A 72,089-nucleotide genomic window follows, 5' to 3' on the forward strand; every position below is an offset into this window, starting at 1 on the left:
CTAATTCCAGGTTTCGCTTCAGACATATTCAACTCGTGCCGAAGAGGTTTATATATAGGGTGTACCAGCGGCTAACCCACCACTTCTTCAACCTTTGTCGAATATTTCTCTACACGAACCTTGAGTGCACGACTTCTAGTTACACAATAGCATATTGCTTATACACGTATACACCTGTGACCTTGATGTAATTATATTCCGGACTATAATTACGAGCTCACCTTGTATCAATGTATAAGCTCTATTGTGTGCGGCTAGAAAATTTGACACGACACCACACACATACACACAACCATGCTCCATGAATGCAAGAATGAATGACAAATTTTTGGCTTAAATAATGTATAAATTTCCCCAAAAATTCATATGATTGAGTAGATATGACTTGTGCTCCCAGCATGAGCCCTGAGTAGCCAAATTTGTGGATGCAAATAAAAGAATACTTATAAGCATAATAAGGCAACACGATATTCATTGAATAACACAATTATTTGATACATGCTGCAAATGTTATATTGACTTCTAGACAATAGATTACAAGAATAGAGACTAAGAGAACAGATGAGGGTATTTCTCCTTCATTTGATCTTCGCGTTCCCATGTAAACTCGGGTCCGCGTTTGTTATTCCATCGAACATTCACAAGCGGTATGCGGCTACGCTTGGTCTTCTTGACCTCGCGATCCAAGATTTCGACGGGTTCTTCAACAAAAAGCAGATTGTCGTTAATTCGAACCTCGTCGACGGAATGAGAAGGGCCTCGTCAACAAGACACTTCTTTAACTGCGAAACATGAAAAACATTGTGAACTCTACCGAGTTCCGGCGGCAGCTCAAGACGATAGGCAACTGGTCCGATCCTTTCAAGGATTTTGAATGGTCCAACATACCTAGGAGCGAACTTTCCCTTTTTCCCGAAACGGACTACGCCCTTCCAGGGGGAAACTTTCAGCAGAACACGGTCACCAACTTGAAACTCGAGTGGCTTGCGTCGTTTGTCTGCGTAGTACTTATGCCGACAACGGGCGTCTTTGAGTCGCTGTTGAATGATAGCGATTTGATCGGTTGTTTCCTGTATTAGTTCCGGGCCGATGATCTGTGAATCCCCGGTCTCGGACCAACACAAGGGTGAGCGACACTTGCGACCGTAAAGAGCTTCAAACGGCGCGCATTTAATAGAAGAGTGGTAACTATTGTTGTAAGAAAATTCTGCCAGCGGCAGATGAGCTTCCCAACTATTACCGAATTCAAGGATACAAGCTCTCAACATGTCCTCTAGGGTTTGTATGGTCCTCTCGCTCTGCCCATCAGTTTCTGGATGATAGGAAGAGCTAAGCTTCACACTTGTCCCAAAGGCCTTTTGCAAAGATTTCCAGAACCTGGAAGAAAAACTGCTGTCGCGATCAGACGTAATGCCCTTAGGCACACCATGACGGGAAACGATCTCACGAATGTATATCCGCGCCAACTTTTCCGTAGTGTAGTCCTCACGAACCGGGATAAAGTGAGCGGATTTAGTTAGAATGTCCACAATAACCCAAATTGAGTCATGACCGCTAGGCGTCCGCGGTAGCTTGGTGATGAAATCCATAGCTAACTCTTCCCACTTCCACTGAGGAATAATAGGTTGCTGAAGCAGCCCAGACGGCCTTCGATGCTCTGTCTTGACTCGCGAACAAGTCAAACATCTCATCACGTATAAAGCGATGTCTTTCTTCATCCCGGGCCACCAATAATGAGGTTTAAGATCTTGATACATTTTGCTGCTGCCGGGATGAATCGAGTATCTGGACTTGTGGGCTTCACTTAGAATAAGCGTTCGAAGAGGCTCAGAGTTTGGGATCCATGCTCGATCAAGAAAATAGAGGATGCCGTCCAACTTGGTTTCGAATTTCTGTTCGGCTCCACACGACAAAACGCCCTTGAGATCTCCATTCACAAGCGCCTGATTCTGAGCTTCGCGAATTAAGGAGGGAAGATTGGATTGAATTCGAATAGAGTGCAGCTGGGTCCTTTCTTTACGACTCAATGCGTCAGCCACCACATTAGCCTTTCCCGGGTGGTAGCGGATTTCACAATCGTAATCGCTGAGAAGTTCGACCCAGCGTCGCTGCCTCATGTTCAACTCTTTCTGATGGAGGATGTGCTGTAAGCTCTTGTGGTCGGTATAGATGACACACTTCGTGCCGTACAGGTAGTGTCTCCAGATTTTTAAGGCAAACACCACAGCACCCAACTCGAGGTCATGCGTGGCGTAGTTCTTTTCGTGCACCTTGAGTTGTCGAGAAGCGTAAGCGATGACCTTCCCTCGTTGCATTAAAACGCAACCGAGGCCTTGATTTGAAGCATCGCAATAAACGGTAAAGTCATCGTCACCTTCCGGAAGCGATAGAATCGGTGCACGGCAAAGTTTATTCTTCAGAGTTTGGAAGGCTTCCTCTTGATCTCGTCCCCACACGAAGGGTTCTCCCTTCTGAGTCAGAGTGGTCAAAGGCAAGGCAATCCTGGAGAAGTTTGAGATAAATCGGCGGTAGTAACCAGCCAATCCAAGAAATGAACGGATTTCGGTAGGTGTTTTAGGCGCTACCCAATTTCTGATGGCTTCTACCTTGGCAGGGTCGACGTGTATGCCGTCGACATTGATAACATGTCCCAAGAATTGAACTTCCTTTAGCCAAAATTCGCACTTGGAGAACTTGGCATATAGTTGTTCCTTCCTGAGAAGCTCCAAAATAAGCCTGAGATGAAGCTCATGATCGGTCCTCGAACGAGAATAAATGAGAATATCGTCTATGAAAACAATGACAAACTGGTCGAGATATGGACGGCAAACGCGATTCATCAGATCCATGAAAATGGCAGGGGCATTGGTCATTCCAAAAGGCATAACCATGAACTCGTAATGACCGTAACGAGTTCGGAACGCAGTTTTCGGGATATCCTCTTCCAGAACACGCAATTGATGGTAACCAGAACGCAGATCGATCTTAGAGAAAAACGTAGCACCCTGAAGCTGATCAAAGAGATCATCAATTCTCGGTAACGGGTACCGGTTTTTGATGGTCAGTTTATTAAGCTCCCGATAGTCAATGCACATACGGAAAGTCCCATCCTTCTTTTTGACGAAGAGTACTGGGGCTCCCCATGGAGACGAGCTAGGGCGAATGAATCCCTTGCCAAGAAGTTCTTGAAGCTGATTCGATAATTCTTGAAGTTCCAGCGGAGCTAGACGATAAGGAGACTTAGCAACAGGGAGAGCACCAGGAATAAGATCGATACGAAATTCCACCTGCCTGCTAGGAGGAAGTCCAGGCAGCTCATCGGGAAAAACATCAGAAAATTCACGCACGACAGGGAAGTCCTGCAGTCTCTTGACTTTGGATTCCTTGAGAGTAACACGGGCTAGAAATGCGGGATACTTCTTTTGAAGGTACCGACTGGCTTTTAAGCAAGAAACGATTCTTAGGCATCCACCCGACCTATCCCCTTGAATGGTTAGAATTTCACCAGAAGACAGAGGGATACGAATAAGTTTCTCGGCGCAGATTACTTCCGCGCGATTGCTAGACAGCCAGTCCATTCCCACAACTAGATCGAAGCTTCCAAGACGAAAAGGTATAAGGTCAATACTGAACGATGTGGTGACAAGAGTAAGGGTGCAATATCGAATGACAGACCTCACTTGTGTGGACTCTCCACTAGCAAGTTCAACAACCAAGGCAGGTTCCAACTCGGAAATTTTTAATTTCAGCAAAGGAACCAATTCGCAAGAGACAAAACTCCTATCAGCTCCTGTATCAAATAGGACAGACACCCAATTGTTGTTAAGAGTAAACGTACCAGTAATAACATCGGGGTTTTGGCGTGCTTCGGCAGCTCCAATGGTGAAGGCCCTCCCGCGAGCCGGAGGAACGTTGGTGACGCGAGGGCATCGATTTCTGTAATGGTCCATCGCGCCACACTCGAAGCAGCCTCGAGCAGGGTTAGGCTGAGGGTTAGCATTCCCCACAGCCAATTGGTTGCCAGGACTCCTGCAGCGCTCCACCAGGTGTCCGAATCGTCCACAATTTGTGCACTTGCGGCACAACTCACTTGTTGGGTGATGATAAGAACATAAGTTGCACTTGGGATGCGGCCCAGTATATTCCTTTCTCGGTCTTCCCTGAACTGTTGCGGCTGAAACGGGGGCCATGGAGTTGATAGGCGTAGCACCAGTGATCGCAGTTAAGTAGGTCGCTTTCCGCTTCCTATTGTTCCCCTTTTTCGCTTTCCCATCGGAAGATTTGCCCTTATCCTGATGCAAAACACCGGACCTGAGCTGTTCCCTGGTCAAACGGGCAGTGAGATCGATCACTGCCTTAAGTGTAGTGGGGTCAACTGCAACCGCAATGCCCCTCATAGAGTCCGGAAGACCGCTGATGTATTGCTCGACAGCGCGTGAAGCTGGGGTAACCATGTGGGGCACCAATAGGGAGAGTTCATGAAATCTCTCCGTGTACTTCATGTGATCGGCGCCCTTCATCGTGTGCGCCCTAAACTCAGCCTCCAATTTCTGGAGTTCGGTTCTCGGAACGAACTCCTGCGTGACTAGCTCAACAAACTCGGCCCAGGGCAAGGCTAAGACCGCGTCTCGCCCCCTGGTTCTAATCTCGATATTCCACCACGTGAGAGCCCGTTTGTGGAACATACTCGCCGCGAATTTGACCCTGAGTTCATCCGGGCAAGAGCACATGTTGAATGAAGCTTCGACTTTCTCGAACCACTGGAGAAGACCAGCAGCTCCCTCGGATCCATTAAAGCTCGTAGGCCCAGTGTTAGTAAAAGCCTTATAGAGCCTGTCGGCCTGAAGAGTAGGATTCGGTTCTGGGGCTTGTGGCGCACCCGAGGTTCCTTCTTGCCTTAGGTTGTTAACCAGACCCGGAAGAACTGCTGCAATTTGCTGCGCTATGATGGCAGCGAGGTCAGCAGGGTCAGCATTGACGGACGAGCGACGAGGAGGCATTCTGAAAAAGAAAAAGAACGCGCAAGAATGATACCGGGAATAAGAATAACAGGATAAGGAATAGCCAAAGAATACATCGCTACGATAGACACAATTAAAGATGCAGCACATAAGCACATAGCAAGCACATAAGTGTGGGCGTGTGATAGTGATGCATGAATTATCTAGAGTTAAGGGTCCTAGGTTATAGTCTAGGTCGGTTTCCTAATTCCCTATAACCATTGGCTCTGATACCAATCTGTCACACCCCGGTCGTAATGGCGGAAAACCGAGGCGTGGCGACTAGGTCGTGATTGATTGAGCACAATAGTATAAAAGTCTAAATGCATAAACATAACCAAACTGTCAAATATTACATCATCCAGGTAACATGAAACAAATTGTTTTAATACAAAATATCAAGTTTCCAAACAACTCCTAGCCTAGCCTTCATCTCTCTAAGGCCTCTATCAGCTATTAGCTACTTCCTGCTTCATTTCCTGAAAACATGTAATAAAACGTCAACTACAAAAAGTAGATGAGTGAATTCATAGGTTAACTAATACTGTAGTGATAAGCCCTACACAAGCATACTAGGCTAAGTTGTAGGGGTTTATATATAGGGTGTACCATCGGCTAACCCACCACTCCTACAACTTATCCTACTATGCTTGGTATGCTTATCATCTCAACTGAATCTGCAAAAGTTTCGTATAAAGATTCCCATTATTGTTTCCATGCATGCAGGAGGAACGGTATCAAGGATATATGTATAAGATACCCAAGAATCATATGTAACCATGCCATGATGAAAAATGATAATGATGCATAATGATCACACAAGACCTGACATCGACCCCACACAAGACCACACTATGCTACTTGATTTCCTTGATGGTAACCCAAATCGATCACTTTGGGTACCATGAGAGAATTCTAAAGCGTACTTTAGTATCTCTTGGATTCCTAATCGATCACTTAGGAGATCCTTCGGATCCTTAATCGAACACTTAAGAGATCCTTCGGATTCTTAATCGAACACTTAAGAACCCCATAGGTCACGTGTATTCTAAATCGATCACTTTAGAATCCCACATCTAGTGACGGCCTGTCTACCAATCGACCACTTGGAGATCAAACCTATGCACTATTGTGACCTATATTGCCACTGTTCACACGATCACAAGACTGACCAATGAATAATGTGTTTTCATGATAAAGTATAACGGGTACATGACTTTGATTTCCAAACGTCCAATGTTCCCTAAACGCTGAGTGATTCCCATATTTACTCCTGAATATTTGATTATGCATACACAACTTCCGAGAAAGTTAAGGTACGCGTAACCTGCCATGATTACTTGTTTTCCCAATGTTCATTGTTTGCAAAAGATTTGTCAAGTGTTTATGATAAGTAATGTTTGAATAAATGTGTTTTGTCAAAACGTGTACATTTACCATGTTTTCACCCCCAATGATTTGAAAGGCTTTAAAAGAAAAATGGGGGCTATGAACTCACCTTGTTGACTAGGTGTGGTTGCTAGGGCGGTCGGGTGCTGTCAAACGTCGATCCTCTAAGTCTAGACAAGGACATAATAAGTTAACAACACAGTTTAAGTCTAAGAGTGTAAGCCTTACACGATCTCGAGCAAAAACTAGGTTTAAAGACGAAACAGCTTGGTTCTGACCTGATTCGATCGAATAGGAACACATTCGATCGAATCGAAACACATTCGATCGAATAGACACACATTCGATCGAATAGACACACATTCGATCGAATAGAAACACATTCGATCGAATAGACACACATTCGATCGAATAGAAACACATTCGATCGAATAGAAACACATTCGATCGAATAGACAGACGTTCGATCGAATACGAAGCTCATTCGGTCGAATGAGTTGGAGACCATTCGGTTGCTTTCCTATTCGGTCGACTGGACTGGTTCGATCGACACATTCGATCGAATGAACTGATTCGATCGACTGGTTCGATCGAATGAACTGATTCGACTCCTTCAAGCTGGGCGACGGAGATACCCACGGGTTTTCCAGATTTTCCAGATTTTTGACTCAAAATCGAAGTTTTTGACATGGAAATGCTCGGGATTGAAAGGGGTATCGATTCCTAGTACTTTTAAACACAAAAGCTTGCATTTTGACACCAAAAATGACGGTTTTTGACCAAGAACACACTTGACACAAAAGTCGGAGTTTTTGCTCGATTCGGGGCGGGTTTTGGTTGTAAAAACGTATGATTTTCAAGAAGATCTTACCGACAACAACGATAAACAGATTGGTGGACTCGAATCTTAGATTGGATGACTTTCTCTCACTACTCTCTCTCTAGAAGTGGGAGTGTTTGGGTGGGAAGTGTTGGTGGAAATGAAAGAGATGGTGTAAGAATACTTGATTTTCCGCTTAAATACTCGGGTGACTCGGGTTCGGGTTTAGGCTACCGACGGGTCAAGACTAGTCGAGTTCATAAGTTTTTAAACAAACTAAAACTTTTTCAGCAAAACTTTTATAAACCATTTTCCGAATAATTATTTAAAATCTTTTTTTTTTTTTTTTTAAATAAGAACATTTTATTTTTCAAAAGCATAAAAATTAATATTTTCCAGGCGTAAATGTCGTTTTATAAAATAAACATTTCAAATGATAAAAGCAGATTTCTCCAATGATATGGGTTCCGAACTTATCGTCCAGAACCCCAAAGTGTATAGTTTCCGATGATTCCTTGATTTTTGTCTACCAGTCAAATTCCAGGGCGTTACAAAACCGAAGCATAGACTCTTAGATCCCATAACCATAGAACTTGTAAATAAACTAAAATGAGCAGAAGTTAAGCATAAATAATATGTGCATACAAGTTATGTGTGTGTATATATATTATGAACACGAAGTCCTCCATGAAGCATTGCCTTACGAGGTCTGAAACTTAACCAACCGGAGTCGGAGAAGTAACTACCAAAGGTAACAAGGGGTATGTATTATATATATGTTGCAACATCAAGCTTCAAGTAATAAGAATTAGTTAGAACAATGTTAGATTTAGTTTGACCTTAAGTAGTTAAAATAGCAAAATGTTGAAGATGAATACTTGGATTTGAGAGAGATTTCGGAGAAGATGAACAACCAAAGTGGTGTATGGAGCCTTGTTTTATAATGGTAAGAGTATGGTTCATTAAAATAGGGTAAAAATGCATGTGATGGTTGAAATGGTCAAACAAGTTTTTGGTAAATGACAATAATAGTCCCCAAAGTTTGTTTTAAGTAATTTTTAAGGCGCTTTAAGGACCGAAAAGGATGTTTTCAAGACCCAACAAGTGTAAAACAATATCGTAACATAAAGTCCATCATTTTGCTTATAACATAAGCTTCGGTTTACAAAACGGGTCGGTTTACACAATAAAAGATTACAAAACGAATACAATTCGATACCCGAAATTGACGAATGTCACAATTAAGGTCATATGATAACTAATTGGTCCCGTGAAGAAGATGAGCCTGAGCCATCAAGTTATAATGGAGGTGCACCCACTGAGTTTGCACACTATCTGGAGAGGTTTAGATCCTTACGAAGCAAAGATACTCACATCGCACTACACAACGATCTAACAGAACATCTCTGGAATGTTAAGCAAGCTAATCAAGCTAATGAAGAGTAGATTTGTCTTAGGCGAGCTTAATTTTAGGTTATAGTTTCATTAAGTTTTGTTTTTATTTTTATATTTAATTCTAGTTTAATTTGAGTATTTGTATTTTATTTTTAGGAAAATGTAATATCTTTTTTATGTAATGCAGGTTTAATTTTTATTTAATTTTATCTTTTTTAATTATTTTTTATTATTTAAATATATTTTTACATTTATTAAATAAATTAAATATTTTTAAGATTACAAAATAAAATATTTACAGAAAAATAGAAAAAGAAATGGTGATGTGGTAGAGAGAGGATGCATGTGGGAAGAATGGGTCGGAGTTAAAAACAGGAGAGAGAGTGCATGTGGGAAGGATGGGTAAAAAGCTTTTGTGATAGGGTTGACTAGGATGCATGTAGTAAATGCAGGCCTTTGCATTGCGGGCAGTCTTAATCGTTTTTGTGACTTTGTAACTCTAAATAAAGAAATCTATGTCACAAACAATTAAGCATTTGGTGTAATGTATATATTAAGACACTAGGTTTTGGACCCGTGTACGACACGGGTGAAAATATAGAAATTTTGAAGTACACACATATACAATTTGAAAGGAAAACATATTTTTGAATATGCTTTTTGAGATGGCAATATAATTTATAATTGCAATTCATATTCATATGAAAACAAAGCTATTAAAAACATAAATTTACGAAAAAGTAAGTTTTATAGTACGATGCTTACAAACATAACTGGAAACTTAAAAACATAAAGTTCATAAATATTAAAAGTTTTCTTATAACACATATTTGTTGTTTTGTTTGTAGCTATACCTTGTTGTCTAAAATAAGCATTTTAACACCGTATTTACTCTTCACTCTTGATCAAGCTACATACAGTTGACCATGTTTTAAAACCGGGTCTCTCAAGTATATCTCAATCTTGTGGGAGAATGGCTTTTACTTTTGTTAATGGTAATTGCAAAAAAAACTATAACGTGAAACTGTCTTTTGTTTAACTTGTTCTTCTTGATCTCTTCAATCTTCACTAAGGGTTATTGGAGTAAGCAAAGTATACTCTGGTACTATAACTTGCTCGAGATTGAACTTTGCTTGGAGAAATACTTAGAATAAATCCCTTACTTCTCACAGGTAAACTTGAGATCCTCATTTATTTTATCTTTGCTCGACCCACCAAGCTTGCTTGTAAACTTGGTTTATGCTCAGACAATCAAGTGTTTGCTTGTGTGAAAACTGTACTCGATAGAATACCAACCTTGCTTGACGAAGTGTAGCTTGCTCGAAGCTTGACACTTAGAAACCTTCAAGAAGATAACCTTACTCGCATAATATAATTTTCTCGGGATAGTGAAAACGTTGCTCGAAGTGCCTGAATTTGCTCAAGTTCCATACTTAGCTATTATTGAGGAGGTTGAGAAGATTCCAGCCTTTTCTTATCAATTTTATTAGGTAAAAAAATATATAAATTAATTATATGATTTCGATCCGAATAACAAATTGGATTAAACCAAAAATATATCAAAACACGCGGATATAGAATAATATACTTCAACTCTTTTATTATCAATTCAAATCGGCATATAACACTGAATACATAAACCAACCATTTAATTTTAACTCTAAGCTTTATCTTCGAGGCCCATAACTCAATTCACCTTTTGTACTTCTCGGTTGTCCAAACTAAACCGATGTATCTATGTGAAATCGATATTATATCCTTTAACTTATGTGGACATAAATTAGGCTAGGTGCATAACAAGTTTTATTAAGTGTTGGACAAAACCATTATAGGTCAATCCAACCCGTGCCAAAATGTACCTGTATTTGGATAGTTACTCAACCTATTTTGGATCGTAACTGTATTAAAACAAATCAACCCCTGCATTAACATTTTGAACAAAATATGCAAAGATTAAAAAAAACATTAATCATGCTATAATTATTTAGTTATAAAAACAACCATATCAATTACTACCTCTCAAAGATCAAACATCCCTATCGACCTTATTATGAAATAGATAAAAACCTTTCATCTCTAACAAATTATGTTTTAAATCTAAACGTTCCATTAACTAATCCAACCATATTATTGAAGTGAAAGATCTAAGACCAAATTTCTAGAGTTACCAAAAGTAACGATAAAGGTTCGAACTTCCATACGGGCTAATTCAAAACCGAACTTTTGAGGATCAAACAGGCCCGCCCCTATGGACAACAGGCCCATTGTTCTTTGACCATTCTACTTTCAACACACATATATATTTTCTTTGCCATTTCTTCTCTTTCTAGATTAGAATATTAGCTTATTTATTTTATATACTTTGAATATCTCAAATATTTAAATTCGTAATATCATGAACCCGTCTAACACAAAGTAGATTATGGTGTAGAGAATGTTATATTTTACATTCTTCTTGGCTAATATCTTTTTCAACTTGACACATGCCAAAATGTCATGACTGATATATCCTTGTCATCTCCTATCCAAAACCAAAAAACAAAATAACCAGTTGGCTTTCATGTTTTGATGCCAAATTTCTTTTTTAATAAAAGCGTAACTTTGCACTGGTTTTTCTAAAATAAATTAATGTAATGTGTGTTCAGAACTTTATATTACTAAAATAAATTTAAAAAAAATAATAAATGTTAAATGACTAGTTCCAAACCGTAAATTCACAACTGTTAACCCTCAAATTGTTTAAATATACACGCGGATTGTAATTTTGTTTCTTTGTTTTTTCTTAGTTAGCTATATATTAATCTTTGTTGATTGCAGGCTTGGGCCAATGAATTCTGAAGTCAAGCCACGCAAGGTTGCTGCGCAAAGAAAGCAATCAAGACCAACTGAAAAAGCTCGCCCTGAAGAGGTAACATTGCGCTCTTTTTTGAAATACTTTAAGTTTATCGGTCAAATTGGTAAAATAAAAGGATAGCTAAAAATGGAAATGGCTAAATGGGTTGAACCTGCTAATCAGCTGATGAACTATCCAAAGTGTATTCAAAATATGCACAAGATCTCTTAATTCATGTTATAGAAAAGAGTTAGATTGTTACTGTAATCATATAAGCACATTAATATTAATATTTCATAAATTCAAAGAAGAAAATAAAAGAAATGTGTTTTTGCCATGACCTGATCTGTTTCCACCAGCCCTAGCCTCCAGGTAAATGTGCTTATTAAATCTGCTCATGCTCTCTCCCCTGTTCAAATAAGTAAACTCTGACAATCATTTGTAAAAGAAATAGTTTAGGAGTTAGTGTTTGGATTTGCTTCTGATGCGTAACAATATGGAATAAGCAGTTCTGATATGTAAGGACTAGTAAAAGTAACAGATTAAAATAAATAGATAATTATTATCAGTTTGTCTTGGTTCAAACACTAAACCTGATTATACGTTATATCAAAAAGCGATATTATAAATTACAGCTTTAATAAGAAATCCCAAACATCCTCTTTGAATCACATGTTTTGATTGGTTGTCCAACCTGTTGTATCTCATTTATTATGCCTGATATAATTACATTGACATTGCGTTGCCTTTTGCAGCTTGCTGCGAGTGCTACAGAAGAGAAAAACTAATGATATAGATAAAAACATGGCAACCATGTTTAATGTCTTACGAAAGAACAGAAATGTCAGACTTGAAAACTTAGTGTTGAACAGAATCTCGTTTGCACAAACCGTTGAAAACCTGTTTGCATTGTCTTTTCTTATTAAAGATGGCCGGGCTGAAATAAAAGTCAACGAGGAAGGATGTCATCTAGTTTGTAATCAATCAATCAATCAATCATACCCAGTAAAGTCCTACCGACATCAAAGCTATAAGTAGGGTCTGGGGAGGGTGGGATGTAGGCACATCGTACCTCTATCCAAAGGAATAAAGAGGTGACTTCCAGAGAGACCCTCGGCTCTAAGTACATGTGTATGAAGCAAAATAAAGGAAATCAAAGTTTAACAGTTATATAAAAACTACTACTAATAATAATAATATTAATAATAAGATCACAGTTTAACAGCTATATAAAAACTAATAATAATTATAAAAATAATAATATATGTAAGAGAAATACCATTATGGTATGTGACCTAAATAAGTTAAGTCTAAGCCCTAAGGTATTCAATTCTCCCTAAAAATCCTTAACTTTAATTCTACTTCTCCACGAATTCCTATCCTCAACCATGTCCTCGGAGAGGTTTAGGTCTATCAAATCATGCCTAATCCTCTCATCCCAAGTAGATTTCGGTCGTCCTCTACCCCTCCTCCCCTCTATAGTAATGTTTTCTACGGATCTAACAGGATTTGTCGTCTGTCTTTTCTTCACATGTCCAAACCATCTCAATCTCCACTCTCTTATCTTGTCTGCTATGTTCGCCACCCCTAATCTCTCGCGAAACACAACGTTTCTTATTCGGTCTAGCCTTGTGTGCCCACACATCCAACGTAGCATTCTCATTTCTGCTACCTCCATCTTCCGCACTTGTGCCTTCTTGATGGCCCAACAATCGGTTCCATATAGCATTGCAGGTCTAACTGCCACCCTATAGAATTTTCCCTTTAGTTTAGTCGGGAAACTCTTGTCGCACAATATACCTGTGGCTGCTTTCCATCTACACCATCCTACCTGAACTCGATGGGTCACATCACTGTCTAATTCCCCATCGCTCTGTACAAATGATCCTAAATACTTGAACTTCGTTACCTGCGGGACCACATGCCCTTCAATGGTGATGTGTGCGTCGTCATTGTCGTTTATCCCACCAAAATCACAGTGGAGGTACTCCGTCTTAGATCGGCTAATCTTTAAACCTTTTGTCTCTAAGGTTGTTCGCCACTCCTCAAGCCTCATGTTTAGATCTTGTTTTTTCTCAGCAAGTAACACAATATCGTCTGCGAACATCATGCACCACGGGAGAGTCCCCTGAATCGACTTTGACAACTCATCCAAGACTACTGCAAAAAGAAACGTGCTCAAAGCTGACCCCTGGTGAAGACCTACCTCTACAGGAAAGAAATCAGTATCCCCCACTGGCGCACGGACACTTGTTTCACTCCTGGTATACATATCCATAATTATCTCTATGTATTTCCTGGGTACTCTTCTACCCTCTAAGCACTCCCAGAGCACCTGTCGTGGCACATTGTCGTAGGCCTTTTCTAGGTCATCTAGTTTGTAAGTATTTCAAAATAACTCCTTTTTATAAAAGTTTTATTAATTTATTTTTGATTATTTTATGTTGATACCTTTTTAGCACCAAGGAATGCTCCAGCTGCTAATGTTGTTGCTTCGAAGGAAGTTTCATATACACATTTCATCTTCCGATATGATTTCAGAGACTGGAAGGTAACTTTGACAAGAACTGTTTTGCTTTATTTTAGATATTAGAATAAAGTATGTTGACATCTTCATTTTAAACTTTAACTAAATTTCTGGTTTAGACATTCGCTGGTTTGGGTTTAATTTAAATGGGCTTGAGTTAGTTTTTGGTGAACTTGTGAACACGATTAGATACGTTGGTGTTCGTGTCAACTCGATGGGTCGTGTTTGTGTCAATCGCGAATATCCGAATGCATGTGTCATGTTCAGGTTCATGTAAAATTTTTGGGTTGTGTCTGGTCCAACTCACTAGACAGGGTTTTGCAGCGCTGGTTGTTTACGATGACTATTTAAACTGCTTATTTGCTTCTTGAATAAGCAGTTTGGAATAATTAAAAGTTCAAATTGCTTATTTAATATTCAAAGCATCTTATTTTACTTATCTATAAGCTAAACAGAATTTGATACCAACCCCAAACACTCCTAAAACAACCTATTATAAATGTTAGTTTGCACACCATTGTTTCAGTAATTGAGTTAGTATATTGAACCTGAAAAGGTGTATATAAATTTTGGATATTTTGTTTGGTTTTGGGTATTTATCAGCTCTTATCCTAAATTTCTTATAGATTTAAAACAGTAAAAGTCTTACTACAACGAATAATCTTAAACTATGTAATTTGTTCATTGACATTCTTAATATCTTGAATTCTACAGTTGATGTTGGAATCAGTTACCGAATCATGCCACATAGGATTCCAACTGGTGACATGTCAGCTAATTCCCAACAAACAGAAAATGAAACGGTTTTGCCCACAACACCAATCAAAAAGTTATCAAGGAATCACGGTCTGGTTTTACAAGAACAAACCGTTGTTGAGGACTCTCCTGAGAGTGGCGACTCGGGTTCCAGAGGGGGCGGAATTCGTCCACGAAAGCGAAAGTTTAGGTAAAAGGGTTAAAATTTGAAAAAAAAATGTCTATTATTTTGTGGAGTAAGATTATATGTAAATGTGTAATTTAGGACTAGTTTGCTGACTAGATTTATAGTAACATTGCTTTTATGTACTGTGAGTACCTTCAGGCTTCAGCACCTTGCTGTATTAGATCTTAGCCCGCATTTGGCTTATGTGGACAACATACTGACTAATCTTTTAGCTGCGTGGCATATTTTATTTATTTATGTAGTATCATTTAAAGAAAGAACTGATGACTGGTTGAACCTTCAACTGGTTATGGTGTTGAGTAGCCCAAATTAGAACATACAAATCATCTGTTTATAACTTGCCAAATGGGTTATACAAGTTATGTTTGGGTTAAATTGTTACATGTGTATTAACTATTAAGAGCCTTTTTCAATGAAAACAATAGATTCTTTGATAATGGGTTATACAAGTTATCATGAATTTATAAAAAAATAATATTATTTTTTCAATATCCACTAAACTTCAGTCAGTACCGGCCCAACCTTTTAGGAGGCCTAAAGCTAAATGAAAATTTGGGGCCTCTTTTTTACTTAGTTTCGTTATTACCGTAAGGATGATATTTTTGGTACCCTAGATACTTGTGTGTTTGTAAATAGAAAAAAATTAATTGGATTGTTAAATGTTTAAAAATTCTTAGCAGATTGTAATTGATACCAAATACAATCCGTCATAAAGCATAATAACAGTTTCCATATGCAAGTGCAAAAGTTTGAAAATTAAAGTTATTATTTACTAGGAGATATGTTTATTATATATAAAATAATATAAGAGCCAAGGCCTATCTATGGTATGTACAACTACAAATGAGTATTTACTGTAAATATGAAAGCAAACTTTTAAAATAGAAACGATGATTATGGATGTTGATGAATTATAATTTGAATTTATTCTTATTCATTCACATCCCAAAAATAAAGTACATATATTCATTTCCGATGAACACTGCTACTATTTCCATTTGCATGGGCTAAGCATGTGCTATAGCCCAAAATTAAACTCCAAATGTTGACTTTTTTTAAAATTTTGGGGCCTTAGAAAACATGTGGCCCAAAGCCCTTGCTTGGGTTGCAACCACTGTTGGGCCGGCCCTGACTTCAGTTCATTGCTTAATGTCTATATTAAGAACGAAAACTTAAATGCATCGTTTTTAGGTTAGGTGTAATGGGGCGTTATAAAGGGTGTCCATGGTGTGGTAGGGCATGGAACACTCCACTGGGGTGTTATGGGTGGGGGCGTGGTGTAAGAGCGCCATCCTTTTACATAGACAATCGCACTATATGTTTTAATTAAAAAATATAAAAAAGAAGAGAGTGACCGAGTGAGAGAGATTGTGTGTGTGTGCGAGATAGACATCTCTCTTCGAATTGAGGCAAGAACCGGAGAAAAGAGAAGCGTCGCAAGATCCTAAGCGGGTGGGGTGGAAGAACCTAGGGATCTGCAAGAGGAGGGAGCCGAACCCATTCCCTTTGCCCTATCACACACATTGTCTCTTTTATTTTCGGAGCAATAGGAGTTCGTTTTCTAGACGAAATCCTAAGCATGTATGAATATTGTTTCCTTCCTCATTGAGCAAGAAGCGAGTCGCTTTGCACCCACACATCCTTTAGGCGCACTTTATATAACCTAGGAAACCTGCAAGTTCACTTTCTATAATCTTGTTAATTTTACAACCTAACTCTAGAAATTACGATAATGTCATCACCATGCTTTAAAAAAATAATGTAAATGGTCACAGTAAGTTTTAAGTAAATTTGGTTCACGCCCAACTGGTAATCCTAATATAATATCTAGAGTTATGTACAACATGCATCCACCAAACTAAATTAGAACATTAAATTTGAGATTAAGCAAGTACAAACAAATATACCCCCCGTTATTTAACGCTAAGTTATAGTTCTCAAACTATATACAATCACGGTGTGTGTTCTTTTGAGTAGAAACAACACATATGTCCGTTTTGCATATTTCACGCACCTTATAAGATGGGAAACATGTTATCATCACCGTCTTCTTCGTCATCATGCCTAGATATTTGAATCCGAGGCTGCTGACATTCCCATTAGGATCATGATACTTGAAGGATGGATTGACACAACATTTCATCTCATGAAAGAGATTTAAATTGTTCACCATAAATTGTGTTAACACAATAGCTCTAATAATAACAAACACGTTGCATCTATATCGTTTTCCTCATTCACCTTTTTTTTTTCTTTCCAGTTTGTGAATCTAATCTTTAAATCTTCACATCAAGTAAACAGGACCCACAATTACATCTTAATTCCTCAAACCAATCATTGTTTTTGTTTTTATTTTAAAAATCGTTCAAAAAGTGTAGGTTACATAAAAGATAAAAACCACCAAAATTGCATTATTGAATACGAGTTTGACTATTACTATTAAATACTTGAAATATTTGTAACTAAAAGGTATAAAGTTATCTTGAGAAAAGCCCAAGCTAGGTAGTTTAGGTTGATTAATATTTGTGTGTGCATGGATATAAAGACGTACAACCAAACCCTAGATTTCTATTATATGGCGGATAAACGGTTGGAGGTTGATGGAGAGCTTCTGTGGATCGTAGCATCGGAGGTAATATCAAAAAAGCGAAATCCGACATAGGAAGGTGCAGGCTTGGATGGAGATGGGTCTTTTTTAGCAATAAGCTTGGATGGATTGTTGGTTATAGCGGGGGCCCTATGTTGTTACGCTCATGATTTTTAATCCAGCGACGCCTAGGGCCATGGAGTTGCCACGCCTCCTCCCTGATATTTACTTCTTTTCTGAGGCAGATCCTCTCGGTTTCTATATTCACGCTGATGATGATTACAAGCTTGTACGTTTGAGCCCTATGGAGCTTTTGTCTATTCCTGCAGATTGGGATCATGGTCACCGCGTCAATTCAGCAATTGGAAAGGCCGTAGCCGGATTATATGTTTTGATGTGGACACCGAAAAGTTTACCCAAACACCATTCCCCCGTCTTCAAGATGATGATGATGCTTCTTATTTTGCAAGTTTAGCCGTTGTCGATGGACGCCTTCACCTATATGTATGCCTTCATGCTACAGATGATCTGCCCGTTCGAGTGCGTGTGTGGAAGGTCAAGGATGATGTTGCTGTTGTCCTTGATGATCAGGACTGGGTGGAGTTGGCTCCCATTGCAGACCCGTCTTTGCATCTGCATCATGTATGCACAAAGTATGCCGCCAATTGGGTTGCAGTCTTGGATGAGGGTGACAATTCGTTTCAAAAAGTGGACGCAAAGGACTTCAAAGCACGCTATCCCTGGCTTTTGCAGCCAACTTCTATGTATGGACTTAGCCGAGTGATATATGTCCCGTCTTTTGTGGATCCTTTCCCTGCAAAGCCAGCCTCGTCTATTGTGGATCCTTGCCCTGCAAATCTAGCCTAGTGATATGTGTCAAGACTCTTGTGATTGGCGGTGAACCTTTGTTTTATTTCCTTTCCTACCTCTTGTTTTCGTTTACTGTTACTGGTTTTTATCAATCTTACTTAATCGGTGTTTTGCATTATTAAATCTTGGTGAATGATTTCTTATCATGGGTTATTGGATAGATGCATTTGTTGATTGCATTGTGATAGGAACCCAAGGAAATATTTGTTCATCTGTTTGTTGTTTATATGTTGGGTGTTTTTTTTTACACCAAGCTAGTGGTTGCCTACCAATTAGTTCTGTTTCATTGTTGATGCAATGGTTATTTCTGCAGCATTTGAATTTTTTGATGATGGTGTTTTGAATGCAGAGAAGAGGGCCTGCTCTTGTTTCTTTGCGTAACTGCAGCATTACACCTCTTCTCGTGCTTAACTAAATATGCAATAACACTTTTATGTTTTTGTTTGAGAGATCAGGAAAGGTTGTTGTTGACAGCCTGTTTGTATGATACTAAACCATTGATATCCATCCATATTCTAACTACAAAAAAAAAATAATAATAATAAAAAAAATAAAAAAAAAATAAAGGAGAGAGTAGCACAAGATCAAATCATCAACTATTATAACCATCAGATTAGCACCTATATTCTATCACTTGAATTATACACAAAAAGGTATGTGATTTTTCTTTGCAGAATGGATATTCAAGATATATTTAAGCCGTAAGATCATGCACAAAAGTATGATTTCTATGTATTATGATAACAAATATATGCATAGATTATTGCATTCTGAATTGTAATTATGATTTTAAGAAACTGGATTAGTTTAGATAATTAAGCAAATGGTACATTTCTCTTGTTGTATAATGGAAGATTTGGGTTTCAAAGAAACTGGATTAGTTTAGAAGAGAAAATATATTTGGCGCCGTGTACGTTGATTGATCTTTTACTTGAGCAACGTAATCTGAAATGTTCCGTTAAAGCATTTTCTGTTTATCAACTTGCTGGTAAGAGTTTCGTGTATACTGCTGCAAATGATGATTCTGTGTTGTTTAAGTTTTTAGTATCACAAAATGTTAAGGGTACAGGTTAGATGCCTAGGCAAGACAATAACACTAGATCTCTTGAATTTAGGGCCTCTGATGTTTGCTATATATGCTGTCTAGAAAGATTTTACATATGGGTCTTTTGGATTGATCATCTAAACTGATTATCAAATTTGTATTCGTATTGACGCCGCTACATGGTTATGGTCAGCAATCGCCAGAACCCTAAATCCTGACCGTGTAAATTCAACTCTAAAGTGATCTCAGCCTTTTAAATTGATCATACCCACCTTTTTGGGCATAATTGATTTAGTGTAGCTGGTGGTACAGAAAGCATATCTAATGCCCCCAAATACATATCTGAAGCAAGGTTAATATTACCTAAATTCCTCATATTTATATTTTTTTGTTGGGTGTTTTAGCAAGAGATAGATTGCTTACAAACAAGGCAAAATTGTTTCTAACTTGCAGGAAAGGATCTATATTTGGACATGACACATGTTCATGGTATGAAAAAAGACGTGTTGTGGGATTTTTCGTTGGGAAACTGTGCTGAAATATGCGATGATACTCGTCAACTTACAAGAGAACATTTGAAACTTACAAGAGGGCATCTGTGGTAGCATTGAACCGAGATATATCAACACGGTTACATTCGAAAGCCTCAAGGAATCACCCACTCTTGTAGTGGTACATGGATATGCAGCTGCTCATGGCTTTTTCTTTAGAAATTTAATGTTCGTTTGGAATACTATGTGATGTTTCTTTTGGTTGAGATATAATGTGGTCCTCGGTCTGGTGTGTCCTCTTCAGCACTGACTTCAATTCCTTTGGGCTTATTTCTTATACACTTATTCCTTATGTGGATTGGATGAATTATCAAGATTCAAGGAGCTTTAGATGCATGAAAAAGCATGTCTGTCCCCCGATGGTATCTCCCAAAATCATCTTCATGGGTAGTTGACTTTTTTGTTTCGATCATTAAGTTCATATAATCCAAGCATATTAACTTGGTTTTGACTAATATGATTGCAGGCCGGTCATTTTGTGCTTCTAGACAATGCAAACAGACTTCACTCGGCTGTATTACATGCTTTTCGCATGGTCTCATCTGATCCTGAAAGTTATAAACTTTGGACTTAAGTTTCATGCTCATTGATAACTGGAGTTGATTTTCTTTCATCCTTGGCCTCCAAATGTTGAAGATTATATTCACAGGACAGGTAATTCATCTTTCTTATGAATTTTGAACATATATCAGCTCCTCAACCAGCTGGCATTGCTATTTAGGTTGGTTTACTGTGGGTGCTTGATGAGTCTTATATGTGTATTATTATGTTATCTAATTTGTTGTAACGGTTGGTGATATCATAAACCCCTTTTGTTGTGTTCTTGAATAGAGGAACGGGGATTTGTTTTCTAATGTTTCATTTTAATTCCTGTGCAGGATCACGATTTCAGTCTAAGACAACTTTATGTGTATTTAAACTGGTCTCCAGGAAGGACGCTCATGCAGTTTTCTCTGATCCAGTTGAGGTGGTTTGTTTGGCTAGTGTTGTTAATTTAGGTCTTTTACTTATATGCAGAGGTTTTTTTCTATGCATTACTTTGAAATTATCAAGCAAGCAGCCTATGGATTTTGGTACTGTTAGAAGCAAACTTAATGAGGTTTGTTTGACCAAAAATGTTTTTTTTTTTATTCTCGGGTGGATGCATTATGAACGAATCAATTCGACTCATACCGCATTATGATCGAGTCAATTCGACTCATACCAACAAATTGTCCATTTTGACCTTGGACTGAACCCGGCCAGTTTTTTGATTGGGAATGGGTGTAAATTTTGATTTTTTTTGTTAACTTATCAATAATTGACTTTTATAAAAAAATATATAGAAAAGAACATTTAGGTGTTAGAAAAAAATTGTACTTGTAAGATGTAACATCGTTGCTCCTCTTTTTCTGAAGATAAAGATTTTTTAGTTTTACATGATAATTTCATAATAAGCTGTCAATGTTCATTTCTTTAAAGGTTATATACAAAACTTATCTTCCTTTATACCTGATTTTACCATAAAATTTAAATTTTGCGTTGAGGAGGTACTTTGACCTTTAAAGTCAAAACTGCATGAATTTTTGCTTTTGCTAATATACCTTTAGAACTATGAATAACAGTAACCTATTTTTATGGTTTAAAAGCAAAGAATTCTTTATATATATACTACCACCCATGTTGTATCGATTTTATTCAGCTCACATCGCTCTCGCGAAGAGTTTCCAGGTATTTTTCACATGCTATTTAACTTCTTTTGCGCTTATAATAGTCTTTTGTTGTATATGCAGCTAAAATTAGAGTTTCCAGGTTTTTTTCACCAGCTTCCATCTTTCGTTTTTACTAGCACCACCAGCGATGCTAACGGGCTAGGTTCCTGAAAAATGTCCACAGATGGTGTCCAATGTCTCATAAGCATGGTAAAAATTGTTTCATTCTGAAAACCTCTTCCTACGTTGCTTGTAAACTGAATATTTGACCCTTAGCTACCTGTATGCCATTTCTAAGGACTACGTTAGTCTTTATAGTCGACATTGAATTGATTCCAACACCATTGTAGAGAAGTGCTATCTAAATGGATGGCTGCATAATGCAGTTTCAAATGCGACAGTGAAGGAGTGGTCACAATGGCAAAAGGTTTCTGTTAAGTTGTTGTCATCTCATCGAACGACTTCTAACCCTTGTCGGCTGCTGATTTGTCTGGCAGTCTTACTTGTAGGGTTTCCTTTACTTTCTATGGGTTCTTAAGTTTTGATCTATGAACATGAATTAAGATTTCATTTTTGTTTTATTTGGGAGAAAACGAGGATTTCTGATTTTGATTTAGTATAGTAAATTAAACTAGATTAAGATTGTGGAATGCACATCTGGTTGACCAATTTGTATGAATGCTGCTTTACAAACAGCACCTTCTAACTTTATTTTGGCGTATGATAGATAGTTCAGCAATGTGTTGGGATTATTTGGATGAGTTAATTAGTTATTTAACTATTATTTTCTTATCATCAATGTTGTTACTCTTGACAGTTATGTCTTGAAGGTGGAAAATAATGATGCTTATCGGCTATACCATAGTTACCGAATTGGATCGCGTTGTACCCGTACCGGAGCGTACCGCGTATTAGGTAACTATGGACCATACCATATATGAGAAGCACTGGACCTGGATTTGGTTTTTTCTTCCACCAGGGATGGCATAATAAGCAGGCTGGCATGTCTGGTACATACGACTCCGGGAAGGATCTGAACTCCTTGAAATGGTAAATCTTTTTTAATAAAAAAACAAAATTTATGAATTCAAGAGGTTACACTAAATCTTTACTTGATAAATTACGAAAACTCACTATCTGTTTAAAGTTTAATGTTCAATGTTCAATTTCTGTTTGATTTCAGCCAGGAAGACCTGGAGAAATGCAAGACCAGCCTAAATTCTTTCTTAGAGCAAAATGCATAACTCTCCAGAGAAATTGAGGATCTAAATGCATTACCAGAAAACCAGAAGCTTGCAGTGCATGAGCAAGTTACTGAGGTCATAAAGGAAATATTTAGTTGCTATAAGAAAAAATACAGGTTATGAACAAGTTATTGTGATATGCATATGAATCAATAATGTGACGTATAGGTTGTTTTGTTAAGTAATATATAATATAATGCTGTTTTCAGGAGCCCATTTTGGAAGCCTCTTATGTAGGTAATCGGTCATTGAACACCATCCAAAAGACTCATGTGGAGCATTCTGACGAAGTTATTGATATGCAATTGGAGGTAGTTTTCTATTTAAGCTCATCTCTGAAAATTCAGACTCAGCTCAAGTCAAATAAATACTCGAGGCTTGGCTTGGCTATAGCCAGACTCACGCTTCGGCCTGACTCACGCAGGCTTGGTTCATGAGTTCGTATAAGCTAAATTACAAGTTAATTAATTTTTTCTATAATTAAATGTTGTTTAGTTGGTTGAAAGTCCTTAAGAGAAGTGTATTGCAATGTCAGATATCAGTAAAATAGGCAACAATGGTATTTTCACTCTTGAAATAATTTATAAGTATCCCATGATTAAAACATGTAACAATGCCATTTCCACAATGAAGCAATTCCTCTAACAAAAAGGAAAAAAAAAGAAAAAGAATTTGTCTCATGCATTTGTAAAGAACACTTGTAAAGAACAATGAAGCTCCTGCAAAGTACATTGAAGAAGTCATTAATCTTCAACTGAAAGCAGATATTCTAGAGATGAGTTTAAAGGAAAAATATCTTTACTATATTGTAAAGCATATTAGAAGGTATGATTACACCATTTTTGTACAGGTATATGAAGCGTAAAATGATGCCAGGTGTCTTAAATTTCCCATTTAGGGTTTGAAAATTCAAATGCTCTCTGGATGTGACAGTGACACCGTCAAAGTTGAAGATTTGGAATTTAAATTTTAGAGTTGAAAGAAGCTTCACACTTCCTCTCTTCTATCGCCCAAGTTGAAGAAGCACTGCTGATCCTTGATACTCCAAGATACAAATGTTAATCTGCACGACTGACAGTTACAACTCTAATTGCTAGGGATCTGCTAATTCTTTGGTTTCATTTGTATTTGATTTGTTGGTTTTCATTTTCTGATAGAAATCTATCCAGTTTACCTTTTTCAATTTTTATAGAATAATGTTGTTATTTGTTAATTGCTAGCATCTGATAATATAATAAAGTTGTTAGTTAGATGTTTATGAAAGGTTTTTAATTTAAAAAAGTAGTTAATTAGTGCTCCATTCAAACTCATGAAACAAAGTTGATAATGCCTGACCAATGCCCTTTAGAAATGGCGAACGATGTTTTGACGATACTTACTCTTCTTCATCCCTAAAACAACATCATCCATCCAATGCTCTAAGTTCTGGTGACGATTATGGCTTCATCTTTTACCATCATCCAATCTTCAGCAATGCCGATTGGATCTCTGGTCGAAAACCTAACATCGTCGTCTTAGAAATCTCAGCGTAAAATATACTCCCAATCTCAGACTGTACATATTCTTCAGCTTTGGCCTTTTTGGCTTTGATTTTGCTTTCTTTTTCGAAATTCTCTGCTGTTAAATCCCTTTTGCTGCTTGCCAGTAGATCAAGAAGGTCATAGGTTGATAATTAGGGTTTTGTAATCTTTCGCTCTAAATTTCTTATTTTTATTGATTTTTTTTTGTCTGAATGTTATGTTGAAGATGCTTGTGTGATTTATTGTTTCTTATGCAACTTTTGTTGGTGCTCCTTTTACGAAGTAGCAAATGAGAACTTCAATGCTAAATGTTATGTTGAAGATGCTAGTGTGATTTTTTTTGATAGGTTCTAAATCAAAAACGGCAATGAAGCTAATATTTCTACGTATTTACGTTTTTCTGGTAAGTTTTTCCGTTCATGTGCTATACATATAACAATGATTGTTTTATATTTATTTATAATTTTATATTTTTCATGTTTTTTTCTTTTACATGTTCTTCTAGTATCTAAATAAAAAGCTGCTTCATCCATGGACATTATCATTATTTGACTAATTAATTTAGAAATAATTACAAAAATGAATATTATTTGCCATAATATTACAATTATGGCAAATATTACGACAAGTAGGAACTGATTCACCCACGTCTTTCGGTATGGCGCCAAAGATGAAATATCATACCGATAAAGACGGTTTCACATCCCGGTCCCGGGTGGTTGAAAAGGACTGGTATCACATTGTTCGTAAGGACAAATTTAAATGCTATGATGAAGCAACGAAGTTGTCTCGTGATGCGAAAAATGCAAGATGATGGTTGTTCTAGGAGCGCCGAACGAGTTAAACAGTTATTTGACAAACTATGTGTCTCTTTGGTCAACTAAAAACGCCATCTCACCTATGACCTCCCATTGTGATTTCTAACTGTAGGTTGAAAATCAATTAAAAGAAAAGCAGATTCCAGACAGCCCAAGAGCTTTTTTGGTCCGGTTGAGAGATTGGTAGGGTTTGAATTAGGCATCACACAGGGGTGGAGGATTGAAGGTTTCTTTTATTATTTTTGTCGAGGAAACCTATTTTGGTGTGATGAGTTGCAGTATAGTTTTTGTAAATCATCTCTAACACAATATTTATTTGCTGGTTCACTCTAACCATACGATTCACATGATCTCTTTTGCAAGTTGTTGAACATTACCTTCAATACAAGAAAAGCAAATTCCAGACGGCCCAGGAGTTTTTTTGGTCCGGTTAAGAGATTGGTAGGGTTTGAATTAGGCATCACACGGGCGGGTGGAGGATTGAAAGGTTTCTTTTTTTATTCTCTCTCTCTCTCTCGGCTTACTAACTCCACCATCTTCTATATTCCGGTAATGTAGATCGAGATTAATCGTTTTCCTGTAAGGTTATATATTATACTCTAATGGCCAACAATGTTATACGATTTTCCGGAAAAATTATATCTTTTTCCGGCAACATCATATTTTCTTCCGGTTATTATAGATCTAATATTTTTATCTTTATTTTCATTGCTAACTGATTTTTTTAAAATCAGTTTATGTTCTAAATCAAAAAACGGAGATGAAGCTAATATTTCTACGTATTTACGTTTTTCTGGTAAGTATTTCCGTTCATGTGTTATACCTATAACAATGGTTGTTTTATATTTATTTGAAGTTTTATATTTTTCCTGTTCTTTTATTACATGTTCTTCTAGTATCTAAATAAAAATCAGCTTCATCCATGGATATTGTCATTATTTGACTAATTAATTTAGAAATAATTACAAAAATGAATATTATTTGCCATAAAATTACAATTTTGGTAAATATTACGACAAGTAGGAACTGATTCACCCATGCCTTCTGGTATGGCGCCAAAGATGAAATATCATACCAATAAAGACGGTTTCACATCCCGATCCCGGGTGGTTGAAAAGAACTTGTATAACATTGTTCGTAAGGACGAATTTAAATGCTATGATGAAGCAATGAAGTTGTCTCGTGATGCGAAAAAATGCAAGATGATGGTTCTTCTAAGAGCGCCGAACGAGTTAAATAGTTATTGGACAAAGTATGTGTCTCTTTGGTCAACTAAAAACGCCTTCTCACCTGTTACCTCCCATTGTGATATCTAACTGTAGGTTGAAAATCATTTAAAAGAAAAGCAGATTCCAGACAACCAAGGAGCTTTTTTGGCCCGATTGAGAAATTGGTAGGGTTTGAATTAGGCATCACACGGGGGGTGGAGGATTGAAAGGTTTCTTTTTTTATTTTTGTCGAGGAAACCTGTTTTGGGGTGATGAGTTGCAGTATAGTTTTTGTAAATCGTCTCTAACACAATAGCTATTTGCTAGTTCACTCTAACCATATGATTCACATGATATCTTTTGCAAGTTGTTGAACATTACCTTCAATACAAGAAAAGCAAATTCTAGACGGCCCAGTAGTTTTTTTGGTCCGGTTAAGAGATTGGTAGGGTTTGAATTAAGCATCACACGGGCCGGTGGAGGATTGAAAGGTTTTTTTTATTCTCTCTCTCTCTCTCTCGGCTTACTAACTTCATCATCCATGATCTTCTATATTCCGCTAATGTAGATCGAGATTAATCATTTTCCGGTAAGGTTATATATTATACTCTAATGGCCACCAATGTTATATGATTTTCCGGCAAAATTATATCTTTTTCGGGCAACATCATATTTTCTTCCGGTTATTATAGATCTAATATTTTTATCTTTATTTTCATTGTTAACTGATTTTTTTAAAATCTGTTTAGGTTCTAAATGAAAAAATGGAGATGAAGCTAATATTTCTACATATTTACGTTTTTCCGGTAAGTATTTCCGTTCATATTTTATACCTATAACAATGGTTGTTTTATATTTATTTGAAGTTTTATATTTTTCCTGTTCTTTTATTACATGTTCTTCTAGTATCTAAATAAAAATCAGCTTCATCCATGGACATTATCATTAACTCATTAATTTAGAAATAATTACAAAAAATGAATATTATTTATCATAATATTACAATTATGGCAAATATTACGACAAGTAGGAACTGAATCACCCACGCCTTCCGGTATGGCGCCAAAGATGAAATATCATACCGATAAAGACGGTTTCACATCCCGATCCCGGGTGGTTGAAAAGGACTGATATAACATTGTTCGTAAGGATGAATTTAAATGCTATGATGAAGCAACGAAGTTGTCTCGTTATGCGACAAAAATGGAAGATGATGGTTGTTCTAGGAGCGCCAAACGAGTTAATAGTTATTGGACAAAGTATGTGTCTCTTTGGTCAACTAAAATCGCCTTCTCACCTGTGACCTCTCATTGTGATTTCTAACTGTAGGTTGAAAGTCATTTAAAAGAAAAGCAGATTCCAGACAACCCAGGAACTTTTTTGGTCCGGTTGAGAGATTAGTAAGGTTTGAATTAGGCATCACACGAGAGGGTGGAGGATTGAAAGGTTTCTTTTTTTATTTTTGTCGAGGAAACCTATTTTGGTGTGATGAGTTGCAGTATAGTTTTTGTAAATCATCTCTAACACAGTAGCTATTTGTTGGCTCACTCTAACCATATGATTCACATGATCTCTTTTGCAAGTTGTTGAACATTACCTTCAATACAAGAAAAGAAGATTCCAGACGGCCCAGGAGCTTTTTTTGTCCGGTTAGAGATTGGTAGGGTTTGAATTAGGCATCACACGGGTGAGTGGATGATTGAAAGGTTTCTTTTTTTATTTCTGTCGAGGAAACCTATTTTGGTGTGATGAGTTGCAGTATAGTTTTTGTAAATCATCTCTAACACGATAGCTATTTGCTGGTTCACTACAACCGTATGATTCACATGATCGCTTTTGCAATTGAATTGCTATTAAAACTCGAGGTAATCAACTATGATTGTTGTAATTGTTATTGCTATTGCTACTACTACATTATTATTATTATTATTGCTTATTTATTATTATTATTATTAGTATTATTTTCTAACTGTAGGTTGAAAACCATTTAAAAGAAAAGCAGATTCCAGACGGCCCAGGAGCTTTCTTGGCCCGGTTGAGAGATTGGTAGGGTTTGAATTAGGCATCACACGGGTGGGTGGAGAATTGAAAGGTTTATTTTTCTTTTTTTTTTGTTGAGGAAACCTATTTTGGTGTGATGAGTTGCAGTATAGTTTTTGTAAATCATCTCCAACACAGTAGCTATTTGTTGGTTCACTTTAACCATATGATTCACATGATCTCTTTTGCAAGTTTTGTTGAACATTACTTTAAATGCCAAAGGTTACTCACCATGAGCTAAAGGCACTATGTTTAAATACCATATTTATGCCCTATTTAGTATTTTTCAATTTCATTAATAGAACAAATAAGCAAAATCCTTAATTTGTAGGTTGCATGTGATGACATAGATGAAGGTACAAGTGTCAAAAGTCTAGTTACATCTTATAGCAATATGAGCATGTTTCTGTTGGTATGAGAGCAAGGACCAAATGTGGGGGTGGGGGTCAACATGGATAAATCATGCATCAAAGATTTGTATTGTGTCTATTAAATGTAGTTCCAAAGTTTGGCTATCTTGGTGTGTACACTAGTGTCACTTCTTATGAGGTCCAGGGTTCAAGTCTTGTAGTAGACAGTAACGTATTGTGCAGATTATGGTAGGATTATATTGCCATTAAAGAGACCATTTACACCTCATGGGGTTCACACCACAACCTCATGAAAAGGCAAAGCCTCAGTTGACCATTGATACCGTCAAACCAAAGACGCTTTCAGTTGTTCTTTAGATGCGTAAACATGAGACAGGAACGCACCATTTGAACATGATAAAATCAATTAAAATCAACTGTAAGTAAGAAACTATGACAACTCTAAATGCTTATCTCACCCTCTTTCGAACCCTCATTACATCTATCAAGCATTACAGACAAATACGTTGTTCTGTTCTCACTCTCTTTCGAACCCTCTTTTGTTCCAACAATGATACATTAGATAATTATGTAAATGCTTATTTCACCCTCTTTCGAACCCTCATTACATCTATCAAGCATTATGGACAAATACGTTTGTTTCGTTCTCATGGGACTTGTGATTTTGATGCAATTTAAAATTCCAAAATCTGAAGATGATATATGAGTTGGTTGTTGTGAGACACGGTGACATATTGGTGCTATTATATGGCATAAGTTAAGAAGTGTAAGGCCCCGTTACAGGTGCCTCACTTTTGACGTTGGATTTACTCATAAACGCAGTTCCAAATATCAGAGTTAATTAAAAACTTCACGGAATCATGGGACTTGAGATTTTGATGCAATTTAAAATTCCAAAATCTGAAGATGATATATGAGTTGGTTGTTGTGAGACACGGTGACATATTGGTGCTATTATATGGCATAAGTTAAGAAGTGTAAGGCCCCGTTACCGGTGCCTCACTTTTGACGTTGGATTTACTCATAAACGCAGTTCCAAATATCAGAGTTAATTAAAAACTTCACGGAATAGTATAAAACATCAATCATTCGTTACAAGTATCCAAAATTTTTCTTTTAAAACATAACATAAAAATATAACATTCAAAACATCATGACAATCTTCAGATGCCAGCCGCTTCAATCCTGACATGTGTCCATCTCAAACCAGCTGTCTCAATCTGCTAACCTGCGTGCATACTAAAAGTCAGCTACGCTGAGTGAGTTCTAGTTACTCACATAACTTACTTTACATACACATATACGTGCCCGAAGGTACGTATTACATACATAACCTTTACTTCATTCGTCCATACTCATTTATAGCTAGCCTTCTGTTATAAAAGGCATTTCACCCTACATACCTCAAATATTTGAAGGTTCCCAGTCGGATCTACACGGAATATCTCGTTCTACGTAGGTGCGGAATCCCTACGTAAGACGATACGAGCGTAGAATCGATATACGTTAAACACAAGCAAACACACGTTACAATAAACAATGAACACGTTGTATTGCAACTAATAACACGTGATATATCAATCACCGATTACACGAATTGAACAACTCTTATCAAACAAGCCGTAACCTAAACCCCTATATTATACGACAACTTCGCCTAACATGTTTAGGCGAAGTTGTCACTAACTTCGCTTGTTCCACAAGTTCGCCTATATCAGGCGAACTTGTGAGACAAGTTCGCTTAAACCTTAATACAAATCTAAATAACACGATTACAGACACTAGATACTGAACTACTGACATCATGTACCAACAGACTCCCCCTTGGCAATAGCTTCATATCTCTATCTTCAAACACGTGTCTCGTAATCCCAAAAATCTTGTATCATCCATCTTCAAGCATGAACGCCTTCTCGTACACAAACTGAAACTACTCTTTGATATTTCTTTGCTTCTTCTTTCCAAGCAGGAATGTAAAATATCTTTTTCTCGTTCAGCACATGCAGATCAGCTTGAGACAAATTCACTAAATGCATAGGATCATATACTCTCATCAGCTCTTGTTCATCTTCATCATCCATTACTGCTTCAGCTGTTTCACTATCAACGTACCACCATTTCAGATCTTTGAGCACATCCTTGGGCATTTGTTTCATCGACACTTCTTTTAGACACCGGATCAGTTTATACTTCATTATCATCCAAGGCTTGCCATCTGCTCTCATTCCTCTGTCTTTGTCTTCAACGAGCTTTCCTCTCTGTGGTTTCAACAGCTCGAACTTTTTCTCCTTTATGCTTTCCTTCCAGACTATCTTCCCAATGATCCTAGCCATATTATCATCACTCCTGTTGATCAACCTCAACCTGGCTAAGTCCTTCACTTCACATTTAGGCAACGTATTCAACGATCTCAACAACCTCTTGAAATACTGAACCCCATCATACCTTTTAATCACAAAAAGCCTCAACTGCTCATCATATAACCAGCATATAATCCCCTTTTTCGATTTAGCATAACCCCTGATGTTGTAACTTTTCTTGAACATAGTAGGGACCGCCGGTTTCTTAGTCTTTACGAACCACTGAGCGTAGCCTTCTTTCCATCTTGGCTGCTCCTCCTATTCTGTCTCATCACATCCCGTATCTTGACCCAAATCTGACTTTTCAACTTCGCCTCTTTCCTCAACTTCGCTCAATATGAAACTTTACCAAACAGACCCTTATAAATTGAACATAATGCCATTAACTTTTAAAACTTCCTTTAAAGAGTTAACTGATCCGATCAAGAACCAAGTAACCAGGTATAAAATCATAAAACGACATAAGTAGAATAAATTTTAGAAATAAAGTACACGGGATCAAATTTCAGTCTAGTCAGGGACCAACATGTTTTAGAAAAGATCCGAACAGGAATCATACTAATTAAGTGACTGTCACATAGATCCATGTTCAGCTGTATTATGACATAAAGAAACAGGTTGTAAGCAGGTAAATAACTTAAAATGGTTTTCATCGCTTCTGTGATACGGGTTAGGTTCAATTAAGCTCAAAACTTAAATGCGCAACACATCAGAGATTGTGATGCCTCCTATCTATTCTCAAAGCTTATTTGGCTTTCCCCAAGTCACCCCGAGTTGACCTCGACCCGTAGGGTCTGATTAAATTGTAAGTACACGTCGATCTATAGAGTCTTCTTCCCGTTCTCATTCTTGCATCTTGATTGAGAAGTATTAACATTATAAGCTCTAGAATGTCTCAGTAACACATAATAATAATTTTTTTTTTAAATAATAAGATTTACACAACTTCAAGTAAACTACTGCAAGTCCCGAATCTGGATCACTGCAGTTTCTTGACACACCATCTTCTCGGGAATCAGAACACTCACGGGCTCGTGTATGACTGGGTAATCGCTTTTCTGCCTATCATTCGGACAGATATATATGGAGACATGCACAACTCTTAAGGAGTTTCCACGTAAAATCGAGGAGATTTAGTTAGTATCACTTCTACTTTTACGCACCATAAAAAGCTACCATGACATACAATGACTGTTCTAAAGTCTTTTAGGCCTAATAACTTCACTAGTTAAGCACACAGAATCAGTTTGTCCATCACTTTCCAAGGTTGGATCAATTTTCTTTTAAACATTGTATAGATACTTCTTACGAAGCAGTAGACTTGAAAAATTATTTCATCTCCCATTTTAAAATATTTTTAACTTCTATCGCCCCGATCAAGTCGAAGTCTTCAGGTAAACGGCTATCCTGAAGATCCAATGGATCAGCTGGACCGACCACATACGAGTATGTGTCCTTCTAACTAAGTATGAATGACTAATTTTCAGCGAAAGAATAAAACACATCATAAACCGCCCCGGTCACTTTCAGTCACCTGGTTAATGGCTATCCTCATACTCTACAGGTAGAAATGAGGACCAAACATATCCGAAGATATGTCCTTCAAACTGAAGCAACCGACATAATTCTAAGCGATAGTGACGTTTTTTTTTAAACAAAGTAAAAAAAACGAAAAACACGGTTACTCGGGATTGATCATCCCATTTAGCTCAACAAGGTTTTGAAAACGAGTTTTTTCAAACGCTTTAGTAAACAAATCAGCGAAATTATCTAACGAATCAACCTTTTCGAGCACTATCAATTTCTTCTCAGCACAATCCCGTATAAAATGATGACGGATGTCAATGTGTTTAGTTTTGCTATGCTTTACGGGATTGTTAGTTACTGAGATAGCAGCAGTGTTATCTATGCAAATAGAAGTATGAGTGAAATTCAGACCGTAATCGCGCAATTGCTGTTGTATCCAAAGAACCTGGGAGCAGCAGTTCGATGCTGCCATGTATTCTACTTCACAGGTAGAAATGGCGACTGAGGTCTGCTTCTTGCACTGCCATGACACTAATCTGCCTCCAAGAAACTGACATCCACCTGTTGTTGACTTCCGATTTTGATTGCATTTGACAGAAGACATGAGTCTTCTGTTGCCATCTCAGTCGACCTCAGGTCCATAACATATGTATTCTTTTCCCTTGGAGCCTTCATCACTATCCATGCCTCTGGTATCTTGAAACCAGGATACAGTACGATCGCTTCATTTTTGGTAAAGTGCACAGTGTAATCTTTGTCACAGATCTGAGACACACTCAGCAGATTATGCTTCAGCTCTTCAACGAAATTCACCTTTTCTAACTTCATTTTACCATTAGTCGCCGTTCCAATTCTAGTAATTCTTCCACCACTCTCTCCAGCAAAACTTACTCTACCTCTCTGAACAGGTTTCCATTCGTGTAACAAATTCTTGTTACCCATCATGTGTCGGGAACAGCCGCTATCCACAACCCATAGATTGTTTGCAGCCCTGTTCAACTGTTACTGCACGATTAAAGCAAAGAATTAAAATCTGGGGACCCAAGACCTATTGGTCTTGGGTCGATTAAATCTGTTAAAAGGCATCCCGTGCTTTGGCTGTCCTAAGTTAGTATTAGAATGATTTCTGTAAGTCCTAAAAGGATACCTTCTAGTAGATTGACTATGAGGCCATCCAAACCTTCGTGAATTAAATGAATTATAACTAATGATTTGGTTGTTAATAGGGAAAAACTGAGATCGACTTCTTTGAAAACCTGGATTAGTCCAATATCTGAACTTTGATGAGTTTTCATTCTTACCATTATAGTAATTACTTTTAGTTCTATTCTCAGTTTTCGAAGGCCTCATACCTTTGAATCTCTGATTCAGAGGGCAATCAGCAATCATGTGTCCTATTTGATTGCATCTGAAACAGCTCATGTGTTCAACTTTCGTCTCAACAGTTGTTTTAGATGTTGAGGTTGCATTACTGCCTGTTTGTCTACATATGGTGGGACTTACGGGTTTAGTGGAGAATTCTTTTCAGTTGGTTTATGTTCCTCTCCACGTTTTAGTAACACTGCCTCTTCTTTTGTCTCACTAGACTCGGATGTCTTGTCCGAATTTGATGAGACCGAACTAGGAACAGAAATCTTAACATTCGAAACAGGCTTACTCGTTTCGCTTTTACTAACTTCTGGATCTTTAATCGTAACTTTAACAGGAACTGTCTGACCAATTTCAACATCAACAGATTTCTGATTACTAGGATCATAAGTATAGTTATGATTATAAGGTGGTGGAACTTCAGAATATCCAATTCCTCCCCTTTTAACTGGGGAACGTTGATCACTTACGAGGTGATCAAGTATTGCGGAGGAATTTCTAAATTGCTCAAGCTTTCTGTTTAGTTCCACCACTTTCACCTGGTAATCAGCTATCTGTTTATCCCTTTCAGCAATTAGTTTGGTTTTCTCTTCTAACACTTCATAGCTAAGATCAATTACTTGTATTTTTCAGCTAGACTGGCTTTAAGACTTCTGATATCTTTCTCACTAGCTTTTATTTTTACTGTGTAATTTTTTTCTCTAGTTTTAGTGTAATAATGATCTTCTTTTAATGTTCTAAATTGAGCATCCAAACAAACAAACTGATCAGTTATTGTTTTCAATTGTTCAGACAGATTTTCACATTTCGTAAAAGGGAGCTTAGAACTTACCTCAGAGAGCTGATCTGTCACCTCTGCCATATAAGCTTGATCTTCTCTTGTCTCTCTGTTTTTTTCTTCAGTTTCGATGTTAACCAAGTTGGCCTGTTCGAACACTTCCTCAACTTGCAGATTCCAATTGTATTCCCCGTTCTGTCTGGATATCATCGCCTTATTTTCATTACTTCCCCCATTCGGTTGTGTTGGCCTGTTGTGACTACGTTCTACTCGTTCACTTGTGCATTCTTTAGCAAAGTGGCCATTCTGTTGACAGTTATAACACCGAACCTTTGACTTATCAAAACCTGGTCTTTCACCAACGAATTTTCTACCAGTCTTCTTCATAAACCTTTTAACTCTTCTTACTATCATTGCCATCTGCCACTGTAGATCCATCTCCTCCAGATCATCAGCATCGATCTGATCATAGTCTTCGTCTAAAGTTGCAGGATCAACGATTTTACCTTTAATGTAATTTTCGTAAGAAGCAATGAAAGATGCATAGAGAGCAAACTGCTGTTCAGCAGATTTAACACTCATGGGCATCTGAGAGTAGTTGTTGTTCGAAACACTTGAAGAAAAACTACCCTTTGTTGTTTGAGGTTTAGAAGTGTTTGTTCCACCAGCTACGAGACACACATCACCATCCATGTTGAGAGTGACATGACCATCATGAGTTGAGTTAGAGCTCGTGTCTCCCTTTGAGTAGTAAGCAGATGATTCTGACTTCGAACTTGAACTTGAATTAACTTTCGCACCATACATTCCCGGATCCTGAACCTGATCAGTTGGTGTCTCTTTTCGAACCATGTTAAGTTCAAAAGTTCGTAGTTTATTGACTGCTGTTTCCAAGTCAATGTTGGCAAACTCTTTATCTTCTCTCATCAAGACAGTGTACATTTCCCATTTCGGTGGGAGAGCATCAAGAAGTTTTTCTACGATCTCCTCTTCTTTGTAAACAATGGAATAATTGCTGAGTTCGGTCATCAGGTGATAATATCTTGTGATGATATCATCAAGTGATTCATTCTTCAAATACTTGAACACCGAGAATTGGGTTTTGAGTAGCTTAATCTTGGATGCACGTATCCCCACATTACCTTCATATCGGTTTTCAAGCGCTTCCCATAGCTCTCTGGCGGTTTTATATTTCCTGAAGGTGTGAAGAATTTCTTGTGGAAGAGCCATTGTTATCGCAGCATGAGCTTTGCTTTCAGCCTCATACATCTTCTTTTCTTCCTCTTCAATCTTATTGTATTTCTTAATTTGTTCACGACCCTCATACAAAGCCGTTGGTGGAATGTATCCATCTTGAATGCACACCCACATCTTAGCATCTTGATATTTAACATACTGCTCAAACCGATCTTTCCAAGCCACGAAATCGGTTCCCTTAAGCATTTTCGGTGCCTTAGTAGCTGAACCTGCTTCCACCTCCATTTTTACCAGTTCAGTAATATTTATGGAAGTCATCTTTTATAGAAGTACGAAACGAAAACACAAAGAAACCCGAAATTTTTTTTTAATTTTTTTTGAACAGTACCAGTAGGCGAAGTTAAACTTAACTTCGCTTAAGTCCTAACTTCGCTTGATCTTTCAACTTCGCTTTCTTCTCAACTTCGCCAGATTAGGCGAAGTTGTGGATAACTTCGCTTAAGTTAAGCGAACTTGTGAGGTAGGCGAAATTGTTAATAACTTCGCTTAACCTTATATCTTTGCCTAAACCCTACAAACAGTGACGGCAACTTCGCCTGATGAACACAATGTTTTTGCAGGTTTGATTTTGACGTTTTGCGAGGTATGTGAAGGTGTAATGGGTTGTTTTTGATGGTGGGAGGTGAGTAGGACACAAAAACTCGGTATATTAACGTAAACTCGTCCCGCGAATAGTCGAACGGAACGATTTCTACACCCGTGTGATAATCCCGAACCACACAATCATGAGCAAACGCTCTGATATCAATTGAAGGTTCCCAGCCGGATCTACACGAAATATCTTGTTCTACGTAGGTGCGGAATCCCTACGTAAGACGATACGAGCGTAGAATCGATATACGTTAAACACAAGCAAACACACGTTACAATAAACAAAGAACACGTTGTATTGCAACTAATAACACGTGATATATCAATCACTGATTACACGAACTGAACAACTCTTATCAAACAAGCCGTAACCTAAACCTATATACTATACGACAACTTCGCCTAACATGTTTAGGCGAAGTTGTCACTAACTTCGCTTGTTCCACAAGTTCGCCTATATCAGGCAAACTTGTGAGACAAGTTCGCTTAAACCTTAATACAAATCCAAATAACACGATTACAGACACTAGATACTGAACTACTGACATCATGTACCAACAATATTATTAGGGTCCGGTACCCTCCATCCTCGGATATTATTAGGGTTCGGTCTCCCTTCATCCTCGGATATTAGTAGGGTCCGGTACCCTCCATCCTCGGATATTATTAGGGTCCGGTCACCCTTTCTTCCATACCTTCATACCAAACCTGTTCTTACATACTTTTCTTGACAATACGTGCAATCTCTGAAGAGCGTTCACGTACCATCAAAATATCATACACAAATTATGAATACATCATATATATTCATACATGCATCTTACCTTACATCATACATATCAATCACATCTTTAGCTACCACCTGACGGTACATGCAATATCCGAATATCGTTCACGCACCGTCAAGCAATCATCATAAATAAATCATACAAGGCATACACTTACCACTTAAGGTAAGTGTATTAACTATCACATCGAGTATGCACACAACCCCGAAAACATAACAAGGAAGTGGGGCTAGAAACTCACCTGAATTTGATTACGTTCACCGTTAATAGTTATTCCCTTTATTAGCTGTGCACGACTAACTGTATAACAATTACGCATGTTAATTACTATCACTATCCATATCGTATTTCTAGTCCAAATACCACCCTCAACGAACGGGGGTTCGGGGATTGCAACAGCTATCTCTTTGGCGATACAGGCAGCCATACGGTGATTGTAAGAATCAGACGATTGATGTAGAGGACGACTGTGAGTTCTTAGATGAGACATTCTATATGGACCAAAAATGAGGATTTATAAGATGAAGGATAAATTGAGGAAAATCATATGAATAGAAAATGTTTAACTATGTAGATCACTTATGATAACGTTGCGTTAAGAAGTAAGGGGATTTGCGGCATGAGAATTAAAAGTAAAAGTTTATAAGATGAGGGGGGTACATTGCGTAAATAGTTGTTAAGTGATGTAGTCAATGAGATTAATGTGTGATGACTACATGAGGAGTTAAGTCAGTTTAACATTTAGATTATTATTTGATTAAGTTTACAATAAACTAACGAAATATAAATTGTGGATGTTGGCCTCCCATGAGCTTTCCATGGCAATTTGAATGGCCCAACGAACTAACAAAAATAACAGCTGAGTTGGACAGCCCATGAGCGTTACATGGCAATTTGATTGTCCCAACTAATTAACGAATTAACAATGCAATGAAGTTTGTTGGCCCAGTGAGCGTTACACGGCGTTTTAACCGACCAAACTAAATAACGAACTATCAAAATAAATATGGGTAGTCGGAGAATCTTGAGAATCACCACGTTGATTACTCCAACAAAATACGAAATCAAGTTAAGAAATGGATAGTAGGAGTGCCCATGGGTTCCATGGATTTTTCACTCAACTAACCATTTAAATAACGGAACACAATAATCGGGAAAACCGAGTTTAGCCATGGATCACCGTGAATTCGGTTAAAAATTAACCTAAGGTGTCGGTCATATGTCATATATGTGTCTTGCTTGGGTCCATAGGGCTGAGTACTGTGGTCAAGTTATCACCCAAGTAAGGAATAGTGTCTTACCTTTGGTTCTTGAAAACGTTTTGCCAGTTCCCAACTCACAGTTTATCTTCCCCTTTCATTTATCATAGGAACATGCCACATAACCTAGCCTTAAGGTGCACGAGTGAAAACAATAGGTGGGAATTCTTAAGGAATTTCCCGAAAATAAAAGCAATCTACTTTTCGAAAAGTTTTCTTTGAATATTGAGGCATAGCCTCGGAGTTTGTGTGTGTGTGTGTGTGCATAACAATACAATAGATAATAAATATTAATTATCTAAGAAAGCTATAAACAATTTAATTTGAACACATAAGGTAAACATATAGGCACGTATAGAGTACCTAAACATGTGTCTAAGGAAATTTCTGACAACCTATCTTAAACCTTCGGCTCTGATACCAATCTGTCACACCCCAACCTACGGCGGAAATGCCCGGGTGAGAACTGATTGTCACAGCTCTCAAGGTGTAAGGCCCCGTTATCGGTAGCCCCGCTTTAGTGTTGGATTTACTTATAAACGCAGTTCTAAGTATCAGAGTTAATTAAAACTTTACGCGGAATATAAAACTTTCATATAACATTACATGTCAAATCATAAACATGTCTTAAAACATCCCTTGTCTTTCAATATTAAAACATTAAACATAAAACAACTTGCGTCTTCAGATGCCAGACCCTTATTCTCCTGCCATGTGTCCCCGGTCAAACCAGCTGTCTCATTCTACTCGCCTGCGTGCATACTAAAAGTCAGCTACGCTGAGTGAGTTCTAGTTAATCATACATCCTACAATACATTCACCTACCTTCAATCATGCATCCGAAGATACATAGTAATTACTTTACTACTTTACTTATATTTCATACTTTCATACATACGTACATACTTTATTACATTCATACTTACATAATCATACCTTACGTTTTAAAGAGCATTACGCCCTATAACCTTCGCATATATTATTAGGGTATGCAACCCTTTATCCTTCACATATATTATTAGGGTATGCAACCCTTTATCCTTCACATATATTATTAGGGTATGCAACCCTTTATCCTTCGCATATATTATTAGGGTATGCAACCCTTTAACCTTCGCATATATTATTAGGGTATGCAACCCTTTAACCTTCGCATATATTATTGGGGTATGCAACCTTTAACGTTACCTTACCTTTTATTGTCAAATCCATACATTTTATACCATACATATAATAGTCGTACATACTTCCTTATTCACATACGCATATCATACATACTACACTATACTTGCCTTAACAATACGTGCAATACCCGAAGGTCGTTCACGTACTGTCAAGCATACATACATAACTATCACAATCGTCATTAAGACATACACTTATCATTTAAGGTAAGTGTATTAACATTCACATCGAGTATGCACACTGCCCCGAAAACATAACAAGGAAAGAGGGCTAGAAACTCACCTGAATGCGGTTACGTTCACCATTAATCGTAATCCCTCTCTTGATCTGTGCACGGCTAACTTTAATCGTTTGTTAGGTCGCGGCTAGTTCCAATATATAACTCCAACTCGTATCTTGCTAGTATGGTTTAAGGTTTATCAAGATCTATGCTCGGGTTTAGGTATTGGATCACTCTCTTGGTTGCAGCCGTAAGGTGTAGGCTTGTGTGTGATTTTGTGGTGTGTAGGGAATATTATGGATAAGATGGATGAAAATGGAAAGATTTAGGGTTTAAGGGTTATTTATACTCCCTTAAGCCCATGGACCTAAGGCCCATCTTTCCTTTTTAGTCCATAAGTAACTCCATCTATTTAGCCTACTTATCTCTCTTTCTTTATTATTTTATTATTCTCGCAATAACTCAAGTAAACATTTCCGTCATGACAGTTAAATATATAATATTATTCTTTGGAATTTCAGGATGTTACAAGTCTTCCCTCCTTAAAGAGGTTTCGTCCCCGAAACCTAACTATTACATAAACAGATTAGGGTAAAACTTGCGCATCTCATCCTCAGCTTCCCAAGTAGCATCCGATCCCTTACGATGCTTCCAAATCACCTTCACCAAGGGTATAACCTTGTGACGAAGTTGCTTCTCCTTGCGATCGACAATCTCTATAAGTTGCTCAATGTAGTTCAGCTGTTCATCAACCTCAATGTCCATCAGTGGCACGTGGGACGTGTCATCAGCTAGGCATTTTCTTAGATGAGAAACATGGAAGGTTGAATGAATTCCTTCTAGCTCTTCGGGCAAATCCAGCTTATAGGCTACTTCACCCACACGATCTAAAATCTTGAAGGGTCCAATGTACCTCGGACTCAACTTTCCCCTCTTCCTGAAACGAATGATTACTTTCCAAGGTGAGACCTTGAGCATCACATTGTCACCTACGTTAAACTCAATCGTTCGTCGCCGCTTATCAGCATACGAATTTTGTCTGTCTTGAGCAGCTTTCATTCTAGCCTTAATCTTATCGAAATTTGAAGAAGTTTCTTGCACAACTTCTAAACTTTCCATCTCTTTCTGACCGATCTCTCCCCAACATATGAGAGTCCTACATCATCTTCCATAAAGCACATATGGTGGCATACCAATACTTGAATGGTAACTGTTGTTATAGGAGAACTCTGCCAGATGCAGGTGATCATCCCAACTTCCACCAAAGTCTAAAACACAAGCACATAGCATATCTTCAAGGGTCTGGATCGTCCTTTCAGACTGCCCAACGGTTTGAGGATGATACGCCGTACTGATGTTTAACCTCGTTCCCATAGCTTCATGGAACTTCTTCCAAAACCTCGAAGTAAACCGAGTATCCCTATCAGACACGATTGATAACGGTACTCCATGCTTGGTTACAACCTTTTTAATGAACAAGTTTGCTAACGTTTCTGACGAGATAGCCTATCGTATGGGCAGAGCGTGAGCACTCTTGGTCAAACGGTCCACAATCACCCAGATGGTATCATGATGCTTAGCTGTACGAGGTAGCTTAGTTATGAAATCCATGGTGATGTGTTCCCATTTCCATTCAGGTATCTCAAGCGGTTGCATTTTTCCATAAGGCTTTTGATGTTCGGCTTTGACTTGTAAACAAGTTAAGCACTTGCCAACATAATTCACCACATCATTCTTCATTCCTGGCCACCAGTAGTCTCTTTTCAAATCTTGGTACATCTTTGTCGCTCCAGGATGAATCGAGTATCTTGACTTATGAGTTTCATCTAAGATTCGACCTCTAAGATCTCCATGGCGTGGAATCCACATACGGTCAAATATAGTCTTAATGCCATGAGTGTTTTCCATCAACTCACCTTGATGGCCGTAAACTCTCTCCTTCTTCACTAACCCTTCATCTACTAACACCTCTGACTGCACTTTGATGATTTCTTCAACAAGACTTGAGTTCATAATCAGCTGGTACGACTTTACTGTTGCAATGACTTCCTCATTCTTACGACTTAGCGCATCCGCGATCACATTAGCTTTACCAGGGTCGTACTTTATATCACAGTCATAGTCTTTTATCAGCTCTAACCACCTTCTCTGTCTCATGTTCAGCTCTTTTTGTTCAAAGAAATATTTTAAGCTCTTATGGTCGGTGTAAATGGTACACTTAGTGCCATACAGATAACGTCTCCAAATCTTAAGAGCATGTACTACTGCTGCTAGCTTTAAGCCATGCGTCGGATAAGTACTTTTGTGAACTTTCAACTGTCTAGACGCATAGGCTATTACTTTTCCTCGTTGCATCAACACGCAACCTAACCCACGATGCGAAGCATCGGTACAAACAACCAGGTCCTCGTCACCATCGGGTAAAGCAAGGATTGGAGCTTGCGTGAGTCTTTTCTTTAATTCCTGAAAAGCTTCTTCTTGGAACTTTCCCCAACTGAATACTATTATCTTTCGGGTCATACCGGTCAACGGTGCGGCTATCTTGGAGAAACCTTCGATGAATCTCCTATAGTAGCCAGCTAACCCTAAGAAGCTTCATATATCAGTCGGATTCTAAGGAGTCTTCCAATTCGTTATCGCTTCAATCTTAGCTGGGTCCACGGTAATCCCTTCAGGATTAATCACGTGTCCTAGAAATTGCACTTCTCGCAACCAGAAGGCGCATTTCGAAAACTTAGCATACAACTTCTCTTTCTTCAGAGTCTCCAATACCTCATTCAGATGCTCAGCATGATCAGTCTCGCTCTTTGAATAGATCAATATATCGTCGATGAAGACAATAACTGACTTATCCAACATTGGCCGACACACCCTATTCATCATGTCCAAAAATGTTGCGGGAGCATTCGTTAGACCGAATGACATTACGAGGAACTCGTAGTGTCCATATCACGTCTGAAATGTTGTCTAGGGGATGTCTGCCTCTTTCACCTTCAACTAATGATAGCCTGATCTGAGATCTACCCGTGAGAACCAACTTGAACCTTGTAGTTGGTCAAACAAATCATCAATCCTTGGCAAAGGATATCTATTCTTTACCGTAAGCTTATTCAACTCGCGGTAGTCTATGCACATTCTCATGCTTCCATCTTTCTTCTTCACGAATAACACTAGTACGCCCCACTGGGAAACACTTGGCCTATGAAAACTTTGTCGAGGAGTTCTTGTAGTTGGGACATTAATTCTTTCATCTCGGACGGTGCTAGTCAGTAAGGCGCTTTCGCGACGGGTTGGGCTCCTTGTACTAAATCTATCTGGAATTCTATCTCTCGCTCCGGCGGCAACCCCGGAAGATCCTCAGGGAATACTTCTGGGTAATCGCGCACTATAGGAACATCCTTCAATTCTTTTGTCTCAGCCGTAGCGTTGATAACGTACGCCAGGTAGGCACCGCACCCTCGCCTTAACAATCCCTCGGCTTTTATCATCGAAATGACGTTAAGCCCAGAACTTTCCTTATCACCATAAACCATCACTGCACTACCATCCAAGGACTTTAATCTTATTATCCTACTCTTACATACTATCTGAGCTTCGTACTCAGACAACCAATCCATTCCCAAAACCACATCGAACCCTCCTAAGGTCATTACGTACATGGTAACAGGGAACTCATGTCCCTCTAATTCTATCTTACAGTCCTTAACCATTTTCATTATTTTAACCGAAGTGTCACTAGCGGTTTCTACTATAAAATTTTCAGACACTCGGCAACATTTCATTTTAGCTAATTTAGTAAAGGGCGTGGCCCCGAAACTTTTGTTCGCTCCTGAATCAAATAATACTGAAGCAGAAATACCGTTTACTAGAAACGTACCTGTAACGATATCTGGTATCTGCTTGGCTTGTTCTTGGGTCAACATGTAGGCCCTTGTCTTTGGCCTTGACGGTTCAGCATCCTTCTTCCCACTTCCCCCAGCTTCAGTACACTCTCTGGCCATGTGGACCGCCTTACCACACCGGAAACATGCCGGCTTCTCGCTGCACTCATGAGCATAGTGTCCCACCTTTCTGCACTTATAATAGGAGTTTGACCCCACTCTGCACTCTCCTCCATGCGCCTTTCCACACTTAAAACAAACATCTGATCCCTTACCCCACTTGCACTCGCCACCGTGCATCTTACCACACGTATTGCACGATCTCTTCTCTCACACTTTCTGCTTCTTATCCTTAGAGTTCCACAACTGAGTACCGGGTCGTTTGACATTGACCCACTTCTTGTCCTTCTTCTCTTCTTCCACCACTGTATTATCCGCAGCCAGTTCTGCATAAACCATCTCTGCGAGCTCGACAACAGAGTCAAAGGTAGCAGGTTTACTCGTCCTGACTAGCGTGCGGACTCTCTGTGGCAATCCCCTCACATAGCACTTGATCCTTTTAGCCTCAGTGTTAACCATGTCAGGCACTAACCTAGACATTCGGTTAAACTCAATGGTATACTCACGATGTGTCATCGTCCCAGCTTTCAAGTTTAAGAACTTCATCTCCGCCCTCTCAACCTCAGCGTCAGCACATAATTTCTTCTTAACTAGTTCTTTCAGATCCTCCCACTTCATAGCCTTGATTTCCTCTTGACTCTTCCTCTGCTTAATCGATTCCCACCAGTACATCGCCTCATCTCCAAATGACTGGGTGGCGTAACCAACAGCTTGGTCAGGACGACACTCGCTGATTCGGATAATTTTATCCATGGCGGTTATCCACTGAAGAGTAGCGATTGCATCACCCAAATTGGTCAGCTTTGGCGGGTCACATCCTTTGAAGGACTTATAATTGCACCCGCCTCGGCCTCTTTTCCTGTCACCGGCTTTCACAGAATTAACCCCACTCGAGGCCTCCCTCTCTTCTTCCTCATCTCTCCTACCATCACCACCTGCCCCTCCAGCGGTTCTTTCACGGCTTCCAGCAGACCCTCCCGGAGTAATATTCTTCACAGCAGTGGCTACAACTTGAACAATAGCTGCCTGAATTGCGGGATCCAGTTGAACCCATTCGTTGTTGACTGGACCTCCTCCAGCTTCACTCCCTTCATCTCTGGTGTTGGAAGCTGTCTCAACCGAAGGTTGCTGGGCACGACGAGGCCTACCACGCCGTCCAGTGCGACCTCCCGCTCCCACATTTCTTCCCATTCCAGCCATCGTATTCTAAAAAGGGAAAACACAAACATCATCACTCAAGGAACTATTTAGTACAAGGATAGTAAGGCTAACAGGTAATAACAGTGGCCAACTGTGATTAAATGATCACGTTACTTTCCGTGTCCTATATACTTCCTTTTATGAGTCCATTTGTGCTGGTTCTACTTTAAACAGTTAGTCAATCAAAGCAATCAAATAAATCCTGTCCCTAGTATTCACATATGTTATTTGACCATACACATTACCTTTACCAAGCTTTCTTGAGTGACACATGGCATTCTTGGGCTGGCATCTTCTTCCTTTTCTTACTTAAATTTCATTCTCTGTTCGAGTCTAAGCATGTAGGATTCTTAAATCTCTCGAAATTTCTATGATACCAACATGTAAGGCCCCGTTACCGGTAGCCCTTCTTTAGTGTTGGATTTACTCATAAACGCAGTACTAAATATCAGAGTTAATTAAAACTTTACGCGGAATATAAAACTTTCATATAACATTACATGTCAAATCATAAACATGTCTTAAAACATCCCTTGTCTTTCAAATTAAAACATTAAACATAAAACAACTTGCGTCTTCAGATGCCAGACCCTTATTCTCCAGCCATGTGTCCCCGGTCAAACCAGCTGTCTCATTCTACTCGCCTGCGTGCATACTAAAAGTCAGCTACGCTGTGTGAGTTCTAGTTAATCATACATCCTACAATACATTCACTTACCCTCAATCATGCATCCGAAGATACATAATAGTTACTTTACTAATTTACTTCTATTTCATACTTTCATACATACGTACATACTTTATTACTTTCATACTTACATAACCATACCTTACGTTTTAAAGAGCATTACGCCCTATAACCTTCGCATATATTATTAGGGTATGCAACCCTTTATCCTTCGCATATATTATTAGGGTATGCAACCCTTTATCCTTCACATATATTATTAGGGTATGCAACCCTTTAACCTTCGCATATATTATTAGGGTATGCAACCCTTTAACCTTCACATATATTATTGGGGTATGCAACCCTTTAACCTTACCTTACCTTTTATTGTCAAATCCATACATTTTATACCAAACATATCATAGTCGTACATACTTCCTTATTCACATACGCATATCATACATACTACACTATACTTGCCTTAACAATACGTGCACTACCCGAAGGTCGTTCACGTACTGTCAAGCATACATACATAACTATCACAATCGTCATTAAGACATACACTTATTATTTAAGGTAAGTGTATTAACATTCACATAGAGTATGCACACAGCCCCGAAAACATAACAAGGAAAGGGGGCTAGAAACTCACTTGATTGCGGTTACGTTCACCGTTAATCGTAATCCCTCTCTTTAACTGTGCACGGCTAACTTTAATTGTTTGTTAGGTCGCGGCTAGTTCCAATATATAACTCTAACTCGTATCTTGCTTGTATGGTTTAAGGTTTATCAAGATCTATGCTCGGTTTTAGGTATTGGATCACTCTCTTCGTTGCGGCCGTAAGGTGTAGGCTTGTGTGTGTGTTTTGTGATGTGTAGGGAATATTATGGATAAGATGGATGAAAATGGAAAGATTTAGGGTTTAAGGGTTATTTATACTCCCTTAAGCCCATGGACCTAAGGCCCATCTTTCCTTTTCAGTCCATAATTAACTCCATCTATTTAGCCTACTTATCTCTCTTTCTTTATTATTTTATTATTCTCGCAATAACTCAAGTAAACATTTCCGTCATGACAATTAAATATAAAATATTATTATTTGAAATTTCAAGATGTTACACAAGGTTACTATCACGCACAATATAAGTTTCAATATCTATTTATAATTTCAAATAATTCAAGTACAAAAATACAACTTATTAAACAAACAACAATTACAAATTAAATTCTTGATAGTATCATTTCTAACTTAAATTCTTCACTAAGTCTTCACCAACCTGCATTAAATTTCTACGATAACCTGTATATGCGTTTAAAATAGAATTTTGTCAACAACACATGTTGAGTAAGCAACACACCAGTTTAGTTGTACATATAGTATATATAACAAAATACGTAGATGCAACAAGTCATATGAGAATAACAAATTAACCAAATGAGCAAGTATAAATGAGATGTCGAGAAGCATAAAGGCTAACAACTGGCGTATGATCATACTAGATTGAGATTATGTTGGACCTCTCTAAAAGCGAAAGCATACAAAGCAAATAAGCACATAAACAAGTAAGGTATAAGTTGTTAACACATAAGACAATAGTTGCAGTTTTGTGTATAAGTATATATAAGAAAGTATATTTGCGCATATGTCCCCAAAAAGTGAGAAAACAAGTAAAAGAGGTGAATTTGGTACTCACCTCAAAGACGAACAAAAGATGATTAAGATAATGGGAAGACGTGAAAAGTCACATGTGAACGTTAAAGCCTAAAAGAAACCAGAGTAACGGATATACTTAAGTAAAGATTTAAGATCGATTACAACAACTCGATAATCATTACTAAGTAAATATTATAATAATATAATATTTGTTAGTGCACGGTATTGGGTCTCGAGTCTTTGTATTTATTGTTAACGTATTTGTCGTTTTTGTTTAATGTAATAAACAATTATTTTATCTTATAGTTCGTTAAGGTAATGTCTAGTTCCCTAAGGATGTTTAGCAAACTAGATCTAAGTTAGTTTCCCTCCTGATTCGTTAAGGATGTTTAACGAATCAGGGGGTGATTCGTTAAGTTATTTCTTTATTAATGTATGTAACGAAGTGGACCCTAGTTCGTTATGGAATGTTAACGAACTAGGTCCATCTTCTATATATAGTGACCTCTGTCACTGATAATTTAAGTTTTTGAGATTAATTAACGAACCTCTGCTCAGATTCTCTCTCAAGCTTCATATTAAAATTATCACTATCACTACATACAATTAATATATACATACATATAACGTATTGCTAACAAATCAATGGCAATTACGAGCTAGATCCTTAGTAGGTTAATTATACATACATAGATTTAAGATTTGTGTTTAAAAGAGACTAAATTAGTTCGTGCTCTCCATTCGTTAACTTAATCTCCAATTCATTACACACTTAACGAAATAACTCAATTCGTTATAAATTACCAACTCCAATTCGTTATAACAGTTACACGAATGGCCTCCCATTCGTTAAGATTTCCACTTCGTTATACACAAAACGAATCATCTTAATTTGTTACGTTTAACTTAACGAATTACCATGGCGAATTAACTTAACGAATCTCCATAATTCTTTATCATTAACTTAACGAATTACATTAACGAATTACCTTAATTCGTTATCATAACCTTAACGAATTGCTTCGTCAACTTTAACTTAACGAATCTCCTTAACGAATTACCTTAATTCGTTATCATAACCTTAACGAATTACCTTAACGAATTAACTTAATTCATTAAATTTTCCATAACGAATTGCTACCGTAGATTCGTTAAACTTCCTTAACGAATTAGCTACAATAACTAACGAATCAAATGGTTGGATCTGAACTGTTCGCCGGAAAAACGAAATTCGCCGGAAAATTCAGTTAGTTGGCCGGAAAAACTTAGATCTGGCCGGAATCTGCATATTTGAAGCTTCATCCATGGTGAAATCCTTAAAACACCATAATTAACCACCAAAATCACACCGAACACTAGGTTTTTCATCCTGAACACGAATCTAACATCCAAATAACTTAACGACCACTGAATCATCGTAAACAGAATCAAACCATAACATACTCTTCCATGGTGAATCACTCAATTCACCATAAATTAACACCAAATTACACTAGTAGATTCGTGTTCCTTAACTAACACGAATCTACCATCAATTTGATTTAACAATCATTGAATTGATCCAAATTTGATCAATTCGTGACCATGCTCTTCCATGGCATATCCTTCAATACACCATAACTTAACCCCAAATTACACAGGAAGTTCCCTCTTCCATCAATAAACACAAATTCACCAACAAATCCACCAATAACACATTAATTTACTCCAGATTTGACCAAAACCCGAAGAACCCGAAGAACACGAATTCCGTCCAGATCTATAACTTAAAATGATGCATCGAGAGCAGCCGTCTGCTCTGATACCAATTGTTGAACCCGTCTCGGATCTAGCCGCGTCGATACATCGATTACACAATAAGAATACGAATACTTTAAATACGGTTTTATTTATAAATATGGAATAAATACATAATAAACCCGCCATGGATCTAGCCGCGTCGATACATCGATTATACATGAGAACTAAACGTTAAATTATTACTTTATTGATAAATATGGAGAGAATACATTATGGTGGATAAATACATAATAACTTATGGATCTCACTTATTCTATGTGTGTGATCTCACATAATTATGAGCATGGATTAGCCTATTTATAGCCAATATGCTCAAGTTCGTTAATTTAGTCTAATTCGTTATATCTTCATAACGAATTAGACTCCATTCGTTATGATTCCATAACGAATGATGATAACTTAACGAACCAGCCTCCATTCGTTATATTACATAACGAATTGGCTTATAAACTTAACGAACTAACCTAGACTATAACGAATGGGCCTCATTCGCTATACAATCCATAGCGAATGGGCCATTCACATTAAATATTCAATCTAGACTATCTATAATTTATTCGATCTCTACGGACACCATAACCGTGCAATAACAGACTCCCCCTTTTCCATAGCTATCGAATACTTTAATCTTGAATACTTTAACTGCAAATCACCAGTCACAAAACCGTGCACTAACAGATGGTATCAGAGCTTTCAGTGCTTTTTTGCTCTTGATTTTGATAGTTAATTCGTTATTAATAGACGTTTAATTGTTATTATGTGTTAAGTTTAGATTCGGTTTGATTTTGAGTCAAATTGTGTGTGAATTGAATTGATTATGGCCTGATTGAACTGGATTTGTGTTTGGTAAGGTATAGAAGCGGTTGTGTGATTCAGATTTGGTAATTGTATTGAGTTTGTAAGGTTTGTGGTTTGGATCTGGTTGTGACTGAAACAGGGGATGGTTTTTGGTTAAATTGGATACGAGTTAATCGATTATTGTTTACGGAATGAGGTGTTTTGGAATCGGATTGTGATTACAAGTGTGTTGGTAGTTTGTTTGAACGATTTGGTTAATTATTGAATTGGTAATCTAGATTTGGCTTCTGGGTTTATGTTCATAAGATTTCTAGGTTTCTGGAAATTTGAGTTTGAAGGTTTGAAGATTTGAATATTCAAATCAATTCGTTACTTTTAAAGTTTGATTCGTTAACTTTGTCTGATTCGTTAACATTTAAGCCTGATTCGTTAATCATTTAGCTTAATTCGTTAATCATTCTGGCTAATTCGTTAAAAACATTAGCTAGTTCGTGAACCAATTCGCTACGTATTCTAATTCGTGTTACCTGATTCGTGTGACACGTGTCTCACCTCGGTAATTATTTTATAACAACTTTTGCCACGTGGCAATTGTTATCAGAGTTTGTTACAAACCGTTGTAACAACCTGATTCAAACTGTAGTCGGCTCGTTATCTAATTCGCTAAGCCTTTCTTAGTGATTTGTTAAGGATAAATTTTGATTCGCTAAGCCTATCCTTAGTTATTCGTTTAGCTAATTAGTTAGTTGACATGTTCGTTGACCATCTGATTCGTTGACTATCGTATTCGTTAAATTTCTTTCAGTTTCGTTAAAATCATTTCTGATTCGTTACCTGATAACATTTAACTTCGTTAAGTTGTGATTCGTTAATTACTGTTCACAGTTCGCTACAACTGTTCACAGTTTATTATCCTTACTGTTCACAATTCGTTAATCTTAATTTTCAATTCTAATCCTTGAGTTTGGAATTTATCATTTATCAACCATGGCTGGTATGCATGCACTAGCTTCACATAACACGTTAATGCAACAATGTTGCAACTTGATACTGAAATAGGCTCACATTCGAAATGTCCAAGGTTGATGAAATTTAGCGACTTTGCTAAATGGGAACCTCGTTTTCGTGCACATTTGGGTTCTGTTCATCCTGACTGCTCATATTGCTTAGATGAGGTATATATTGTTCCAATGATTGGAGATGACACTATTGGTTTTACTCCTAAAGCTATTTCTCAATACTTCACAAGAAGAGAAGAAAACATTAGAGATTGAAACAAAAGCTTATTCTACTCTGACTATGGCTTTAACCGAACACATATTTCATCAAGTGGGTAGCGTAAAGATCTTTGCTTCCTTATTTCAACATATACGTATGAGGAGTATGGGAAATACAGCTGAGAGTAAGAAGGTAATGCTTAAGTTTCAATTTCGAAACTTTAATTTGTTAAAAGGAGAAACAGTAGAGGAGATGACTACTAGGTTCAATCACTTGATTGCTGAGATGGATAAATGGGATTGGAAACTTCTGAAGTTGACAAGATTGACACGATTAAGAGTGCACTACCAAGTTCTTATTCAACATTCCTAATGGTTTTAAAAGAGAATAACTATTTTGCGAATGAAGACTTGACTGCCACTGAATTCTTGCAAAAGATTGAAGCAAGGGAATATGATCTTAAGTGTCAGAAATCTTCCAAGGATAGTCAAGATCCTGCTTTCTATGGTGGTATATGCCTCTAAGTTCTACCATTTCCCCTATCACTGCTTTTCTCACACAGCATGCAGGTGAAAATGAAACAATAGTTTAAAATGATCCTAGAGCATGTTTTTACACAGCTCGTAATTCCGGATCACCTGGTGTTTCTGTTGGATCTGGAAATTCATCTACTACTAATCCATTTGCTTCACCACCTAGTGTCAACATGAAGGAAGTTGAACAGAATTTTGCTTTTCTAACAGCTTTCATGTCCTCATATGAAAAATTGGTGAGTAGTAAGATAGCCACAAGTGATCTAACTGATGAGGATTATGATCAGATTGATCCAGATGATTTAGAGATTATGGATTTAAAGTTGAACATGGCTAAGGTTAAGAGATTCATGCAAAGTACTGGCAAAGATCTTTCTGCTTTGAACAAGAAATTAGGGTTTGACAAATTAAAAGTGAAATGTTACAATTGTCAAGAGTTCGGGCATTTTGCAAAAGAATGTGACAAGCCGAAAAAGGAGTATGCTGGTCCTCGTGGTCAAAATCAAACGTTGATACTTCCACATATTATGGGTAACGTAGGAGACATCTCTATTTTTCCCCCTGGGAATCTTTAGAATTACCATTGCTTAGCTTTCAATTCGCATCTGACCATCAAATGAAATGTGAATAATCCGTCCTCTTCTCTTTGAAATAGGACGAGTTGGAAGAGGAATTCCTAATTCTTACACAGATGAGACTGCCTGAAAAGTGATCAATTCTGACATCCATCATTTCCAAGTGAGTATTACACCAAAAATTGACAAGCCTCTAGTTGTACGAGTTGTACGTTTTCTATTTCTTACGTGACTTTGATGAAAGAAAGCATTCCAGGAACATGAATAAGAGTAACGGCCTTCCTTGTCATTGTAGTAGGCTTATTTGCAAGAGAGAAGAAGCAGCTTCAACGATGCAATCAGACCTCTTGAACACCACGAGGTAATGATGCTGAAAAGAAACCATCTACTTGTGGGTCACAAGCAATGTTAGCTGATGGAAATGATTGGTCACAATAACTACTGTGTAATGACAATCAAGCTAATTTGGCTATGTTTGGGCTGACTAAAGACTTTCAAGATGCTAGTGGAAGTGAGCTGTCCTCTGACAATGATTCTGGATCTGATTCTGATGACTCCTATGATAAGCCTACAACTGTGTTTGCTTGCATGGCTAAGATCAATGAAGTTAGTCATTCTATCTCTACTACTTCATCTGTAAAAGTAACGTGTGTTGAATGTGAATCTAACAAACCTAAGCTTGAATCTTTAAAGAATCATAATGATAATTTAGTAAGAGAAATTGCTTCACTAAAGGATACTTATCGACAATCTCTTGAATCTCAAATGAGATCTCGAGAAAAGATTGAAGCATTGTCGACAAGTAATCACGATCTCAAGGCTGAGTTATCTGTGAAAATGATGATCAATGATCAAAAGTTTCAAGAAATTTTGAAACATAGATCAAAGATAACCGAGCTTGAGAATGAGGTTCTCGAGTTGAAGAACAAATTGGGTAACTTTCGAAATACTTCTTTCTTGTTGAATGAAATTATTGAAGTATCTGGAAATCAAAAGGATTCAAAGAAAGGGATCGGTTTTGTAGAAATTCCACCACCTTTCCACAATGACTATAAATTAATCCTTTTGCTAAACGAGAAGAAGAGGTAATTATGAAAGAACCTGTGATTTTTGAAAATGCTAAACCTGTTAAAACTGAAACTGTTAAAACCCAATTTGCTCCTCAAAAACCTCATGTTGAAAGAAACAATGTCTTTGTTGAGCATGTTGACAAAGTAATTATTGAGGATGTGTTTGAACTAGAGGTTATACACAAGAACAAGAACATTCCTAGTTCTAATCATATTCTTTGCGAGCCTCATGAATTTGAGGAAGCTGTGTATGGTTTACACAAGCCTCATGTGACAAAGACAGCACAAGTGAAAGTTAAAGCTGTGAGGGCAATGAAGTCAGAAAAACCGAAAATTTCTAATGAGGACTTGATGCGTTTCATTAATCCTCCTAGTTCTAAGCCATCATTTGCTAGAGTTTTTAAGTTGAAGGGAATGGACACAATGTTCACTGAAAAAGATATTCCGATTAGTATCGTTAAACTGGAACTAATTGAGAGTGTCTTTTACAATGAAACTGACAAGTTGAAAGAGTTGGAACGTCAACATGTTTGTGCCAAAACATCAAATTCATCAGACCCGGTATTTAAAGCAAAAATTTTTTTGAAACAAGCTAAAAAGGTTCAGTTTGTTAAATCAACGGGAACAGATACATTTAAAAGTGTTTCAAATTGTTCTAATCTTGATTTTTTTATGAAAAAGAAGTCTGTCACTTATGATGATTTGGCCAAACGATTCACTGAAAATGTAAGTTATCAACCTTCGGTTGCATATGTTTCTACCAGACCACAACATCGTCATGTTAACATGAGAAGTTGCTTTTTTTGTGTGGTCAACAAGGTCATGTAATGAGAAACTGTGGTCAACAGAAAACTCAAAATCTCCATCCTTTTGTCAAGGACCATTCAAAACCGGTTCCTGTGATAAAGGAGATCTTGAAGTGACCTGTGTCATGTGAGGATGATACATATATCATGTTCTCAAACGTTCATCCTTGTAAAGTAATTCATGTGAATGAAACTCATGGTCATGTGAAACCAAAATTCATTCCAACTGCGCCCATATGTAAGAACACAAATTCAAACATTGTTCAAGCTGCTTATCTAAGACGAAAGTCTAGGAAGCCGGCAACATATTCTCAAGTTGCTGAACAACATATGTTCAAGTTAATGATCAAAGAGAAACTCAAAAGGTGCCCAAGACTGAGGCCTGAGCTGCCTTTTTGAACTAATCACTTTTACTTTATGTGTAGGGTACATCCAAGACTGTGTCTGGTGAAAACTGGATAATGGATAGTGGATGATCTCGTCATATCACTGGAAATCTCAACCTATTGACCAACGTAAGAAATATTCAAGGGGGTTATGTAGCGTTTGCTGGGAATTCTGGGGGCATGGTCACACAGGAAGGTGAAGTTTCAAATGGTCACATTACTTTTGGAAAGGTTAATTACTATGACAAGGTGGACCATAACTTATTGAGTGTGTCGCAAATCTGCGATAAGAAGTACATTACTGTATTTACTGATAAAGAGTGTCTTATATTGAAACTGGGATATGTGATACCCGAGGACATGGTTGTCATGCGATCACCACGATCAAATGATATTTATGTCTTAAATATGAATTCTAAAGTATCAACGTCTATCGATACATGTTTTGTCTCCACAGCAACTGAGAAGGATTCTATTCTATGGCATCGTAGAATGGGTCACTTACATGTTCGTAAGATGAATTATTTAATGGCTAATGACTTAGTTGAGGGTGTCTCATTGAAGAACTTTAATTTATCTGATCACTGCATTGCATGCAAAAAGGGCAAGCAGAAGAAAAAGTCTCATCCTTCTAAGTTATTGAATTCCATTAATACTCCTCTTGAACGACTTCATATAGATTTGTTTGGTCCGGTGAATCGTGCGAGTATTTCTGCGGATTGGTATTGTCTGGTTGTCACTGATGATTATTCAATATACTCATGGGTGTTATTTATGACTTCGAAAGATCAAACGCCTATTTTGGTACAAAATCTTATCACTAAGATCGAATCACTATACAAACACAATGTGAGGAGAATTCGTGGTGATAATGGTACTGAATTCAAGAATATTGTATTAGATTTCTTTTGGATTCAAAAAGGAATTCACTAAGAATACAGTGCACCCTATGTACCACAACAAAACGGTGTTGCTGAACGAAAGAATAGAACTTTGATTGAAGCTGCAAGAACTATGCTTGTTGATTCTAAGCTTCCCGTCCAATTCTGGAATGAGACTGTAAATACAGCTTGCTATACGCTCAATCGGGTTTTAACTGTTAAACGACTCAAGAAGACAAGCTATGAGCTTTTGAACAATCGAAAGCCTAACTTAAAGTACCTGGAACCTTTTGGCTGTCCTTGTACAATGCTGAAGAAGGATGCGAGTAAATTTGAAGAAAAAGTTATTGAAGGTTATTTCTTGGATATGCTTCTCCAAAGAAACGAGTATTTCATTTCACTTTTGGTTGTGTTGAAGAATGGTATCACTTGGACTGTCAAAAGTACACCGCCCCTCCTCAAGGGAAAGGTCCCGACTGGATGTTTGACTACGATGGCTTGTTTAATTCATTTAATCCTTCAACTAAGCACATTGATGAAGATCTGGTTCGAGCATATTTTGAAGATCATTTGGCCATTCCAAGATTTTCAAGTTCTAATGATGTTGAAGCTACAACTTCTGCTCCAACTAAAGATCCATGTAATGATAATCAGGTTGATACTGTATCCACTTCTTCTGATGACAATCAAGCTAATTATCTAGTTATTGAACTTGACAGTGATAATGTTTCATCTCCTGAACTTGGTGAACATTACACTAACTTATTTGATAATGTTGTTGTTCCTGAGAATCCCACTCTTCGGATTCATGGATATCATCCATAGGAAAACAACATTGGAGAACTTAATGTGGGAGTACAAACACGTCATCAAGTTGCTTCCTCAAGTGAGAATAATGTATTGTGTGCATATGTTGATTTACATTAATCGGTAATTGTAAATCTTGCAAAATTCACTTGCTTTCTATCTCAAGTAGAACCGACAATAGCTCGTAAGGCACTTGAAGATCCTTCTTGGGTAGAAGCTATGCATGAAGAATTACAGCAATTTGCACGATTGGGTGTTTGGGATTTAGTCGACAAGCCTGCTATAGTCAAGAAAGCTATTCCGACTAAGTGGGTATTTAAGTGTAAGAAAGACGATCGAGGTGTGGTCGTAAGAAACAAGGCACGATTAGTGGTGCAAGGTTTTCATCAGCAAGAGGGTATTGATTACACAGAAGTATATGCTCCAGTTGCAAGATTAGAGTCGATTCGAATCTTTCTGGCGTATGCTGCTTATAAGAATATCAAGGTCTATCAAATGGATGTTAAAAGTGCTTTTCTCAACGATGAACTACACGAGGAAGTGTTTGTTTTACAGCCTCCTAGTTTTGAAGATCCACATTATCCAGACCGAGTAACCCGATTAAACAAGGCCCTGTATGGTCTACATCAAGCCCCGAGAGCTTGGTATGGCACGCTCGCCGACCATCTGACTGATAATAGCTTCAAACGAGGGACTGTCGACTGCACTTTACTTCATAAGACTGTTGGTGATGATCTTCTCCTAGTTCAGATCTATGTCGACGACATTATATTTGGGTCTACAAATGACACATTGTGTAAGGAGTTCGAGAAGTCCATGCAAACGAAGTTCGAAATGAGCTCGATGGGAGAGATGAATTTCTTTTTAGGGTTGCAAGTTCACCAGTCTGCAAACGGAATCTTTATTCATCAGACCAAGTACGTGAACGATGTCTTGAGCCGATTCAAGATATCTGCCGGAAAATTCCCTTCTACTCCTCTCCCCGTGGGTCACAATTTATCACCGGATGAATTGGAGGATACCGTTGATCCTACCCTCTATCGTGCTATGATCGGATCCTTAATGTATCTAACGGATTCTCTCCCCGACATTATGTTTGCTGTTTGTCTTTGTGCTAGGTTTCAAGCAAGTCCCCGAGTGACTCACCTAGCTGCGGTTAAGCGAATACTTCAGTATCTGAGGGGAAATCCATACATCGGGTTGTGGTACCCAAGGACGATACCTTTGAGCTTACTGCCTTCTCAGACTCGGACTATGGAGGTTGCAAGATCAACTTCAAATCAACGACGGCAGGGTGTCAATTTTTGGGAAACCGGCTTGTTTCATGGCACTGTAAGAAGCAGACAACGGTCTCCACTTCAACCGCTGAAGCTGAGTATGTTGCAGCCTAGAGTTGCTGTTCCCAGGTTTTGTGGATACAACAACATCTTCACGACTACGGCTTGAAGTTTCTTACTACTCCTATTTAGATTGATAATTCTGCTGCAATTTCTATCACAAAGAATCCCATACAACATTCAAAAACAAAACATATCGAAATTCGATATCATTTTATACGGGATTGCTTTGAGATGAAATTAATCAACCTTGAGAAAGTACATACTGACTTTCAAAAAGCCGATCTATTTACCAAAGCTTTTGACAAAACGCGTTTTCAATTTTTGCTTTTTTAAATGGATTGAAGACCCTCGCTGATATCTTTAAACAATGATGACTATCTTTCTTTTCTGTTAAATTTTATTTTTAAAATTATTTCGTTTTTTTAGGTTTTAAGGGGTGAAAACATTAGAAAATACAAAAATATTGTGCTTTTTGTTTGTATAGATAAAACCCAAAAACATTAGAAAATTCTGAAAAATCAAAAATTGTGATTTATTTTCTTTACTGTTTTTCTTAAAATATTTTGAAAACCCAAAAACATTTAAAAATTTTGAAAAGTCAAAAAGATTGTGTTTTTCAGTTTGTACAAAAAATCCGAAAATCCAAAAAGATTATGAAGTTTATTTTTATAAGAAAATGAAAAGACAAAAAGATTGGGTTTTTAAAGTATGTATAGAGAAAAACCAAAAAGATTTTTGCATACGTTCTCTGAAAAGTATGTCTATTACCCATTTTTGAAGGACATGTACTTGTACATGTTTGGTCCTGATGTTTACTTGCAAAAGATCAGGTTAGCCATTCACCTGATAATGGAAAGTATTTGGGGTGTTCGTTATGCGGTTTAGATTATATTCTCGCTGAAAATTATGTTGGTTATTTAAGTTTGTGGAGCATGCTTGCATGTCTTGGTCCTATTATTCACTTGAGAATGGATAGGATAGCCATTTATTTATAGACTTAAGTTAACTGGGGCGATTAAATTTATCTTTATTTTGGTTTTCTGCTCCTCAAAATTTTGAGTTTTTGAAGCAAAAAGAGAAAATGATAGTACATTGATTATCTTGATCCCAAATCCGGCAAGAAATAAGCTTAAAAGACTGTGTGTTTATTGCATTGGTGCATTGGTAGATCTTAAAACAAACAAGTAGAGTAAAGTATGTGATATAAACATAAAGAAATGCCAAATTGAAAGAGGTGTGAGTCTCTAGCAAAAGTCTCGGTGAGGATGGCAGAAATGTAATAACCTGTCATACTCAAGCCTTATACTTGTTTGATCACCCAAAAATAAAATAAAGCAAATAACAAGCTTTGAGGTTCTGGAAACTGTGAGTCTTTATGCGGCTTAATCATCTGGGTATTCATATGCATGGATATTTCACTCGCTTTTAGAGCAAACCCAAAGTCATTAAACTTGATCACTGTTGTACTTCGTACAAATCCAAATTACTGACTTGATCAAAATCCGCTGTTAGTCATACTTTGTTCCTCCCTTGCGAGCGTCTCAATACCATTAAGAAACGGACCCTAGGGGATACAATGTATGTAAGCCGACAGATGGACTCATGCATATTCACTCATAGTAACAGAAAATCAATGCATTGCTAAGATATTTCTATTAAATTCAAATTTTGATCAACAATATAATGGTTTAAGTCAAGTTGGGGTGATATGACAAAAATCAAATTAAGCTTGAACCGAGATTAGAGGCTGATAGTTTCTGATATTCTGTGCTTTAATTGAATCGTTAATCATATCACAAAAACGTTTGAAAGTTTGTTATTAGATTTAAGTGGACAACAATACCATTGACCGACTTAACACCAGTCACAATATCGCTGGAATATAAAGTTGTGATGGACGGACATTTTGGTCAATATGATTCTCTGCTCAACTCAACAAAAATCCAAAAATATGTATTGCTTTAGAAAATTATTCGAAGCTACAAAAAGATTTTCTTGTCTATATTTTATCTTTCGGATAATTTTCTGGAAAATATTTAGTTTTATGTCGAAAAATTTAAAATACAAAAAAAAATTATGCTTTCATATCTTTAAGTAATTTAAATACCTTAATCGATGTATCGAGAGCAGCCACGCGCTCTGATATCAATTAAGATTATTTAATCCTTTTTAAGTTATCGGTTTCTAAACGTGAAACGGTTTTTAAGGTATTTGATTATCGAGATAAAGGTTCTCGGTAACTCATTTAAGTTAATGTTAAATATTTAAATTTATTAATTCCTTAATTTAATTGATTTATTTATTTTATTTAAAGTTAAAATTAAATAAAGCTTAATTCGTTAAGTATGGATAACGAATTAGGTTGTTTTTAACGAACTACATTCTAGTTCGTTCACCTAATTCGCTTCCGCACTCTGTAACGAAACACGCCCAGTTCGTTATGCATAATTAACGAATCAAGACACGAATTGAATCTAATTCGTCATGCCACGAATTAAATTAATTTTAACGAATCGGCTAATTCGTTAATTCAAATTTCTAACAAATCAGTTTGATTCGTATATTGGGAAGCGTGTAAGGACTGTGTATATAGGACGGCGTACATACGAACCATCCTATACTATTCACTCTTCTTCCTTACACATAAAGTTACTCTACTCAAATTTTTCCAAATTTTTCGATCTTCGAAATTCAGACTTTTGATTATACCTCTGTGTTCATAAGGTAAAGATGATCACATCTTTGTGATTTTCATCAAAAATGGCAAAGATTTGCTATGTTAATTATGAGAATTTGATATCGGGGTTTTAAGGTTTATAAAATCTTCATTATTTGATTAAATACCCGGTTATAGTATTGTATTTTGATATCACTGTAATCGGAATGGATTTTCGAGACCCTTGGTGATCTTTAATCATAGTTTGATTGATTGGTTGCTGGGTTAGTGATTGATTGTTGTTTTCGGGTTGTTACGCTGTGTTCAAACCCTTAATAACTTAACTTATTTCATGATTTTGAACTTCAAATCGACACCATTTGCTTCGCATTGTGTTTTCGAGATCTTTACGACTGTCAATTCGGTTGTTCAACGATAATATGTAATAATCTATACTGGAATCATCCTGTTGACTTTCAGTGTTCTTGGTTAATTTTCACTTTGACCAAGAGAGTCAAAAATTAAGTCAGACCTTGACCATTCGTTAATCTTAACGAATTGGAACTCATTCGTGTCAAATTCGTTAAGCATTTTAAACGAACCAGAATACGCGATCATTTTCATAACGAATCAAATATGTATTCGTTAAATTATAACGAATTAGTTGTAATTTATAACGAACCAGAATTTAATTCGTTTATTATAACGAACTAGAGTTTAATTCGTTATTTTTTAATTGTAATTCGTTAGTTCTTCTTCGTTAAATTATTTACTTGATAGCGAATCAGTTGATTCGTTACAATATTATAACGAATCAGGCTGTGTCCTTCAGGAATGACATATTTAAATTCAATTTTTCAAATTAATTTAATTCTCTTATTATTATTACAAATGATAAGTTTAAAAAAAAGGTTTTTGTTATACTTATTGAATTTCACTGATTCTCGTTATCATTATTTTTAGACTGATGGCTGATAACATGGAACAAGATCTACCTATTGATGCACCACAGCAAGTTCAGGATGCACAACAAGTTCAAGATGTTGATCAACCAGCTGAGGAAGTCCCTTTACTTCCTTATGACCCTCGGCATAATGTGTGTGCATTCGTTGATACAAACTTTCCTGATGAGGATGTATATGGTGGTATGTTGGCATTTATACGCCGTTCTCGTATCCATTACGCTGTTACTGCTAATCCGGATATTAGATTCAGCATCGTTCGTCAATTCTGGAACACTGCTCAATATGTAGAAGTTGAGGATCATATTGCTGCTGTGGTTAATAACAAACCAGTTGTCGTCTAAGCTGAAACAGTTCGAAGAGTGTTACAATTTGATGATACCATTGATGATCCTAGCGAATATGATAAAGAACTGATCAAGGTACTTTTTAGACGATTGTTTTATGCTAGCAGTCTTATTGCGTCTATGTATAACAAGGCATACTTGTGTCCCCAATACAAGTATTTACTTCATGTTCTTATTCACTGCCTTGGTGGATGTAAGGCTGGGTTTGACGAATGCCGCGCTTCATTACAATTGGCATTTGTTGCACTTGTTCTGAACAAACGTTACAATTTTTCTGAAATGATTTTCGATCATATGAAAGAAAATTGTATTCCTGGAAAACGACGCATAAAGTTCTTGATGTATTCGCGTTTCGTCCAATTGTTTGCCAACGATGCTATTAGGGATTTGGTGCTTGATCCGACTGATGTGGACAATAAGTTTATTCTGGACAACATGAAGGCAGACACCATGGGAAGATTGAAACTGTACCGTCAATCTCCTCATCCCAGATTAAAGAGATTGATTGGTCATCCTGCAAATCCTGATTATGTATGTCCTTCTGAGGATCGCTGGATCCATGATGACTCGGATTCCGAGTGTGAGGGAGGAGAAGGTGGGAACAATGATGGTGATGATGGAGGTGATGGAGGTAACGGTGGTAATAGTGATACAGCTCTTCGAGAACAACAAGCTGCAGTTGAAGCTGCGTTAGCTGCTACTATTGTTGCTCAACGAGAACGTAAACGAAAGGGTGATGGGTTGGCAACTGAAAGTTCATCAAAGCATCTAGTGTCGGCTGGTGCTGGCATCTCGTTTGAAGTTCAACCTCCAAGGACGTCCACTCCTCAAAACCCGGCGGTGCCGCTTACTACTAGCACCCCGGAGCTTACTTTGACGACTACGCTTACGTCGGATCCACAACTTGGTATGATTCCTCATTCTGTCTTATCTCCTATCCCAAGACCGACGACTGCCACTTCAGTGATTCCTCCTACACCAACGATGATGCCTCCACCAGATATTTCATTTTTGAGGCTCAGTCGACTAATGGGTCCAGTTCAGCCAGTTCCTCCTTCTTTTGCTGCTTCACCGCACAATCAGCAGATGAGTATGGTATTGAGTGTCTTGCATTTGTATGAAAATCAAATGTCTGCTGATCGTATGAATCAAGAACATATGATGGAGAATCAGAAGAAGCTGCTCAGCTATGTCTTTTACTGTCAGAAAGAGACAAAGGCCCTTCGTGAGATTGTTGAGTCTCAAGGGGTGAAAATCAAGGAACAAGAGGAGCTTATTATGCAACTTACATGTAAAGATGACGTGCTGAAAAAGCTTAAGAATGGTGATGAGGATCCGGATGAGTCTGGTGCTGGTGGTGAGACTAAACAAACTCAAGACCCAGCTTCTAGTGCGGGTACGAGTTCTGTTGATGATTCGAGCAAGCAGGTCATTGTTTATCATGATCATTCGGCTGCAAAACCAATTGAGATGATTGAAGCCGATATAGTCATATTTTTGGATGAGAAGGGGGTGGTCAGGAGTATGGTGAATAGAGAGGAGATTGAAGAAGGTCAGTTTGTTGATAAGTCTCTAACACGAGAGCAGATTGCTATCTTGCTTGGTCTGAATGAAGACGAGATGACCGTGTTAGAAACTGAACCTGATGTTGAAGTAATTAATGATGATGAGATCTTAAATGATCCTACGGTTGAGATGAGTACGGGATTTATTTATGAGAATGAGGAGGTCGAGGTAGAGGATGTGACTGCTGAGGAGTATCCTGACTTGTGTCAACACACAAACGTTGATCAAGGTGCTCCTGTGTTTAATGAGAAAACTGTAAAAGAAGCAGAATATCATCTTGAGAAGACGTCCAAAGGGAAGAAGGTTGCTGATACAAAATTTAACTCTCTTGAGAATCCAACTGATGAGGACATTGCTAGATGGTTCAGTCATAAGAAAGTTGGTAAGATTATTGATGCATTTCGGTACGTGGATCAGGAACAGAAAGAAGAAGCTGTTGCACGTGCTAAAGCCAACCAGAAGACTACATTCAAGACCGTGTCGAAAGTGCAAGGTGATATTATTTCTTGGATGTTTGATTCTTAACTTAAGGTATGCATTGTTAAATGGGAGAAGGGTGTCCAGTACTACGAAAGGATGTCTGATATTCTCTCATTACCGAGATGGGATGTGCGCACTTTGGCGTATCGTCCATGTATTAATCGTGGCAGGAATCATCATGCGAAGTGGTTTCACCAACATTTATTGTTTGAGGTCAACCACGGTTTTAAGTATATTAAGCCACAAATTCCTATTCGCAAGCGAATCGATGAGATCGATCCACAAAACGGGATGAAAGAAGTTGGTTCTTAAAGTAAAGCCGCCAAAGACGATGAAGCGAGTACCGGTGAAGACAATGAACCAACACATGCATTTATCTTTCAACCGCTGGTACTATGACAATCGTACTGGCGAGGCGATCATTGTCCTGGGTAAAGGGTTAAAGACTGAGTTGATCAAGATCATCGACCCGATGTGGCTAGTCAACTTGACCGAGACCGACAATGACGTGCTGCACAAGAATAAGATATTGTTCGAGCGCAATGAAGACTATGATCTGGCTATGCAGTTCCAACGCGTTGTACGTGTTTGTTATGAGAACAGAATTCATAGTTGCAGAGACTCGCAGTCCAAGCGTTTCAAGTAAAGTAAAGACAAAGACAAAGAGCTCAAGACGAGGGGGTGTCTGTTATTGCACGGTTTTGCGTCTCGAGTCTTTGTATTTATTGTTAACGTATTTGTCATTTTTGTTTAATGTAATAAACAATTATTTTATCTTATAGTTCGTTAAGGTAATGTCTAGTTCGCTAAGGATGTTTAGCAAACTATATCTAAGTTAGTTTCCCTTCTTATTCGTTAAGGATGTTTAACGAATCAGGGGGTGATTCATTAAGTTATTTCTTTATTAATGTATGCAACGAAGTGGACCCTAGTTCGTTATGAATGTTAACGAACTAGGTCCATCTTCTATATATAGTGACCTCTATCACTGATAATTTAAGTTTTTGAGATTAATTAACTAACCTCTGCTCAGATTCTCTCTCAAGCTTCATATTAATATTATCACTATCACATACATACAATTAATATATACATACATATAACGTATTTCTAACAAATCAATGGCAATTACGAGCTAGATCCTTAGTAGGTTAATTATACGTACATAGATTTAAGATCCCTGTTTAAAAGAGATTAACGAGTTCAAACAATATTATATAAGGATTTATTATATAAAATGATTATTTTGATTTATGAAAATATAACTTAAATATTATTTGTAGTTTTGTAAAATTGGTTTACTTGATTTATATATTTTTAAAACATTAGTTTTCAAGTTATATCATACTTATATATGTATATGTATATATGCCTTTAAGTATAGACACGAACAAAAATGAGAGTTAAACGAGTATTACAAGGTCGGTTTTTATTAAAATAATATTATTTGGTTATTATTATTATTATTAATATAATTAATAATTGAATTAACAAACATTTTAGCAAAACTTAACTAAAAACTTGGGGTGCAAGGGGTCAAACCCGCGACCTCCACCCCTTAACAGATGTGTTTCACCAACTAGGCTATCCAGAATATGCAACTAAGATTGGAAACCAACACTTATATACAGAAACAGATCATATCAAATTGAACACAAAACTCTAGCAGATCGATTTGATCAAACCCGTTACCACCAATCAAATCAACCATGGGGCTTTCGTTCAGCATGATCTCGCGATCAAAACCCATTAATTAATTACCTTAACTGAAGACCAGAATTGGATTAACGAGCTAGAACATGGCCGACGGTGGTGAGGTGATGAACTGTGCATAAAGAGACTGCTATAATCAAATTAAAGTTGGGGAATTGTAGGCGACGGCTAGAGGATTGGATGTGCAGATTTAATTGTATCAAAACATCTCGTTTATAAAGAATTGAAATTAGGGTTTATAGTCGGTTTGGTTATTAAGGAATAACAAATCAAATTGATATAATTGACATACTAGTAACGTCGGTTAGGCCGAGAATATCATAAACAAAAATATTTACAAGATCAATTATCAATATAACGCGAAAATTGTGGTCCAAGACTTAAAAAATTGGTAATCGGGTTTGACAAACGGATAATGGTTTGGGTTTGAATCGGGTAAACGAGTCAAAGATGGGTCATAATAACTAAAGTTTCCAGATTTTGCAAATTAGTCCTCCAAGTTTAAGTGTGGATATATAAACAGTTAAAACTTAAGTTTAGGGTTAAAAATACATATATTAAAAGTTATTATATATATTTTTTTAATATTAAATAAATATGATAAGAACTCAATAATAAAATATAAATTATTCGATAAACGCGATACAACTTCCCGAACATCGAAATGGTTCGGGTATTTATTAAGTTCGAAAAGTCTGAGTTGTTACACTCAGCATGATCAAACTCGCTTCTGGAATAAATCAATATATCATCGATGAAGACGATAACTGACTTATCCAACATTTGCCGACACACCCTATTCATCATGTCCATATTATTAGGGTCCGGTACCCTCCATCCTCGGATATTATTAGGGTTCGGTCACTCTTTCTTTCCATACCTTCATAACAAGGAAGTGGGGCTAGAAACTCACCTGAACTCGATTACGTTCACCGTTAATAGTTATTCCCTTCTTTAGTTGTGCACGACTAACTGTATAACAATTACGCATGTTAATTACTATCACTATCCATATCGTATTTCTAGTCCAAATACCACCCTCAACGAACGGGGGTCCAAGGTGCAGAGCCCCTGGCAGCGGGGTCTAGGGGCGGCAGCTCCTATTAGGGTTCGGTCACACATTTTCCATTAGGATTTTAAATCATTAGTTAATTTAGTGACTTAAAAGTTCAAGGGTTAATGTGTAATTATTTCATTCTTTACCAAGTCCAGGGACTGTTCTTCTCATTTATTAAACTTCTAATTCGTGACTGGTTCATAACGAATTGGCTTATCCTAGCGAACTGGTTTCTATGACGAATTGAACCCTTTAACGAACTTGACTCCTTAACGAATCAGTCCATAGCGAACCAGTCCATATAACGAATTAGTCCATCTAATTCGTTATCTCTTCTAACGAAATGGCTATAACGAATCAAGGGTGATTCATCATCCTTTCCCCTTAACGACTTGAACACGAACTGTAGCTAGTTCGTTATCCTCCCAAAGACGAATCAGCTAGCGAATCACCTTTAATTCGTTAAATCCCCGCTAACGAATCACCTCTAATTCGTTAACATCCCGTTAACGAATTAGGGTTAGGTCAGAATGTCAGAGAACATTCCCTGACATCCTTACCTCGTACACCTTTTCCGGCGCCGCATTTCCGGCGCCGTCGCCGGAAAAACGAGTTTTGACTCGTTTTTCACCGTTTTTCGCCCCGTTCGATCCAGATCTGAGCTAGGGTGATCCCTAAGCTCATCTTAGGTTCATTTTATACCCGAATCCACCCGGATCTAGTGACTTAAACGGTTTAACGGTGTTGGCTCGTCGTTTCGTGACTATATCTAACGGGTTTAAGCTCATACAATATCTTACTATCATTACCTTAGGTCGGAATCGGTTCTTCTTCTATATTTCGGCTAGAGAGAGAGAGACTAAAGAGAGAGAGAGCCTAAGTTTGTGTTTTGGGAGGTGTATGGAATATGTGTGAAATGAAATTAAATGAGTGATTAAAGGTATATATATTTATTGATCATGGGCTTAAGCCCATGGTCTTTCCTTCTTTCTTTCATAACCCAAGTCCATAACCCATATCCATTTAACCCAACACTAGCCCGACTCATAATAACTCGTATTTTCATTTATTAACCGAAAGTCGAGAGACGGGATGTTACAAGAAGGGTGCACCGGTGAATGTGTGTGAGACTAAGGGGTGCACGTCACACCGTGGTCGGAGGTGGCACAATCCCACGGCGTGGAATCAGTTTTGGCAATGCATTGCTAGTCGTGGAAGCATTTAATTATTTTAAATAATATTTTTTTTAATATTATTAAATTCTAATAATAGATCAAGCTCTTTAATTCTATAATGGGTAATAACATGTGCTCGTTAATTCATTAGAGGATGTAAGGTGGTAGATCGCGGTTGTTGGTGGTGGATGATGGTTTCGGCCATGGTGGTTATTTGTAAGCATTTGCGATGGACGAGAATGAAAACAATGAAATAAAACCACACATCATAAAATATAAAATGTCGTTTGAGTAAATGAAAAAATATAGATATTTAGAGTTTTTATTATTTGATCCGACTTGAACGGAATTGGCGAGACATAGGGATAAGAAAAAAATTGTATGGGTCATGTGACTTTCCAAATCAGAATTATAAAAATCACAATTGTATTTGTTACGATTTTTCATTGTGTTTATTATAAGCTATTACGTTTTATATCATTTTGTTCATTATAAGCCATTGTGTTTTATATTTAGTGTATTCATTGTGTTTTATAAGTCATTTGTGTTTCTCATAACTCATTGCGTTTTATATACAATTGTGTTTTAAAACACCATTGCGTTTTTCAATCATTATGTTTTAAAACGCAATGAACTGGGGTGTACCGTCTTTTTTCTCTAGGTGGTGGAGAGCGAGGATGCCTTTCTTCATCGTACTGACTTTTTTTCTATAGGCGGTGGAGAGCCAAGATGCCTTTGGTCATCGTACCGACTTCTTTCTCTAAGTAGTGGAGAGCGAGGATGCTTTTCGTCATCGTACGTCTTTTTTCTCTAGGTGGTGAATGTGACACCCGGCTAAAAATTAGCCTAAGCCGCGACTAATATAATCTCAATTAGCAATAAAATTCCGTCATTATGAGAAAGATCTCCTTTATTAGTGATCTAGACATTTCAAAGTCAACAAAAAGTGCAAAAATCGCCACGTAACGAGCCTGACGTGGAATAACCTCGGGTAAAGAGTCAAAAAGTAAATAAATCCTTAAAGAGGCTAAATGATCTCGAAAAAATTAAAATACATATTAAAGTAGTCGAGACAATGTATAAACTTAATTTTAGAAGGCTTAAATCGCAAAAATTTCAAAATAAGTATCCCGAGTGTCGGTGGACGACCCGGTAAGGACCCAACGTCAACAATTACCAAAAATTAATTTCTTAGGCTTGTATTATCAAGAATCCAATTTCGTTCAAAGTCTGACAAAAATTATTAGAAACGGGATTCGTTTAATTAGCTAAATTTCGTTAGACGTTAAAACGAAAACCTAAGATTATTGTTTAAACACCTACTTACTAAACCAAACCCATGTGCCATCACCCATCGTTTTCTCAAAACCACCACCCCATGACACCTCACCCCCTCCACCTCTATTTCTCCCAATTACAAATCACCACCTCACATCCCCATTAATTACTCCTAATCATGATGTTGGTGTGTTGTATTAATCCTCACCACCCACTTGTCCAACACCTCACCACACTATCTCTTTCTTTCCCTCCTTAAAACTCACGGCCAAACACACACACATACACACACTCAAAATTCAAACAATAAGAACACACACCCATTGTAACACCCCAACCCGGAACAGGCTGACGTGTCACTATTACAGATATCAAATCAACGCCACAATCCAAAATACAACCAAAATCAATGCAACCTATGTCATATTATTAAACCAAAATGAATTAACTCTTAAAAGCTTGAACTTCATTATTCTCTCTCATCACTAATTTCCCCGAGTCCTGGATTACCTGAAAACAAAATACGAAAAACAAAACAAGAAAATACGGTTGAGCCAAAAATTGCCCAGTAACGGAAAGAACAATAGTATAGGTAAGGACATACGTAAGAAAATAAATATACGGACTTCAATTCAAACTCGAAACCAACCTTTTTACCGAAACATATACTTAATAAAATTCGGAGGTATGATCTGACATTTGGCCAGAACATAATCAAATGCATACGGAAACATATCAGAAACATATCATAACATATACACACATCAAACCACGTGACTGCACATATCAAAAACTCAAAGTCACGTGAAACGGAAGCACCCACGAGCCAAAACAGAACAGACTGGTACACAGCTAGCTAGTCCATGCACCTATGAGACGGTGAGCGTGGCGTACACCCATTATTCCATCTCCACACAACAAACGCAAACTCAGAGCTAAGATTGATCTATCCGCCTCTAGGGGCCAAAGTGCTACGAAAGCACAAGCTAGAGATGCCGTGAATTTTTATTACGCACTGTCACGATAAGTGCCATGCCGTTGACGCCCCAACGACAAGTCAGAAAATGCTCGGGTAACAGAATACAAAAACTAAAAGCATATAACTAAAATAGATCATATAAAACAATTGAAATCAAAATATAACTGACACGTAACGAAAATCCGTACTACAAAGTAACGGAATAGATTCAATACTATAAGTAACCGAAAACAGAAACCGTAATGAAGTAACGGAATATAATTTATACTATGAGTGACAGAAACCAGAAACCGTACCTTAATCAAAAGCGAAAACAAAAGTAAAGTCAACGTTGTCCACTAATTGTATGAGAACCTACGGTTTAGTTTCTTGTAAGATTAATTTACATAACTTAATTTATCATGTTGGTTATTTGCTAACTTGCGAATTCCCGGCGATTAAACATATAAGATTCTTAATTAGTCTAGGATTCAGGTGACTCTTTTATTCAAAGTATTACAAAATTTGGATTTATTAAGAATAATAAACATGCATCTTCACTTGTTAAATTATTTATAAACAATACCTTTAAATATATTAAATAGATTTCCATAACTATTGAGTATGTATGCATACGTACTGTAATGAAAACAATTTAACTAATAGATAAATTTGACTTAGATTAAAATTTCCTTAGGTTTCACTTCACCGACTCAGTTTCACGGAGATGAACAACACCACGTCAAGCAACAAATTACAAGAAAACTGATAGCCGGCGAAAAGATCAAGTGAGTGCGCGCGCGCATACATGTCAAAAGAGAATGGTCACAGACTAAACCGATTACTAAAAAGGTTAAAAACAAAATCACATGATCCAAATAAAAACATGTTTGATTTTACCGAAAACGTTGTTCATCTTGTTGTCATTTAAAGAAATCTGATTTCGAGTTAGGTATTTTATTGGTTTTCGTCGCCGGAATAGTTAAGATTAAGTCGCGGTATTCCGAACCAGTTATCGAGAATAACCAGAAGCAAGGAAACAAATTATTACCTCAATAAACGAGCATAAAGAATCACTGAATCAGACGGGCATATAGTCGCAGCGGTAGTTCACCTTCGTAGTCACGTACCGGCCGCCTGGTTGTGACTCAGAACTTATCTCCTCGGTGTTCCGACGATAGTTATAGAAGGGTTAAATCTCTAGTTCTTATCATATGGTGAACCAAAGTGGGTTGCATACATGATTTATACAACGAACTGAATCCTTGAAATCCCACCTCGTCCGGTAGTTCGTTTGTAAAAGATTAGGATTCGAAATTTTGCAAATAGATCGTATGACTTTTATTTGCTGCATGTCTCTATACAATTTATTTTATTATTTGCATACTTATCTTACTTGAATTTCTAACCAAATGCTACAATTATTAAAAATCCAATTAAATTTTGTATTATCTCAAACCTATTTAATTATTGTGATTATTATCTAAAACAAATAAACTTCGGGTTATTATACCCATAATAATCAAGATAAAGATCAATGGAAATTTAGAGATTTGAAGATCAATAGGAAAGATTAAATCTAGGGAACACACACTACTATCATTCATTATTAACACCATTTTCATCTTTAACAATCTCAAGGAAACAAGTAAGTAATAAATGATTGATTATTTGATATGAATGCATGTTCTTGAGTTTGATTGGAAGCTTGAAAGTTTGACAATGTGAATGAGTATGTATGTATGTGCCGTGAGTGTATGTTTATATGCATGAGAGGATCAAAACTCAATAATACATACATACATACATCCTGAAGAATCTATAATGATTAATGGATTTGATATTAAGTATTATTGACCTTTTGATTGTTTGAATGAACTTGATGTTAGGAGTTTCTATTAGAATGAATTTGGATTGGTTGTCTATCATTAGCTTGATTAATATGAACTTGAATTATGAGAAATTGTTG

At 37.4% G+C, this 72,089-nt stretch overlaps 1 pseudogene; it reads left to right on the forward strand.

Moving 5' to 3' along the window:
* The first annotated feature begins 11,295 nt into the window (after positions 1–11,295).
* On the forward strand, positions 11,296–14,914 carry LOC143602040 (non-structural maintenance of chromosomes element 4 homolog A-like; annotated as a pseudogene).
* The last annotated feature ends 57,175 nt before the right edge of the window (positions 14,915–72,089 follow it).

Source organism: Bidens hawaiensis, unplaced genomic scaffold (genome assembly GCF_021521415.1).
Source record: "Bidens hawaiensis isolate Kalapana, Puna unplaced genomic scaffold, B.hawaiensis_p1.1 tig00057807_1, whole genome shotgun sequence".
NCBI lineage: Eukaryota > Viridiplantae > Streptophyta > Magnoliopsida > Asterales > Asteraceae > Bidens > Bidens hawaiensis.